Below are 72,089 nucleotides of genomic sequence, written 5' to 3' on the forward strand. Positions count from 1 at the left end.
TAGGAGCACAATGCTGGAGTGGTTTGAGACCAAAGTAAGGTGCTCAGGGCTAAACTAAATACATCTTTCCTGGAGCACTGCACACAGACTCCCAAAGGGACCATGTGGGTATTTGAAATACTCAGAAAAAAAACCCAAAACACATTATTTTAAACAGGGTCCTTGCACTTTATAGGATATTACTGAAAAAAAAAAAAAAAACCCTGGAGGAAACTGAATGAGGTATAAGGATGAGATAGTTTTATTCATTTTCATATTTGGATGGTTGTTTCACATTTGGATATTGGATGGTTGTGTAGGAGACACACATCTTTGTTTATATGAAATACACACTAACGTACACAGCTTAATGAAACATTAGATGAACAAGTTAGTCTCAAATGGTTGAGGAAAATAAGAGTTCTTTGTCTTAAACTTGCCACTTTTTTATAAATTTGTAAGTTTGAGATTGCTTTTCAAATTATATATATATATATATATATATATATATATATATATATATGCATACCTGCATGTGTGTGTGTGTGTGTGTGTGTGTGTGTGTATCTCCATGACCTAGCCTAGACCTACTATCCCAGCTATTTTACTCATTATTCCCTTCATAAATCCTGTACCCTAGTTTGTTTGGCTTCTTGATTATTCTAATATATCATGTTGTAAACTTTGTCACTGATGTGACTTTGCTCAGTTACCTCCACCCTAAAAGCTGTTCAGAAAAAAATCTGCCTGTCACATTCTACTCATCCTTGAAAGCATCTCCTGAATGACATCTCCTCCATGAAACATTCTATCAGAGCCTAGTCTAATGCCTCAAATAGATAGTATGTGTTCAAAATACATCTAGTGAAAAGAATTAATCACCTATGACTGGAATAGTTAAAGATAAGACCATAGAAATTGTACATGAGCTGGGCCTTTCAAGATCAGCATAAGTCCACAGTGCAAAGGTAGATAAAGACTTAACTTTTATTCCACAAACAGGAATAAAGAAGAAGATTTTAAAAGGAGGTATAAAGTGGTTATTTGAAGGTAGATTTGAGAACATACTTTAATGATGTATGAGAAGGAGTGTAGAAAAGATTCAGATCATGGTAATTGGCAGAATAGAAACCTAGCCCTGCTGTATTTAGGGACTGGGTATTAATTTTGAAAGCTAATGAAGCCAAGGAGAAATGAAGAGATTTTCATATGAAAGCTGTTAAACAAAGCAGGACAAGATCCTTTTTCAATAAGAAGAATGTGTCCATATTTTATTGTGTTCAATTGCCTGAAGTGACACAGTGTTGGGTCACAGGAAAAGATTAGTGATAATCCTAAAACACTGCAATGGGAAGAACAGCCAAAAAAGAATCACATATTCTGGCTATATATTTCCTAAACCATTTTTCTGGAAAATGATGCTCTAAATTAAGGATATATTGTTAGTCATAGTCACGGGAGACCAAACACATAACTGCTAAAGAGAAAAAGTGCTCCAGCTTCTCCTTGAATTTCCTAATAAAACTTAAAAGGCAATAACACATAATTCCAATGTATCCAGAATATTTAATCATAGGACTACCAAGAATAGTGCAGACATTACTGATTGCTACTTTAATATGAATTCCAGCTTTTAAGAGATGACTTCCTCATGGAAAAAAAAAAAAGTGATTTCAGTTTTTGAAGGAAAATATTGGAATACTGCCATTTTGTAAGACTCAGCAGTTTGGCAGATGAAGGTCTCACTCACAAAACAAAAAGAAGCTACTTCATCATCAAACAAAATTACCAGCATGAAACATCTGTCATGTCACCCTTAACCCTGCACTCTTTCTATGATGTTTTAGGAGGTTTGGCATTTCTATTAAGCTGTGGATCACCTTGTTTTTTAATACTCTCACTTCACTAACAATTTCACTGCAATACCAAAGAAACAAATCTCACAAGAGCCTTACAAAGGAATGCATTTTTATAAGGATTTCCTGAGTACAATACGTTGAAATTGCTGCCCAAAAGCTTGGCATTTCTCCATTCATTTATGCCATCCTATTTTCCTGTTTCTAGACTTTCCCACAGACTGATACCCTGTTTTCCTTGCTAGAGCTTTCTTTTTTCTTACAGCAGTCTCCTGAGACTAGCGTGACTTGAGTAGAAGACTCTCAACATATCTTTTGACCCTGAAATTTTGTTATCTAAGAGTATTGCATTGTAAGGCTCCAGTCCCTTTAGCCTTTCCCTTACAACACCCCATATTAAACTCATTAAGCCAAAAAAAATCATGTGACCGTTTTCTGCAAATTATCATTCCCTTGGGGTGCTTTTCCAGAGACGAATTAAAAGGAAAAAGGCTCGTTTGCACTCTAGGAACAAATAATAATGGCTTATAATGACCATGACAATAAACACCAGCCCATAGGGTATAGGGCTTAGAATAAATCAGGGGGGTGCCTAATGTGAAACAGGCAGTGGTCCTAATAGGTAGTGGGCCGGGGTACTAATGAGAAATGCAATGATTCTGTCATGCTTTCCCATGAATTTGTGGTGTGCTTTCTGTTGTACTGATTTTTAGTGAGCTTTAAGAAATGTCTCTTCCATGCACATGCTCGTGTTCTCTTAGCTTTCAATTTGGAGATCACTAGATGTTATGGAGGAAGATCAAGAGGAAGAAAATTACATCTGAAATGTGTGAAGAAGGCAAATATCAGTCTATTTTAGTCTATTTGAGTGAGTATACTAAGCCTGAGAGATTAATATTGTCGTCGGGAGGGTTGTTGTGAGCACTCAACCAATTGTAGTACATCTCTTTCTGCATAAAATATTTCCTGGATTCTGAGTGGTATAGTAGATAATGTTTCATATTTATGAAGCTAATGATAGCATTTCATCCTGTCAAATTCTTACATAAGGAAAGAATAGCATTCTTTGATCTATACATTGGAATATCTAAGGCCAGATGTGTCTATACAAAGAAAGAAGTCACAAATCATGTTGCTGAAACGGTCTTTTGGAAAAAGAGCAAACTGACTTGAAAGCAAATTTTAACATTTTAAATAACCAATTAGAAACTAGTATTGGAAATTAGCTGTTTGGCTAAGGCAAGTTATGTGTTCTTTAAAGCAATGATAGTTTTGTTATGTTGGGAGAAAAAAAATCTTCAGTAAATTGATTCCTTGATATTTAGAGTTGGATATGAAAAGAAGTTGAATAAAAAAATATTGTCTGCAATTCACAGAGCTGAGTACACTGTATTGAATTTGCTGTACTTCTGATTATTAGCAAGTTTTTATTTTTAGTTACTCCCAACAAAATTAGCTAAGACAGTAAATAATAGTTTATTTGTAGCAAGTGTTTCAAAGCTAATGAGAATTATTAAAGATAATTTTTATCACATGCCTTCCCTGCAAAGCCAGTAGATTAATAACTAAATAGGGATGTTACCCACAGCTTGGCTGCCAGGAAGAATTATATAAACTAATTAACAAAGACCTTGGAGGAAAGTGGTCTCATTTACAATCTTGATAAAAAGGCGGTGAGAAAAGACACCACAAAGGAAAAGATAGATTCTTCTATGTATTAAGTATCCTTTCTTTATAATAAAATATATCATAAGTGAAATAAAGAGGAAAAAGCTAATGAAATATTTTCAGGAAAAGACATAATACCAAAAAGAAAAAAAAAATTGAGCACATGTAAGGAAAAATTAGCAAACAAATAAGTTTTACTATGTGTTCCAAAAATTATATAAATCTTAGTATCATTTGATGGAATACTCTCACTCCGAGGGAATATTCTTAGGGATTATCTAAAAGAAAATATATCTATACTCATTGCAGAATTATTTATTGAAGACCTAGATATTTAGCAAAAAAAACCTAGATATTTAGCAATAGGAAATGATTAATTAAATTTTGGCCTATCAACTTGATAGAAGAGTATTAGACAATAATAAAAATACATGTGAGAATTCTATAGAATCATATAATGAATATTAAGTGAAAATGGCTTTCAAAAAAACTGCATAGCTGTCAAAAATAAAAAGGAATGTGGAAAAAGAAAAAATCATTAAAAGCAGAAATATAGCTAATTCTGTATCTAATTTTTATCTATAGTGTGTTCTCACTTATGTGGGGAGAGGTGAAAGATTGCTCGAGTTTCTGTTGGAATTCAGTAATTTCAAGATAGTAAAATATAAGCTCTTCTAACTAAACTTGCACTGCAATTTATTTCCAAAACAACATTCTTCCATTATGTATATATTCAATAAAATGTTTGATCAGTGCTGTTGATTCAGGCAGATGACTTTTGACAGGATGTTTTCCTGAAATAATTGACAATGTTTTGGATACAAGAGCAAGGGTTTGGGTCTGGTGCGGGTCAAGGACAGCAAAAAAGGCAAGACAGACAGGACCAAGAGCTGTTCTAATCAGAAATCATCTCAAATGCTTAGTGAGGAGAAATTGATATTGATCTCAAGGTGCTTAGTGAGGAGAAATTGATACTGATACCAGAACTTTCCTCCATATCCTTTGTAATTTTACCCTAATAATTTTATCCTATATAATATCCTTTATAATTTTACATTTATGATTAGGTATAAAAATTGCTGCATGAATTCATTAGAATGCAAGCTCAGTCTCCCTGCATAGATCCTTTGATTGTTTTCATAAAGTCCCAAGTTAATGATTTGTCTAAATAGTATACATAAACATCCAAACCAACTATTAGAGCAGAAGTCAAATGCTAAAAGCCTGGAGGCTTAACCTAGTTTATAGATTTGTGTTTGGGTGGGCACAGGCTGACAAAAATTCGAATTGGAATGTTTTACAATGGAGCAACCAGTCTGGACCAATCTGTACATTTTTGTTATCTTCCCGGTTCCCAAAGGCATTGGAGCTGACACACTTGACACCTATTTTAGAGTTTTAGGACTCAGAACTAGTGGGAAAATGAACTAGTGATCTAAAAAGTCTTGCGAATAGGTCCTTTATAGGAATGCTCCGGGGCCCTCTAATTCATGGATAGCTCAATTTTTCCTGGGGCTGTGGCTGCTGAGTAGGACTTCCTCAAAGCAATGTGGTTGCCAAGGCTGGGGAGGTGGGATTGCCTCACCCCTGTCTTTTCTTTCCTCAGCCCAGGAGGCCGAGATATTTTGGGATCAAACCATTAGTGCAAGGTTGGAATTGGTCAGCCTTTGCTAAATTGAGAAAGCAGCTGTCGGGCTCTCATCCTGTTTCTCTGCCTCCTAGTGACAGAGGTCGCTCTGGCAACCCTCAATTGACTATTAGGTAGTAATATTCAGACAAGATGATGTTGGCATTATTGATAGTATATGGAGAGTCCTCTACCCCTGTTTAAAAGAAAAATACAGTTATTTGGCATATATTGCAATTAGGCATGCATTTCATTTAACACCTTTCACCTGAGAATCTCAGAAGTTTATGGAAATTCCTAGTTAACTTTTTATCCTTAGAGTCTGCAGACCACATATAAAAATTATAAATGGAATTTCAAGATGTGACAGGAAAGGATAGAATAATAAAAAGAAATAAAATACATTGTCCTCTCAGAGGCTTTAAATCTCTCCAGTAGTAGGAAACATTGCACTTAGTAGATAAAGGCATCAGGGGGGGAAAGATTTATGATAAAGAAAGTTTTCTCACTCTAACATATTTTCACAAATAAATTCAAATAATACTTGATCACATCTGTGTACTAAGCGTGGCTGTTACTCAAGCATCTTTAACTTCTTGGTGACATCTACTGTCCAAAATAGGAAATGCTATGAACTCATTCCATCCTCAGTATTTAGAATTTATTTCATTTTTTTTTTAATTTTTGTATTTACAAGGCTACAACTTCTTTGATACTTCCATTTAATATAAGTAGACCTCATTAAAAGATTTAAAAGGTATTTAAATAATTTCTATATGCGTTGCTTCATGGAGCCATAAAAATATTGGTCTGTGCTGTCAAATCCTAATTTTTAGTATATAATTTAAAGATGTCATTTCAGTTTAAAGACTTTATTAAGCCTCTGTTCAAATATTAGAAAAATATTGAAGTGAATATTTAAATGCATTTTGTTATATTTAAAGAAAACCACTTCTGAGGGCTGTTTACAATATTATTGATATTATAATAGTAGTATATACAGTAGAATCCCAATTTAAAATTGTTTTTAATATTCTATTTATTTTTGAGACAGAGAGAGACAGAATGAGTGGGGAAGGGGCAGGGAGAGAGGGAGACACAGAATCCAAAGCAGACTCCAGGCTCTGAGCTGACAGCACAGAGCCCGACGCAGGGCTTGAACCCACAAACCAGGAGATCATGACCTGAACTGAAGTCAGACGCTTAACCAACTGAGCCACACAGGTGCTCCAGTAGAATCACAATTTTAAAGGAAATCAACGTTCCTAATCACTTGTCACCCTGACTTTCTATTTCTCATTCTAGCTATAAAAAATAAATTATCTGTTATTTACCAGGAAATAAGTATCATTTATACTCCTAATTATGCTCCACCTATTTCCCAGTTGATGGTTTGCAAAGACTTAAACACTTCATTTCATAAGTAATGATCATAACTGGAAAATTTTTTCAGAGGCATCTGGTAATGCAACAGCAAGGTAAACAATTTTTTTTTTTTTAATTGGGTATCTCTTATATACAGGCATTGTGCTAGAAGCTTTCAACAGTGTAACAAGTGATCAAATGGGATAGTTCCCAAAGAATACCTCAAAATAGGAGGGTCTCAGGTTCTATAACACAACCTACTTCCATCCACTCCGGTAAGAAGGGAGAAGATATTTCCCTAATTGACCATGGTTCTCCCATTCTTAGAAGAAAAAAAAAAAATACCTTGCTCTTTTTAATCTATCCATTGTGATCCAGTGGACAGACAGTCATTTCAAGTTTACTACATGGTAAAAACCAGATATGGTAGAAGTAAACAAACCTAGAGTCTCCTGTAACATTACATGAACAGCTTTAAAGTATCAAGTAATTCCTTCTCCATTGTGATTTGTTTTCCAGGCCTCAGTATCCTTTTTTAAATTAATTACCCCAAGGCCCAATGATCTGCTTGAGAAAAATAACCCATGTCAATTAATCGATTAATTTGTCATTATTTTTATAATTATAATAATTTAATAATTACATATATAATAATTAACTATTGTGTATTTATTGTCAAGGTTGGCTTTCCCTGTACCCAATAAAATATATGCTATTTTTTCAAGGGTTTACAGCCTATGAAAGGTAGGCATCAACGTTTCAAATCAAAATAGAATACCCTAAGAGATGAATGAGACACACAGCAATGAGATGAGGATTAAGTAAAAAGGCAAGAGTACTTCCAGCTGAGGGAATCAGGAAAGATTTATGGCAAAAGTGATGCATTTGATCAAATATGAGGAGTATGTGCATCTTCAAAGTGGCAGTGTGGGTAGTCTAGGAAAGGAGGAATATGAGAGCAGGGTCTTCAAGGAGGCAGGAAGGCCTGGACACATGTGACACTGAGCGGCTCAGGATGTCTGCTAACTGGAAGCAAGTAGGAAACAAACAGAAGCTGAGATGTCTCACAAAGGGCCCTGCCTTGCAAACTAGGGTTTGAATATTTTTACCAGGACAGTGGAGTTCCTTACTCCAGATCCTTAGATCATAGAAGGGGAATATCTTCAAATCTGAGTTTCAAGTCAACTTCCTTTTAGCTTCATCTCAAAGCTGTTGCTCTGGGTTGGGTTTTTCCCACCTTTATTCTTTCTTTACTTTTGATTTCTTCCTGACTTTAGACCAAGGTCACTGACAAGTTATTATCTCTAGATCTATCACATCTGATCAGTTTATGCTCTTTCTTTTTAAGTTTATTTATTTATTTTGAGATTGAGAGAGAGAGAGAGAGAGAGAGAGAGAGAGAATCCCAAGCAGGCTACACACTGTCAGCATAGAGCCCAACATGGACATCGAAACCATGAACCATGGGATCATGACCTGAGCCAAAATCAAGATTCAGAAACTTAACTGACTGAGCCACCCAGGTGCCCCTATGCTTTTGATTTAAAAAAAAAAAAAAGAATCTTTGTTTCCCCTATTTCCTCTAAAAGTTACAAATAACAACCAACCACTATTTTGCCCTGGAAAATTGTTATTATGCTTCATTAAAAATTGTTAAATACTTTTTTTTAAGTTTATTTATTTATTTTGAGAGAGACAGGGAGAGCGACAAGGGAGGGAGGGGGAGAATCCCAAGCAGGTTCCATGCTGCCAGCACAGACCCGGGCACAGGGGTTGAACTCACAAACCGACTTAACCGACTGAGCCACCCAGGAGCCCCCCAAAATTGTTAAATACTTTTGATTTTCCTCTCTAAGTATATTTTATCATATTTGGCCCTAGACTTTCGCTTAGCACCTCTAGTAAGTAAAGGAGTATTCTGGGAACACATCCATTATCTTCCCCGACCACAGAAGGTAGGAAAGTGACAGTAAAGAAAAGGCAGGTATGGGAGATAGTTTCACTCAACTTACTTGCTCTCACCTGCCTTCCAAAACACCCTCGGTTTAGTTTCTGTTAAAGTTCAAAATAACCCTTTCTGTGACTTGTCAATAAGATACGTAAACAGCATATTTGAAATGCCTAATATATAAGTACAAAATATTCAGAGCTAATTAAATTCAGTTGGTGTGACTGCAAATCATAAATATATGCATATTATTTGAAATTCTGCCTAGAATTTAATTTTCACCCTAATTCTAGAAATAACTAAACATTTTTCTACTAGGTTACGTTGGGGGTTCTCAATTCTACCGTAAGAAAGTACAATTTTGAGTTCCAGTCTGTGAGTTTATAATTTTTTTTAATCATGTATCATTACTCTTCCACAACCTTAGCATATTGGTAAAATTAAATCATCATCTTTTCTTTTAGTTCATAGTCGCAGTCTAACTTCATACAACATATAGAAGAAAAATAGGACAAATTCAACCGGCAGAAAATTTCTATACTAATTTTTATATGCATTTCTATACTAATTTTCTGTACTAATTTTTAGTATAATTTTTATACTAACTTTTTTAGTATAAAATATAAAAATATACTAATTTTGTTTATTTCAGCTCAAACTTACAGTTCTCTCTATAATGCACTTAGAACCACCCCATCTCTCTCTCTCTCTCCCTCTCTCTCTCTCTCTCTCTCTCTGTCTAAACTGCACGAAACTGGTTTTCCTCATGTGCTTGGCTCTCCCTTAGACAACATTGTCAGCACTTCCACGTGTCGACAGCTCAGTTTACACCTGAATGAAATGACTTAACAATGACCGTGTTATTTTTTGTCCAAATCCAGACACTTTTGAGAATGATGTAAAAATTTTTTTCATCATTTTTTCATATACTTTTTCATGTAAATAGTATATAATTTTTTTCCTAAAATTAAAAATTAAATATCTGTGTTAACTAAAAATTTTAAAACTTCTTTATATTCACTATCTGAATATTAGAAGGTAACAAGCAGAATAAATACTCTTGGTACATATTCATAATTTGAAATGTTTTTTAATGTTTATTTATTTATTTTTGAGAGAAAAAGAGAGAGAGCACACAAATGGTGAAGGGGCAGAGAGAGAGGAGCCACAGCTCCAAGCTGTGAGCGCAGAGCCCGATAGGGCGCTCAAACCCACAAACCATGATATCATGACCCGAGCTGAAGTCAGATGCTCAACTGACTAAGTCACCCAGGTGCCCCATATTTTTTAAATGTGTTTCATAGTGATATCTGTCTCTAATACAATATGCTGTAAATTTCTCTGAAAAGTATACTTTAATACAATTTTATTGTTTTTACAATTTAAAATTATAAATGTTTTGCCAAAATCTTTTTAAATGATATGTAATGGTTAATAAAGTTGAAGTTGATATATTCACTCAACTCTTCTTTGTAGGTATAATTAAGAAAATGCCTTCTATGCAGATGCTAAGCTACTTGAGAATTTTCAGAGTAAATTCTGCTAAACGGCAGCATTGTCATATAGTCTTATATTGTTCCCAATAGATTTTTCCTCAAGATAATAATAACTGCAACAGGAGCCAATAACGGCAAAGCTTTAAGTCTTATTTGAAACACTGATAAACTAAAATCACAATTTGTGAAGTAGACAACTAGGATAACATTTTAGATTGTATGTCTCACAAACTAATGGTATTATCAGATGAAGACAGTGGGAGAGCAGAGGCCATCCTGATAGGACTTTGCTCAGTGTTTTTAAGAAAAATATAGTGTTTCCAGTCAGAGATGGAACCTAAAGGCTGGAATCAGTATTCCAGGTAATAAAACCAAGAAAACTGAGCCTTCTGATGTTGTTTAGAAGCATGGTTCCACAATCACAAGTCCCGATTTTTATTTCAAGGACACCAAAGCTGTCCCTATTATTGCTTTAATTTAAAAATGTTGAGGGGCACCTGGGTGGCTCAGTCAGTTAAGCTAAGGACTTCAGCTCAGGTCATGATCTCACGTTTTGTGAGTTCAAGCCCCGCATCAGACTCTCCGCTGACAGCTTGGAGCCTGCAGCGTGCTTTGGAGTCTATGTTTTCCTCTGTCTCTGCCCCTCCCCTTCTCATGCTCTGTCTCTCTCTGTCTCAAAAATAAATAAACATTTAAAAAATGTTTAAAATAATAAATAAATAAATAAATAAATAAATAAATAAAAATGTTCGAAGACATCCTACCCTACAACCACTCTAAGTGCCCTACAACAGTATCACATTACAGTGGAATTCACAGTTTGTTAAAAATAAGTTAAAAAGCTTTAATTGAAATATTTAACAAATAGAGATTTTAAAAAAAACCTTCAACTTTTGAAACTTTTGGAGAATTATAATGAATGTACCAGAGCTTACAAACAGGAAGACACTGAAATTAATCCTTACAAACGCGAGGGACAAATCAAACACATAAGTGATGGGAATTCCACTGGCATAAAAATTCAACTTTGAAATTTTATACTTGCACTTCAAAATGCCTCAGCTTGTGAGGAAAATTTATGACAAAACTAAAGAGGAAGAAATATTCAAAAACAACCCAAAACAGGGACAATATATTACATCGGCTTTGTCTAGTTAGAGTATTTGGTGAAGAAAGGTACCATGAAGGGGGGTCCTAAAGCATACCTGTGAATGGATTTAGGTAGAAACATCTGCACATTTCAAGATGAACACAATTAGAATTCAGAAAACCCTTTGTGTGTTAGAATTTGTTCTAAACTTACCAAGTACACAATTCTGTGTATCGGGGTCTGCTGTGCAGCAACTGTGTGACTTTGAATATTATCCTCTAAAATCCACTTTTCCCCTTCTGTAGAATAGGCATTGTAATAGCACGTACTGCACAGGTCTTTGTGAGGCTTAAAGAATGTTATGGATGTAATGGGCTTATCAGAGTGCCTAGCATACAGTAGGTGCTCAGTAAATGACAGCTGCTATTGTCTCGCTACTATCATCATCACCCTCAGCATCATCTCTTTTCCTTTAACTCTAAAGAGGAAGACAGTTTGGGTCAAGCTGTAGACTTATATTTAAACAGCATATATATCTTGATGCCACAATGAGAATAAATGTGGGTAAGAACCACTTACTGATCAGATTATAATTTAGAGGTATGGAAAGCACAGATAAGTTTTGACCCTCTTTTTTAAATTAAAATCTTAATTATTTCAAACTCTTTTTGAAACGCCAGATGTGTGTCCCCTTACTATAGGGGATAGAAAGATAATTGGTGTCTACATTTATGATGAGATTTAGCTTCAATAGATACTAGTTCCACCATGTATTTCAGAAATAGTAGCTAAAGATGAATTGTTCTAGAACTCAATGCAGAAACTTTGGAAGACATCCTCCAGAATGTGTTTGATTTACTTTATTTTATTTTATTTTATTTTTTATTTTTTTAATTTTTTTTAATGTTTATTTATTTTTGAGACAGAGAGAGACAGAGCACGAATAGGGGAGGGGCAGAGAGAGAGGGAGACACAGAATTGGAAGCAGGCTCCAGGCTCTGAGCCATCAGCCCAGAGACTGAGGCGGGGCTCGAACTCACAGACCGTGAGATTGTGACCTGAGCTGAAGTTGGACGCTTAACGGACTGAGCCACCCAGGCGTCCCTAGAATGTGTTTGATTTATAATCAACAACCATACATAACAAAAATACCCACTTCTTTCCATGTATGTGCATTTTGCTACAACTCTATCCTATAAGGTCCAACAGGAAGCTATATTGCTTGAAATCAAATATTCCAGACTAAAATTATTGAGATTTCATGATCAAATGGGTCATTAAGGATATCTGCTTTAGGAACCATTCTTTACAGTGCAAAAAGAAATCTTTGTAACAAAATTAATTTTGTATCCTTATTTGCATTGATTACCAGGAAGCTTAGATCTCAACCTGAAGCCTATCATTAATCATTTAAAAAACCAAGGGTGCCTGGGTGGCTCAGTTGGTTAAGCATCCAACTTCAGCTCAGGTCATGATCTCGTGGCTCATGAGTTCAAGCTCCAAATTGGGCTATGTGCTGACAGCTTATTGCCTGGAATCTGCTTTGAATTCTGTGCCTCCCTCTCTCCACCCCTCCCCTCCCCTTCTCTCTCTCTCTCTCTCTCTCAAAAATAAACATTAAAAATATTTTAAATAATTAAAAAAAAACACAAAAGATGAGTTGTGGTAAGGATATGGAGAAAAGGGAATCCTTGTACACTGTTGGTGGAAATGTTAACTGGTACAGCCATTATGGAAAACAGTATGAAGGTTCTTCAAAAAATTAAAAACATTACCACCATATGCAATCTCACTTCTCGGTACATATCCAAAGCAATTGAAACCAGAATCTTGAAGAAATACCTATATTCATATACTCATTGACTCACTATTCGCAATAGTCAAGATGTGTAAACAACCTAAATGTCCATTAACAAATGAATAGATAAAGAAAATACGGTATATACATACAATGGAATATTAATCAGCCTTCAAAAAGAAAGAAATCCTACCATTTTCAACATGGAATAGACCTGGACATTATGCTGAGTGAATTAAGCCAAACAAAAAAAGACGAATATTGCATGATCTCATTTATATGTGGAATCTAAAATAGTCAAACTTATAGAATGATGGTTGTCAGGGTCTGGAGGCAGGGAGAAATGAGGAGGTATTGGTCAAAGGATACAAAGTTTCAGTTATATAAGATAATTAAGTTCTGGAGAGTTACTATTCAGCACATAATCCCTACAGCTAACAATACTATATTGCATACTTCAAATATTCTAAGAGGGTAGATCTATGTTAAGTGTCCTTTCCGCCACCATCACTATCACCACCACCACAATGTTAATAATAATAATAATAATAATAATAAATAATGGAGGAGGGAGGAAACTTTTTGAGGTGATGGATATGTCTATGGTTCTGATGGTAGTGATGGTTTCATGGGTATATACATATCTCCAAACTCATTGAGTTGTATATATTAAATATATATGGCTTTTTACATGTCAAGAAAGTATCTGGACAGTCTAGTGATTATGTGGTGTTATTAATGCATGACAGTAAAGAAATAGCTTCTGTAGAAAGGAATAATTTGATAAGTGAGCCATGGAATACAATTATATTAAAGTAAATTGAAAATGGAATCATATTTTTTACTCTATATTTAGGCATTTAATTATTTTTCTAGCAGATACATAACAACTGGGGTTGTTTTTCTGAAGATACAAATACAAATAATATCACCATTTGTTAATAAAGACTCTGCAGCTATCCTTAATCTAAAGAAAAATATATCCATATGTCCTTCCACTAAAAAATAACTGTACAAAATCATAACTGTACATATTGCCATTATTATTGGTTGAGTTTGCCTTTAATTTTGCTTATTTGAATATGGAATACAAATATAAATATAGTATGAATTTTGAAAGTTCCAAAATTTAAAAGAGGTAAAAATGTACACATGAAAAGTTGTCCTTACTCCTCTACCTTTCATCTACTCGAAACCCCCTACCCCTGCCAAATCATGAAAAACTACTCTTATCATTTTTTTATTCTTCCAGAGGTCTTCAGAGAATGTAAAATCATGTGCATATGCTTTTTTCTTTATTTCTTCCTTTCTTTCTTTCTTTCTTTCTTTCTCTCTCTTTTTTTTTTTTTTGCAGAAAAGAAGCAAGCCATACCCATGATTTTACCCTTTGCTATTTTCTTTTAAATACATATAGAGAGAGACTTAGTATCATATAACCACATACAGATCCCTTATGTTCTTATTATAGCTACTTAGTATTACATTCTTGTAATACTTGTAAGCATATTATTTTTTCACAATATAAATATTTGAAATTTTGAAAGATTTTTCCAAAAACTTTATATAAATATTATCAATTTGTATTCCCACTAGCCTGCTATTTTTTTTACATGTGTCAATATGATTTGTGAAGAACAATATCATAGTGATAGTACTGTCTTATTGTGAGTGAAACTGGGCATCTTTTTATGATTAAGATCCATTTGCATTTTCTGCTAATTGTCTTTTTATATCATTTTCCCTTTTTCTATTGGATAGATTATCCTTTCCTTACTGATTTTTTAAAATCTCTTTTTATGCTAGAAAAACTATGGACACCTGGGTGGCTCAGTTGGTTAAGCATCCAACTTTGGCTTAGGTCATGATCTCACAGCTGTGAGTTCAAGCCCCATGTCAGGCTCTGTGCTGACAGTTCGGAGCCTGGAGCCTGCTTCAGATTCTGTGTCTCCCTCTCTCTCTGCCCCTCCCCCACTTACAGTCTGTCTCTCTCTCAAAAATGAATAAACTTTAAAAAAAAAAGAAAAGGAGAAAGAAAAACTAGTCATTAAATGTAATGGGTTGCAGATATTTCTTCCAGCTGGTCATTTCTCTTCAAGAGGTTTACTTGAAGAAATTTTATTATTGCTTTTGTTTTATGTGCTTGAGTTTATCAATCTTTTATTTTATATATTCTAAGTTTTATATCATACATAGGTAGACTTCCTCTCTGAGATTACATAAAAATTCATAATTTCTTGCAGTGGCGATTGATTACAGCCCTGTTGTTGAGTCTTCACTGGTTCTGGAACACTTTCCAACTATTTTTGAGATGGGGATTTTGCCTGTCAACTGGTTTTATTAAAGAAGAAATTTGTGTTAGATTTTCTTTTCATTGTTGCCTTCTTGTGATTTCCAAGAAGTGACGGGGGAAATTACTGACAATATGTTTCCATTTTTAAAGTGAAAGTCATTTTTTTTTTATTTTACCCAATTTATTTCTATAAGTCAAGTCAAATTCTTTGCAGAATGACATTACAAATGCATAAACACAATTATTGTGATACATAAGCAATGAAGTTTTTGTTGTTGCTTATCACTCAGTTTCCTTTGAAATACATGTGTTTTTTTTTAATTGTTTTCATTTCAGATGACTGTCCTTGTAAGATTAGGTTATCGGACAATAATGTGTAAATTTATGCACAAACTTTTGCATATAATTAATTTCAGGAGCTTCAGAGAGCTCTTCAGAACTCCTAATGCCTATCATGACCTATTTTGAAATTCAGAGATAAGCTGAATATAAGAGTCCCAGACTCAAGATGCAAAATAGTTTATGTTGAAGGAGAAAAACTTTCTTTTGTTGTTACCACTAAGGTGTGGAGATTAGGGGCACCTGGGTGGCTCAGTCAGTTAAGTTCTGGTCATGATCTCAGAGTTCATGGGTTCGAGCCCCATGTCAGCCTCTGTGTTGACAGCTCAGAGCCTGGAGCCTACTTTGGATTCTGTGTCTCCTTCTCTTTCGGCCCCTTCCCCACTTGCACTCTGTCCCTCTCTGTCTCTCAAAAATGAATAAACATTTAAAATTTTTTTTTAATGTGGAGATTAATATGCCAAACAAAATGGGACTTACTTTAACAATCCATAACAAATACTATTAAAATTGTTACTTATTTTAAAATGATCATGGAATATATGATTCAACATAAGATCTTACTGTTTCAAAGTATGAATGTGAACGGACTTACTAAGTATATACTCAACACAGTTTTGAATAAATTACGAGTTTTTTTCAAAATCTTTTGTTCAAGTAGCAAATCTATTGACAACTAAATTCCTTTATAGAAAAAGTCTAGTTAGACTGTTGAGAATATAAATTAGTTAATGTTGTAGAAGGTAAACTTTAGATACAAAAGATAACAGCATGTTGAAATGGAGCTTCATCTGCTCCAGTTTTAAGTCAGGCCCAAAGGCAAAACAGAACCATTAATGCTACCTACCCTCCAGTTTAGGGTAGCTTGTTAAATCATCTATGTAAGAATTACGAAGTAAGCAGTCAAAAAATATTTTTGCACTTGTTGACTTACTACCTAATTTACTGTTATATAATAAGCTAAATAAATCTAATAAAAGAAAGAGAGAATTACTTTAGGTTAAATTATCCAAAAATAGTAGAGCCCCCCTCCCACCTTGGGTAAGGAAGAAAGTGTTTCTTCCTCACACTAAGGCTACTGGATGGAACAACCAAGCTACTGCTGAGAGAATCGAATGTTTGCCTACTAAAGTTTGGAAAACCTTAATATCCAGGGTTTGCCTCCCACTTGAAAATTCCAAAGTAAAAGTCTGAATCTGGGTCTGTAGAATGAAAAGGAAAGACTATATTTGCCAGTAGTGGTAGGTCAGAAAGACGTGATTCCTTCCTATGTTTGGCTGTTGGTCTTGGAGGAAAGAGGCACACAAGGATCATTTTAGAGGAAAACTCCTCTTCAAGAGGGTTTGCTCCCAGGAACAAGGAGCTTTAGCAAGAAGAGGTTGAGAGTATGCTGTCCAATGAAGAAGCAGTTGGAGACAGGGCATGTAGGGAAAAACTACTGGAGAAACTTTCCTCACAGCATAAGAGGTGAATTTTTGTGTTTTTTGCAAAGGGAGAATATCAAAGAAACACACAAAAATATTTAAGGAGAAAAAGAATGAACACTGAAAATCTGCCATACTCAGAGGGCACCAAAGACCAAGTTACAGCTGCTTCTCATAAGTAAGATTTTGTTCATGCCTCCTTTGCTCTCTCCAGAACCAACTCAGGAACTTGCAGTGGCAGCCTATGGGCAAAGTGATGATGAGAAGGGTTGGAATATACGGAGAGATGGAGAAGAGGCCATATTCACTTCCCCTGCTGTGATGGTTAATTTTATGTGCCCACTCGACTGGGCTAAGGAATCCCCAGATAGCTGATAAGCATTATTTCTGGGTGTGTCCATGAGGTTGTTTCCAGAACAGATTAGCATTTGAAACAGACTAAGTAAATTTCACTCTCACCAATTCAGGTGGGCATCATCCCATTCACTGAGGGCCTGAATAGAACAAAAAGCCAGAGAAAGGGTGAATTTGTTCTTTGCTCTATCTGGGACATCTATCTTCTCCTGCTTTTGGACATCAGAGCTCCTGGTTCTCAGACCTTTAGACTCGGACCTGGACTTACGCTATTGGGCTCCTCAATCTTTAGACATTTGCACTCAGACTGATTTGCGTCACTGGTTTTCCTCATTCTTCAGCTTGCAGGTGGCAGATTGCAGGATTTCTAGGCCTCCATGATTACATGTGCCAATTCCTATAATAAATCTTCTCATCTATATCCATATCTGCATCTACATCTCTGTTCTGTTTTTTTAGAGAATTCTGACTAATACACCTGCCAAAGGATTCCTAAGTTGAAGGCTTAAATCTAAATGAAGCACAGAAATTGGATCACTACTGATGGAATGGGAAAAGATATTTTCAAATGACATATCAGATGAAGGGCTAGTATCCAAAATCTATAAAGAAATCACCAAACTCCACACCCAAAAAACAAATAATCCAGTGAAGAAATGGGCAGAAGAGATGAATAGACACTTTTCCAAAGAAGACATCCATATGGCAAACAGATCCATGAAAAGATACTCAACGTCACTCATCATCAGGAAAACACAAATCAAAGCCACACTGAGATACTACCTCACACCGGTCAGAGTGGCTAAAATGAATAAATCAGGAGACTATAGATTCTGGCAATGATATGGAGAAATGGGAACCCTCTTGCACTGTTGGTGGGAATCAAACTGGTGCAGCCACTCTGGAAAACAGTGTGGAGGGTTCTCAAAAAATTAAAAATAGAATTACCCTATAACCCAGCAATAGCACTGCTACATGTACCCCAATGTTCATAGCAGCAGTTTCAACAATAACCAAATTATGGAAAGAGCCTAAATGCCCACCAACTGATGAATGGATAAAGAGGATGTGGTTTATATATACAATGGAATACTACTTGGCAATGAGAAAGAAGGAAATCTGGCCATTTGCAGCAATGCAGATGGAACTGGAGGGTATTATACTAAGTGAAATAAGTCAGTCAGAGAAAGACAGATACCATATGTTATCATTCATATGTAGATCTTGAGAAACTTAACAGAAGAACATGGTGGAGGAGAAGGTTTAAAAAAAATGTTACAAACAGAGAAGGAGGGAGGCAAACCATAAGAGACTTAAATACAAAGAACAAACTGAAGGTTGATGGAGGGGTAGGGGAGAGGGGAAAGTGGGTGATGGGTATTGTTGGGATGTGTACTGGGTGTTGTATGGAAGCCAGTTTGACAATAAATTATATTTTAAAAAAAGAAATTAGATCACTAAAAGAGACAGAGCATCTCATTTGCAATACTGAGTTCTTATGGATGACTACAATTTAGTGAAATCAACAGAATCTTTTTTTCCAAAACATAGGATATAGTATATATGTGTTTTATTTAATTCCTCTTTACCCAGTTGGTAAGGGAGAGATTCCTACTCTATGGTTATGAAGATGGCTGAACACACAACACCTGACACTGGACAGATAAGATTGATGACAGTTTGAGGACATCACATGCCATGCAGGGCTACATGGGGGTTGCACTTGGGACAAATGAGCAAGCATTGTACAGGAGGATGTAATTGGTTTGTTTGAATAATTCTTTGGGCTGACAGGGAACTGAAGCCTGCTGCTCAGGGATAAGCAACCACTGTGCCTGGTTCCTGTGATAGGAGGATTGCTTGACTAGGGGTCCCTATCTGTCAGAGGGGGAGGGGATCTTGTGGCTAGCCTATTCAAAGCTCTCCCAGTTTTAAGGTTTCTCTAGCTGTAATAAATTGAATGGTTGGGAGTAGGGCATGGTCAGAGACAGGTAGACAATTAAGAGGCTATCAGTGTGTCTAGAAGAGTGAAATGCAGCAAAAGAAATTCTGGAAATAGAGAGATATGGGTGGATCTCAGAAACATTAAGTAGAAAACAACAATAACAACAACAACATCGACAACAACAATTAAGTTTTCTGGATTTAGCAACCAGATAAATGATCATGTCTTTCATTATAGCAGGGAAAGTCATATAAGCACAATTCAAAACTGGAATGCTCGATTCATAAAATTGTAAGTTAATCATATGGTACAAGGATGAGAGTCATTTATATGTATTAATTCCACTTCCCATGTTTATAGATTATTAAAAGCTAAAGCACAGTGGAACCAATATCCAGGTAACACGAATCGATGAACAAACATTTTCAATACACCTAATAGAAAAGATAGCACTCTCAAAGAATTTTTACTAGTTGGGTATATTGAGACCAAACTCATAAAAGAACTAATAGTACATTGTGGTATTTGCTAAGCACCAAATGGTCAAAACAGAAAATAAGTCTTGTAAAGTAATCAAAAATGTCTATGAATACTAGTGGAAACTTTCAAAATCCAAAATTTACTTTTTTAAAAAACTTGTTGTCAAGTTAGCTAACATACAGTATATACAGTGTGCTCTTGTCTTCAGGAGAGGTTCCCATGATTCATCACTTACATATAATATCCAGTGCTCATCCCAACAAGAGCCCTCCTCAATGCCCATCACCCATTTTCCCCACCCCTGACCCCCCACCCCTATCAACCTTCAATTTGTTCTCTGTATTTAAGAGTCTCTTATGGTTTGCCTCCCTCTCTATTTGTATCTTATTTTTCCTTCCCTTCCCTTATGGTCTTCTGTTAAGTTTGTCAAATCTTACATATGAGTGAAGTCATATATCTGTCTTTCTCTGACTGACTTATTTCACTTAGCATAATACCCTCCAATTCCATCCACATTTTTGTAAAAGGCAAAATTTCATTCTTTTTCATCACTGAGTAGTATTCCATGGTATGTATATATGTGTGTGTGTGTATATATATATACACATATACCACATCTTCTTTATCAAGTCATCAATCAATAGATATTTGGGCTCTTTCCATACTTTGGCTATTGTTGGTAGTGTTGCTATAAACATTGGGGTACGTGTGCCCCTATGAATCAACACTCCTGTATCCTTTGGATAAATTTCTAGTAATGCTATTGCTGGGTCATAGGGTAATTCTATTTTTAACTTTTTGAGAACCTTCCACACTATTTTCCAGAGCGACTGCACCAGTTTGCATTCCCACCAACAGTGCAAGAGGTTTCCCCTTTCTCCACATCCTCACCAACATCTGTTGTTTCCTGAGTTGTTAATTTTAGCTACTCTGACCAGTGTGGTTTTGATTTCTATTTTCCTAATGATGAACAATTTTGAACATCTTTTCATGTCAAAACACAAAATTTAAAATGTCATCTTTTAATCTAGAAGTTCTGCTTCTAGGAATTTATGCTAAGGAAATAGTGAAGAAATTATGAATATGTATGCATACAATGGTACTCTTTGCATTTTAACAGTGAAAACTTAGCTATCATCACTATTAACATCAAAACCAGATTAGTTATATAATAACAGCACAGCTATACAATAGAATGTTATACCATCATTAAAAAATAATAAAGTAGAACTGAGGTATTACTAAATAAAAGACATAGACAATATATTATTATCTCAAAAAAACAGTTCATGGGAGAGTGTAATGACATGGTAATATCTCTAACTATCTGTATAAGGAATTCTTAAAAGAATTACCCAACAGATTAACAACAGTTAACCTTTGAGAATGTGAAATTGCAGAGGTACTTTCACTTCTTCTCTACCATTTGAAATTTTAGAATGATAATATGTGTAAAAGATAAAACATATTATGAAATGACTTCCGTCGTTGTCCTATGAGGAGCTTGCTGGACCACTCTTTTTCAGAGAGAGAAGGCCAAATGGCATGGAAACTCTTCTATGGTTGCATCCTGACTCCTACCACTGAATGCCTTCCATTCCCAGCACCCAGAGTTTAAACTAATATACTTACCACTTTGATGGGTTCACTGTTTGACCAACTCATGACTACTTACTGTTCATTTTTCTAGTTTTAAATAATAATAAATACAATTGGGCCATTTCAGAAAACCCAAATATAGGGCTTTTCTATTTCTATTAAGGTCAAACATTCTCTCAACAACCCAAATTCAAAATTACAAAACCAGGTTTCATTTTTTCTTTGCTTTCTACATCAAATCTTTAACAAAGTCACCATATTCTCCCACTCCTTTCTACTCTTTATAAATAGGTGTCAGTAAACTTTTTCTATAAAGGGCCAGATAGTAAATACTTGAGCAAAACAACACACTTAGATCTTAAATGCACTTTGCTAAGTGAAAGAAGTCACACATAAAAAGGCTCATTCTGTACCCTTCCATTTATATGGCAGTCTGAAAAAGGCAAAACAATAGGGACAAAAAAGCAGATTAGTGGTTGCCAGTGACAAAGGAGTAATGGGAGGCCTTTAATAAATAAGCAACAAAAGGGAATGTGGGACTGAGAAAACTGTTCTATGTGGAACTGTAGTGGTAGATACATGACTCATTGCATTTGTCAAAATTCAAAAACTGTACATCACAAAGAGTGCATTTCGCCACGTTAATTTTTTTTAAAAAATCAAATAGGATGTAGGGAAGGATGGAATGCAGACTGTAGCAAATCTAGCTGTATTACAAATGAATTGCATAATTACAGAAAGGAGCTGACCTAAGTAGCTTTGGCAGTTACCACTTTTTAAATTATTTTTATATGTTTATTTATTTTTGAGAGAGTGAGAGAGAGACAGACAGCGTGAACAGGGTTGGGGCAGAGAGAGAGAGGGAGACACAAAATCCAAAGCAGGCTTTAGGCTCCCAGCTGTCAGCACAGAACCCTATGTGGGGCTCAAACCCACGAGTCACAAGATCTACTGAGCCACCCAGGCACCCCTGGCAAACAGTTACTTAACCCGATACTTTAAAGCTACAGACAAAAAGAAATGTACACAGCCCTCTGCTCTAGCTTAGGGGTTGGCAAAATATTTCAGTAAAGGGCCAGGTAGTAAGTTTGTTAAGCTTTGCCCACCGTAAGTCTCTCTCACAACTACTCCACTCTGCCATTGGAACACAGAAGCAGCCATAGACAATACAATATGAGCATGGTTATGTTCTAATAAAACAATTTATAAAAAACAGGTGTCCAGTCAGATTGGGTTTATGAGCTGTAGTTTGACAATCCCTGCCACAGTTGATAAGTTTGTTACTCACAGGGGTGTAAGAAGTTCAGAAAGTTCTCTTTTTTTATGCTAGGGCTGAACCAATAAGTAAATACATCGTAGAAATTAAAAATTGGGTTTCTCACTATTGAAGAAAGAAGTTACAAATAAGGAAAGGATAAATGCTAGAGTGAAACATGTGGTACCAGAATGGAGATGGAGGTATTGAAAGGATTCATGATTTTTTTCTACAAATATCAGACAGAAATAAATAGATATGCTTATAGGCATAAACTAGGGTACATATACATATTTCCTAGTTCAATCCAGTACCAGGTACTGGAAGAAATGCTACCTCAGAAGAAATGAACTTGGTTTCCAAATACTATTTCTTAATAAAAGGAAAATTGGTTTACCCCAGGGCTTGGCAAAGAAAACATAAGATGATTCTGGAACAGTTTGTGATAGCAGAAAGAAGGAAGTGCTTATGAATAAGTAATAAAAGATCAATACATACTGAAAGGACACAGGAGACAACCCCAAAAAATCTCCCAATAGCAAAAATTAGGACAATTTGAGAAACAAAAAAAAGTAATGACAGTATCGGATTGTAACCCGAAGAATGAGATCAATATCAATCCAATATAAGCAAATGAATGAATGAATGAATGAATGAATGAATGAATGAATATGGCAGAAGGGACAAGTCTTCCTTACAGAAGATTTCCAATTAAAAATATAGAGAGGATAGGGAAAATAGTAAACCACAGTAATACTTTCCTCAGGCAGGATCCAATGATGAATACTAAAATTAATGGGTAAAATTTAAGCAGAAGTAGGATTTTGCCCAGTCACAAGATATCTCTCCCCAAATATTTAGTAATTACAAAGGGAAAACTAGCAACTTCACAATGGAAAAACCTGGCAGATGTCAAGTGATTAAGGTTAACATCATCAATAATAAGACATATCAACATCATCTACCCCTGATATGATGCTTAATGCATTAAGGCACGTCATCCCTGAATTATTCTTCCCATTGATGCAGAGTTTCAATATGATCAAGAAAAAAAACCAAATGGAGAAAATTCTATAAAATAACTCGCCTATACTCTTCGAAAGTGTCAAGATTGTAAAAAAACAAGGAAAGACTGAGAAATCATCTCAGATCGTAACAAACTGAAGTCTCATAGCAACTATATGCAGTGTGAGATTCTGTACTGGATTCTGGTACAAAGATACCGGAGTCCACCTCCAGCAGGTCCAGGGGTTCCCGAAGGATGAACGGTGTCGGCGAAAAAGTGAATATAAAACAAAACTAAAATAAAAAACTAAAATAAAAACAAAAAATAAAAATGGACACAGACAACAGCAGTGTATTGAACTGGCTGATTTATTGTAGCAAACGTGGCATTATATTTGTTAGTGATTTCCTCGTGGCATACATCATCTATGTTTTTCTAACATTACCTAATTTTGAAAATGTTCCTATGTGTAAACAACCTTTAAGAAATAACATGGCGATTTTCTTGTAAAGTTCCCGCATACCCTTTGATTATTGATTAATTTCTTTCATTGTTTTTATTATGTATCTATGTTTATCTATAATCTATAAAGTATTTGCTTTGCTGTTTTCATGAAAGGTCACTTATCTCTCAACACCTCAAGTGGAACAGTTACAGGGACATGACCTCTTAGTTGTTTCCCTGAACCATTCGTGGTTTTGAAGAACATAAGTGTTCGCCTGGGTCCCAGGTGTCAAGAAGGGGGCCAAAAGAGCCTTAGAAACCCACGCCTTATGCATTCTCAGAGAGACAATGCACCTAGGAACCAGTGAACCATTCTCTAACCGACTAGGTTCAATCATCATCTGGAATGCCTCCTGGGGGCCAAGTGGGCCTAGGGGTTAGAGTGACCTGTGTCCATAGATACACTCCTTAGTTACCAGAGTGGGGCTTTCAAATCCATATGTCTCTCCTTTGTTGGCCACCTTTGCTGGCAAGTGCATGAGGCTATCCTTCCTGTAAGTAGAGGAGTCTCCATAGGGGATGGCGAAGACTAAATGTAAGGCTGCACAATTTCTTGCAGAAACTTATTTTCTTTCCTAATGGTTCTTTTCCCAGAGGGCCTGTCGAGGGCAATTCCCCAACAGACAATACCCCAGGTAATTTTAAGGCCAAATTACCTAAAAGCAGGAGTACAAGAAGCTTCACTGTCGGTGGGCCGCCTTACAGTCACCAATCTGTCCACAGCCCGGGCCTTGCCACTCAAGCTGGGATAGCTCGGCTTCCAGCACAAAGAAGTGGGGTGGGGGGCAGTAGTGTGAAAACTGGTAGAATTCAAAGAGATTCTATAGTTTCATTAATATCATCATACCAAGATTAATTTCCCAGGTTTGATCATTTTTTTTTCCTTGATCATGTAAAATACTGGCATAAGGTTAAGCTGGGTGACCAGTACATGGAAGCTCTTTGTAGTATTTTTGCAACTCTTCTATAAGTCTAAATTTACCTCAAAAGTATAAAAACATTAAGGCTGAAAATTTATTCATTGAATTCTAACTATATGCTAAGTATAGAATTAAAATCTAAGATTATTAAAAACATCACTCTGGTCTATAAATGTCTTATGCAATCAAAATTGTATTTAAGATACTACCTTATAGATAAGATAATTTTTAAATGAAATTCACTTGTCATTATGAGGATAAAAGGAGGATATACAACCCCCTTTGGGGTCCAGTTCTAAAGCAGTTAGATAGAAGAACATCAAATGTAATGGTCTATCTCCCCTAGTATTGCATGACAGAAGTCTCAGGCCTCTATGAGAAGCCCAACATTTGACTTTACACCCAACTTGGCACAGAACCAATAACAACATCAATGCAGGGAGGTCTGAGCTAGATAAGTCTAAATAAATACCATAGATCTCCATGTGCTGTACATATGGATAGAGAAGTGTCCACATGATCTGAGATACAGAGTACTGAGAGGACCAATGGGCCAACAAACGTTTGGAGGTCATGGCTAAAATACTCCAGGATTTCAACACTGACTGGAACCATTGATTTCCAAGTAGGTGCCAGCACTGGTCAGGGACTAGATAAGACACCACACTTTGCAGAAAATCAGCAAGGATTCACATAACTCAATATGCCTCCCAAGCCCACCCCTACATCTCTCCTATGTCCACAAGGTCAAGTAAGTTTCCTCAAAACTCAGAAATTACCTGGAATTAGAGCAGGGGGAAGAAAAGGAAATTTTAAAGACTGGAAACTAACACCAAAAAGCCTGAAACAAGCCAAAGAGATTATTTGTGCTGGAAGAGATTTAAAGATGATTACTTTATGTTCTAAAGTGTGGTATTTTATAGAAAATAAGTCACATTTTATTTGCATATGTGAGAAGCAATTACTAAATTAGTGCATCTGTTTACTTTTATGTATTATTACACCAAAAATTCTATGGAAACTGGAACTGCATCTTTTTTTATCCTTGTATGCCTAGCATTATAATAAGTATTTGACAAATGTTTGTCATATGAATGAATAAATGAATGAGGTTACTGCCCTGGAGCTCAAAATGTGGAAAGGCAAACAGACATGTAAGTAGATAACTTAAAATAAACCTAAATAGATGATACAATACTACCCAATGATCTCTGTCTGTTACAGGAAAAAAAGGCTTCAGAGGTATAGATCTTAAAGAATTCACGGGAGTTTGATAATGATCTTCTGAACTACAAAGAACTTAGAAACTTTCTTGATGTTAAAACCATTGATTTTATACTTAATATTTTCTCTATGCCCCAGCACAATAACAGGAATTCAGTAAATGTATTGATTTGACTTGAGTTTCAGCTTACAATCCATTAGTTAAAAGAAATTGCCATTTCCTGAAATATATTTCCAATTGATGATGTTAGATGGAATACTTTTTTTAAGCTAAATTGATCACTACAGGGGTCTCGTGTAATTAATGACATTTATTTATGAAACGACTCACCATGGGATTAAAGCAAATAATGATCATGAATAAACATACATTTACTCTCACCAGAATCTGACCATACTGGTACTGGTCACACATGCAGCCTCCAGAACACTGATAAATTTTTATTCTATGGTATTTTGTATGAATACAATCCAAACTAAGACAGTTGAACTATTTGCCTTTTTTATTATTGAATTGTAAAGGTTCTTTATATATTCTGGATATGAGTATTTTATCAGATATATGATTTACTAATATTTTCTCCCATTATGGGAGTTGTCATTTCACCTTCTTGATTTATTTCCTCTGAAACATAAACATTTTCAACTTTGGTAATATCTGTGTACCTTTTATTTTTTGGTTACTTGTGCTTTTGATGTTGTATCTAACATTGCCTAAACCAAGGTCACAAAGATTTATCCCTATGTTGACTTCTAAGAGATGTTTGTTTTTTAATCATTAAAACAGGCTTTTTTATTATTTAATTTTTGAGATACAGCACAAGCAGGGGAGGGACAGACACAGGGGAGACACAAAATCCAAAGCAGGCTCCAGGCTCTGGGCTGTCAGCACAGAGCCCAATGCAGGGCTTGAACTCACGAACCATGAGATCATGACCTGAACCAAAATCAGACACTTAACCTACTGAGCCAGCTAGATGCCCCTAAAACAGTTTTTAAAAGCTGTTTTGCTCAAAGCTGTGTTTATTGGTTTTCCATACTGCCATTGTTGATTTGTGAGATTTCATAAGGTAATTATTGCCAGTTCCCTGATCACAGTTATAATAAACTTCAAGAGAAAGGCATTGTTATGTCAATATATACTATTTTACAAATATTTCAAAGTTCAGAGACTATCTCTAAAATAAATGTTTGAAGATTCCTTTTTTTAAAGTTGCCTATGGCATTCCTTTTCTTTCTTTCTTTATTTATTTTTTTTTGATTCACATCCAAATTAGTTAGCATATAGTGCAGCAATGATTTCAGGAGTAGATTCCTTAATGCTCCTTACCCGTTTAGCCCATGCGATCCCCCCACCACACCTCCAGTCACCCTCTGTTTGTTCTCCATATTTAAGAGTCTCTTATGTTTTGCCCTCCTCTTTGTTTTTATATTATCTTTGCTTCCCTTCCCTTATGTTCATCCGTTCTGTGTCTTAAAGTCTTCATATGAGTGAAGTCATATGATACTCGTCTTTCTCTGGCTAATTTCGCTTAGCATAATACCCTCTAGTTCCATCCACGTAGTTGCAAATGGCAAGATTTCATTCTTTTGGATTGCTGAGTAATACTCCATTGTGTATATATATATATACCACATCTTCTTTATCCATTCATCCATCCATGGACATTTGGGCTCCTTCCATACTTTGGCTATTGTTGTTGATAGTGCTGCTACTGCTATAAACATTGGGTTTCATGTGCCCCTTCGAAACAGCACACCTGTATCCCTTGGATAAATACCTAGTAGTGTAATTGCTGGGTCATAGGGTAGTTATATTTTTAATTATTTTTAATGTTTATTATTTATTTTTGAGAGAGAGAGAAACAGAGTGCTAGTGGGGATGGGGCAGAGACAGAGGGAAATACAGAATCCGAAGCAGGCTCTGGGATCCAAGCTGTCAGCACAGAGCCTGACACAGGGCTTGAACTCATGGACAGAGAGATTAAAGACCTGAGCTGAAGTTGACCACTTAACCGACTGAGCTATTGGGGGCCCCTACTTTTAATTTTTTGAGGAATCTCCATGCTGTTTTCCAGAGTGGCCTCACCAGTTTGCATTCCCACCAGCGGTGCAAAAGAGATCCTCTTTCTCTGCATCCTCGCCAACATCTGTTGTTGCCTGAGTTGTTAATGTTAGCCATTCTGACAGGTGTAAGGTGGTCTCTCATTGTGGTTTTGATTTGTATTGTCCTGATGATGAGTGATGTTGAGCAGTTTTTCATGTGTTGGTTCGCCATCTGGATGTCTTTGGAGAAGTGTCTGTTCATGTCTTTTGCCCATTTCTTCACTGGATTATTTGCTTTTTGGGTGTCAAGTTTGATAAGTTCTTTATAGATTTTGGATACTAACCCTTTATCTGATATTTCGTTTGCAAATATCTTCTCCCATTCCATCAGTTGCCTTTTAGTTTTGCTGATTGTTTCCTTCACAGTATAGAAGTTTTTATTTTGATGAGGTCCCAATAGTTCATTTTTGGTTTTGTTTCCTTTGCCTCTGGAGACATGTTGAGTAAGAAGTTGCTGCAACTAAGATCAAAAAGGTTTTGCCTGTTTTCTCCTTGAGGATTTTGATGGCTTTCTGTCTTACATTTAGGTCTTTCATCCATTTTGAGTTTATTTTTGTGTATGGTGTAAGAAAGTGGTCTAGGCTCATTGTTCTGTATGTGACTGTCCAGTTTTCCCAGCACCAGTTGCTGAAGAGACTGTCTTCATTCCATTAGATATTCTTTCCTGCTTTGTCAAAGATTAGTTGGCCATATGTTTGTGGGTCCATTTCTGGGTTCTCTATTCTGTTCCACTTATCTTTGGGTATGTTTTTGTGCCAGAAGACTCATGATTTTTAAAAGCATCAATTATACAAACTGAAAACACATGACGAGTTGAATTTTTGTAGCTCTCTTAAGCTTCTCATTTCAATGGAACTTTTGAAACATTAACTAGTGTTTGATAAAAGGTTGACAGAAACATATGAATTAAACTTCTAAATACACAGGATTTTTTTAATTTGCAGAAAACATGGTAATTGCTAAATTATAATTTTGACCTATAACATTAGACATTGAATAAACCTAAAATGGAACTAAATTAATTAATGCATAATTTAAGGTAAAGAAAGTAAATGTAGAGATATGAAACTTTAAAAATTCTTAAGTAGTATTTCTAAACAAACAAAAAGTAAATTATTTATACACATAATGTGAACAACTAGAGAATGACTTAATACCTTTAACTTTTTCAATCTAAAAAAAAAAGGTAAAACCCTGACTCTTATCTACAAGAAACTTATGAATAATATTTATTCTAAATATTCTATATATTCTTCTTTATAAAACTGAGGTATGGAGAAATTATAAAACAGTAAATTATTTACACTGCTATATGTTATTAGAGTAAAGTATGTGGAACTAACCATACTGAGGCAAAAGAATAAGATATTGTGTCATACTTGCCAGTAAATCCTAAAGGATCCTTCTAAGCTACAAAGACTATTTCCATAAGCATTAATTGTATGTTACAATTAATATACTTACTTGGTTGGACCTTTTTAAGAGTAAATCTGTGTGGGGGAGTAGATTAAAAGTAAAAAGAAAGATAAATGCTTGTGTTGAAAATACAACACAATGCTTTTTTTGCATTTTTTTTTGTCAAATGCTTTTTTTGCATCTCGATATGATCATGTGATTTTTCTTTTTAGCTTATTGATGTGATGGATTGTGGTAATTGATTTTTGGATGTTAAAATAGCCTTGTATACTTGGGCTAATGCCACTTGGTCATGGTATATAATTCCTTTTATACATTGTTCGATTCAATTTGCTAATATTTTGTTGAAGACTTGGCATCTATGTTCATGAGAAATAGTAATCTATAGGGTTTATTTCTAGTAATGCCTTTGTCAGATTTTTATATTTAGGGTAATTCTGGCCTTACAGAATGAATTAGGAAGTATTCCCCCTGCTTCTATATTCTGGAAGAGATTATAGAGAAACTGGAACAAATTATTTAAGTGTTTGTTAGAATTCACTAGTAGACCCAAGTGGGCCTCGTGTTTTCTATTTTATTTTTTTTTTTAATTTTAACGTTTATTTATTCTGAGAGACTGAGACACAGACACAGAGCATGAGCAGGGGAGGGATAGAGAGAGGGGGAGACATAGAATCCGAAGCAGGCACAGAGCCCAATGCGGGGCTCAAACTCACAAACTGCAAAATCATGACCTGAGCTGAAGTTGGTCGCTTACCAGACTGAGCCACCCAGTAAAGTTTTCTACTTTAGAATAATGTTAAATATTTATTTGATCTCTTTAGTACACATAGGACAATTCAGATTTACCATTTCTTCTTGAGTTTTGGTAGATTGTGTCTTTCAAGAAATTTGTCCATTTCATCTAACTTATCAAATTTGTGGGCACTGAGTTGTTCATAGTATTCCTTTTTGAATCCTTTTAACATCCATGGGACCTGTAGTGATGTCCCTTCTCTCATTTCTGTATTAGCATTTATTGCTCTCCACTTTTCCAAACAAACTCTCCACTTAAAATAACAATCTCTGGGATGTCCTTCTATCTCAGACCAGACTAATGTTTTCTTAGAGCCTCCTTACCTTGCTGATCTTTAAATTTGGAGTGCCCTTGGAGGTCTCTGACCTCCTATCTTTTATCTACACCTATTCTCAAAATAACATCTTTTAGTCTCAATTTCTAAATGCCATGTATTTGCAAATGACTCCAATATGACCTCTGGCCTTGAATCTTTCGCTAAACTCCAGATTTTTATATCTGACTCTTGACTAGACACTTCTGCTTGAGTGTCTAATAGGCTTCTCAAACCCAACATTTTCTAAAGGGATTTCTTTGTTTAAGTAGAAGCAGCAGCCTGCCCACGCCCTCCCCCCAAAAAATTTTCCCCAGTTTTCCACCTTGTGGTATATGGCAACTCTATTTCCTATTCTTTATAATTTCTTAGGCCAAAACATTGGAATAATTCTTTACACTTCTTTTCCTCCCACCTCATCGTAGTAAATTCTGTTGGCACTGTTTCTTCTTTTTTTTTTTTTTTTTCCTGTTGGCACTATCTTTTAAATAAACCCAGGTTTCAGACACTCATCAAACATCTCTACCACATTTGTGCAGTCACAATCATTAATCATTGGGACTACTGCAAGAAACACCTAACTAGTCTCGCTGCCATTATTCTTTGCCCCCTCTGTTCTATTTTCTTTTTTTTTTAATTTTTTTTTTCAACGTTTATTTATTTTTGGGACAGAGAGAGACAGAGCATGAACGGGGGAGGGACAGAGAGAGAGGGAGACACAGAATTGGAAACAGGCTCCAGGCTCTGAGCCATCAGCCCAGAGCCCGACGCGGGGCTCGAACTCACGGACCGTGAGATCGTGACCTGGTTGAAGTCGGACGCTTAACCGACTGAGCCACCCAGGCGCCCCTATTCTATTTTCAACGTAGCAACTAGATTGATCATCCAAACATAAGCCAAATCATGTTGCTCTTCTTTTTATACCATACAAAGCCATCACAGTTTATTCAGAGACATTCCAAGGCCCATACAATAGTCTCCTGTTTGTACCACACTCTGAACAAGACCCTAACCTATTCCTCCTCCAACCTGGATTCCCTTTGTTCACTTCTTCACTCACTCCATTCTACACTTCTTTCTTCAAGTCAAAATCCAAATTTCTCACCATTGTCTGTCTCCCCGTTCCCCCTGAGTTTGTCTTCTAGTGTTCTCCTTGCTTGACTCCCTCACTTGGCTTGCCATATTTACCTTATTGCTCTTCCTCAAACAGTAAAAGAAAGCTGCATAGTACTCATTAAGTATTAACTGTCTCTCTTTCTTCCTGTTTTCTTCCCACTTCATATCCCTCTCTTTTCCCTTTCTCTCATCCTTTACTCATGGATGCTACTATGTCCCAAATAACAAGTTCATACATAAATAATAGAAATATTTGATTTTGAAAAAAAAATCTCTCCAAACATGGAATTACAAAAATAATTCTTTGGTATGAGATAGTTAACAGATTTTGTTCCCCATAAATAAAATATAGGGCCAGCTTCCTGCTCTGCCTGGACTGCTCTTTCACAAGAAAGCTGCAAATTTTACTTCTAATCCCTTCAGGTGTCTGCTCAAATACTACTTGATCAGCAAGACCATTTTTGATGATTCTGTGCAAAATAACAACCCCGTCATCACTCTTTACCTTTCTTTATAGGAATTAATACCATCTGAATATGTATTTGTTTATTTCCTGTCCGTTGCTTGAGAAAGTGGTGCTTCAGCTGATACATGAGTAGGAATAGACAGCAAATAATGGGAAGAAGACATTCAGGCAGAAGGATCAGAAAGTGTAAGACTCTGGATCTAGAAAAGGCAGATGTGGGAAATATTTGCATTGTACAAGGAACATGTCAGTCATAAAAGGACTTTGCATCTTATCTCAAGCACAATGAAAGACTTAAGGAGTAGGATGATATTATTAGATTTTTATTTTGAGAAGGTGACTTTAGCTAGTTGGAAGAGGAGATGGATTCAAGGGAGGCTAAGCAGGTGTAAGAAAGTCAGTGAGTGGCTCGGAATGACTGATGTAGGTGTGAGATGTGGCAGCTTCTGATATTTGTCTTCTGTAGTATTAACTATGAATCTGTTATAGCCTCTGGGTCCAAATTTCTCCTTCTACTAATTTTGAGAATGGTATGTTTTTCCTTGGTTTGATAGTAGCCATATATAATATCTTAAAGTACAGAATTAACATTTCTACAAATATATGATTTTTTTTCCTATTTAAGTATACAAACACTAAACTGCTAAAACAATGTTTGTTTGTTTGTTCTTTCAATCAACTGAGATTTTGGATATGGGGTGTAGGCAGGAAACTTGTACCAGGATCCCTTTAAGAACATGAACTGCCACTGCAAAGAGAAACCAGTACAAATAGAAAGGGAAAAGATAGCATAGATTTTAAATTGCATGCATTTTGCTATGAATTTATTCAAGTCTGAAGTCCACAAAGGGAACAATTTTCTCTTACAGGATAATGACATCCATGAGATGGAGTTGTAATGGGATATTTCTGTGATGAAACAAATAATTGTAAATGTTTCCATTCATGTTTTTTAATAAATGAAAGTGACAAAATAATACCCTATGTCCTTGATCATTCCATCTCTCTTGCTTTAACTGGCAGTTCCTGTAATATGCACAGATTCTACTTGCTGTTTTCAAACTTGCATGTGCCTCTTTCAACTATCTGAATTTGATCTTTGTCATGTTTTAAAACCATAAGATGGGCTATAGAACATCTATGAGGAACTACTTTATAATAACTGAACCAGTAACTGCCTCATCTGGTAAATGATTCCATATGGTTAGGATCTTAGCACATGACCTTAAGTCAAGGTTGTTTTGATTTAGCAAGAGATTAGTTGAATTTTTGCTTTATCCCTTGTCTATTTTTACATGTTGAAATTATCACTACACATAAAAGGCCCATTATAGGTAACAGTTAAGGCATGAAAAATTCTGAGAAATAAAGTTTTTTGCTTTACTGAGTCTGTGTGCATGTGTGTGTGTGTGTGTGTGTGTGTGTGTGTGGTAAATGTCTTTACCAGTTATAGTCTTTCATTCCATACTTAAAAAGGAAACTCAGGGCACCTGGGTGGCTCGGATGGTTAAGAGTCCAACTCTTAGTTTTGGCTCATGTTCTCATCTTGTGGTTTGTGGGCTCAAGCCACCTCAGGTTCTGTGTTCACAGTGAAAAGCCTGCTTGGGATTCTCTCTCCCTCCCTCTTCCTGCCCTCCCACACTCTCTCTTTCTCCTCTTCTCAAAACAAGTAACTTAAATTTCATATAGTCGTGGAAAAGCTAACTGTGGACTTAAACTCAGTGTATGTATTACCAAGCTGTGAAGTTAGAACACAACATAATTGACTTAACTGCTAAAACTACACTGACCAGAATTTAGTCTTTTTTAAAATACAAATTGTATGGTAGATTTTAAAACTATGCTGTGTGCTATCCCAAGGGAGACGAAAAGGGTACCCGCTCCCTCAACTGCTCATCCAGAGCTATTTACCCAACAGTTACCTGCTTTGTCATAATGGTTTTCAGGTAAAATTTTATTTGAAAAATATATTCTACAGATTTAAATAATCCAGAATTATTTGGAAGATTAGATGGGATCATTTATATAAAGGAAAGTTGCGCAGTACTAAGTAAATATTAACTCTCTCTTCCTTCGTTTTTCCTTCCCATTCCACATCCCTCTCTTTTCCCCTTTCTCTCATCCTTTATTCATGGATGCTGCCATATCCCACATATTAAGTTTCATATAAACAAAATAGAGAAATATAAATATTTGATATTGAAAAAAACTCCCTAAACTTGGCAAAAATCCTTTGCTATGATATAGTTTACAGATTACATTCCCCATAAATAATATATAGAAAAAATGTCTGATCACTTGATAAAAGTGGCTATAAAAATCAGTGGTTACTAGATTAGACTTCCATATCAAAATATGACAATAGAATTATGAATATGCAATCTTGATCTTGAACTTTCTTTTAATCATAAAAAACATTTATTGACAAGGGATACCATTGATGACAAATTACTGAAAAGAAAGACAGGATATAAATACTGTGTATGTGTCAGTTCTTTGACCTGTCAGCCTTCATTCTCCTCAATATTATTCATGTTATCTTATGATTTGTGGTGTTCACCAACTATTAGGGAAGATAAGAGAGCACAGATCCTCTCCTTTCTTCTTGTATTGGTGAGGGATGGACACATGACTGAAGGTAAGCCACTGGAAGCTCACCCTAGCACATAGACTCTGGGTGTCTGACATAAGAACATGTCATGACAGTTAGATATCAGGGCATCTCAACGGCCATTATGAGGTCCCAGCAAGACTGGTGATTGCACCTGGACATGACCCATCCTGCAGTGTAACCATGGGGAGTCTTGCTGGTTAATCTTCATGTCCCTTAGATACTGTTCATTCACCCTGTCTTATCCCTCAGATCCCAGGTGAATCTGTGGGGTCCATTTCATTACAATAAACCGTCCTTTTTCATACTTTTTTTTTCCCCCTGTGAGATAACCATACTTAGTTTCTGTTGTTTGGCATTAATATGCTTGATACAGAAATTGGGACTAAGAGTAGGGTTAACATTAAGAGACTCTAAAATATGGTATTAGCTCAAAGAGGCTGAGTAGAGGGCAAAGAGACACCTTTATTCAGTGGTTAGAAGTTGCAATTTTTGTCAGACAGTAGTGAAGTAATAATCATGTATGTTTTTCTGTACCCTGAGAGCAAGATCATGTACATTTTGAGACTTTAGCATTAAGGAAGTTTGGAGGAAAGAATGCTAACTATTTTTTATGGCTTTCAATATGTTCTTACATAAAAGAGATAAGATAGTTTTGGTAGTGTCATCTGAAAGCAGAGAGAAGAAAATAAGACCTTGCTTAGAGAAATACTACCATTGATTTCTATTGAGTTGCCTGAGAATCAAGTACCTGGAACCTGGAAAGACTGGAAAAGCAGTTGTCTACTGTAAGTCAGAGTGCCAGCGGAGGAAAGGAGAGAGCAATTTAGGATGCAGTTGTGGCTCAGGAGAATACTGTTGCTTCCTGTCCCCCATGCAGGCCTCTGCTAATTAGCTCCTATTGGTAAGAAAAGAAAAAGACTAATCATTCCCCTTGAGAAGCCACTCACACACAGTCTGCTTGGAAATAGGATTTTAATAGCACTTTCTTGCCTCAGCTTATTGATTCAAATTGTCCCAAAATAACAAAGGAAGGAAAGAAGAAAGAAAGAAAGAAAGAAAGAAAGAAAGAAAGAAAGAAAGAAAGAAAGAAAAGGAAAGAGAAAGTGGGAGAAAGAAAGAGAGGAAGGAAGAAAGAAAGAATCACTTTAAGGGCTTATTATACCATAGATCAGATAAGATTGCTGGGCCCTGACCCCCAGATTTTCTGAACAAAGGAGAGAAATGGAGGCTTATTACCAAAGAAATTTTGAAGGCAAGAACTGGACTTCAAGATTGCAACTTATCCAGATCGCTGACTTTGGCTGCTGGACTATGAAACAAATAGCCTGGAAGACTCTAAACTCTAATTGAGCTTTATTTCCAATTAAATTTCAAGCCTGTGATTTCCTAGGCCCTGAATATAATCCCTAAGCTCCTTAACTCACAGCAGTTGGAGATGAGCCTCTAAGCAGCATAGGGAAACGGGTGACACACTATTGGATTGTAAGCTCCTCAGGAGCTCCCTGGGTGTAATCTGAAACTGGTCCCCATGCATGGAGGGCAGGGAGAGACCAAAGGAAGATACATGCCACTCCAGGTGGCAGTTTTAATAAACAAAGGGAACTTACATACATGAGACTTGACTTGGTCACAAGACAAGTGGATCCGTGCAGCCGCCCACCAAATCTTTATAGTTTACATAGAGACCTTAACTAGCTTCAGTCATATATACCACGCAGATGTTCTAAACACCACATCACTATCACCAGATCAAGGCTATGTCCTTGGAGTAGCCTCTGGGAGTGGAAAAAGCAAGCAGAACTCACATTTCAAGGACAAGAGAGAGGATAGGTAGCCTCTGATCATGTTTATTGCTTACCACAGTAAAGGAAACCATTTCCTTGATGGGATATTGGTAGCATTTCAGAATAACAAGGTCAAAGACAGGATATTTATTAGGGTTTAGTTCTTGTTCATTGTACCTGGAAATAGTTCAGTGTGAGCACCATATGGGGATTGGGCCAAGTTTGTTATTAATAGTTTAGGATCAGCAGATGTAGCAAGGGGAAAGTTTTGAAGCAGTCTAATGACCACAGTTGAATGATCTATTGAGACACCTTGGAAAGAGCAAGTTAAAAAAAGTTTTTTGTCACTTCATCTTCTAGGCAAGAATCTTCTGGAATAATGTAGATAGTCTGTCAAATGTAAGTCATATTAATGTAGATAGTAAGCTGTGTGATATATAGGATTTTGATTCCTACCAAAGCTTCTAGAATTTCAGTCAGTAACTAGATCAGTCTGGGTTGTGTTTTTTGAGATGAGGTATATGCAATCCATGTCAGCTTGATCATGTTGAGAGTATGTATGGTTATTAGGTACCATAAGGAGTAGTAGACAAGGGTGGGTATTTGTGTCTGTCTCCAGAACCCATTCCCCTTTTACCAATAGTGCCTGATTTCCATTTGGGATCTATGTGGTTGTAGGGAAGCTGACTCTTCTCCTGGAGTTCTGTGGAGGATATGACAATAACTAAGTGATTAGCACATTTTATTTCCTTTACAGTGACAGACAGGTCCTCATGCAGATTGGTTAAGATGTATGATCTAAATATCTCTCATCAGAATGGATCTTGGAACACTTGTGGAGAATGCTCCATCAAAAGCATTCTCTCAGGGTCTGATAGTGGATGTGAGCTATGACAAGAGCTGCCGCCATTTTGCTAGCCTGAAGGAAGCTAGTGTAAGGACAATGGCAACAACTCAGAGAAAAGGACAAAGCAGAGGGAAACCCTGAAGAATATAAAGCACACCTTTGACTCCTGGATTTCCCCCAAATTCTCAGTGTTTTAGATTCCTTTCTCAGTATTACTAAGGACAAAGAAACAACATCCAAATCAGATTTTTTTGCTTTGCTTTCCTCTTCCTCGTCTTTTTTCGGTTCCCTCCTCCAGCATGAGAAAGACCTTCTACTTCTTCCTATCAAATGGGAATTGCCCTGACATCAGAAACTCCTTTATAATCTACTGAATCTCTTAAATCATAAAATGCTATGATATGAGTCATATGCAGGTGTCTTGGTATATGAAAGGAAAGTATTAGAACTCAAGAAAACTTTTCTTTCTCTAAATGTGCTCAAGGCAATTATTTTCCCAGGTGCTCAAAAATATCTAATTTGACATTCAAAACTAAGTAATGATTTCTTTATGTTAGGTGCTATCTACTCTCACCCCCAAGCAATTGAAGTCTAATCAATGCAGAGATACTTAGGACAATATCATTTATGGGGATTGAAACTAGATTACTTCATTTTGAAAATATCTCTGTTATGGACATAAACCGAAGTCTCACTACATGATCAGGAAATTTAAATCTTCCCCTTTCCAGTGGTGACAACCAAAAATGTCTTCAGACATTATCAAAATTGCCCCAATAGAGAACCATAACCACTGTTCTCAGGTCTCAGGTTAAATGTCACATCTTCTCTGGCACCTTCTCACACACATACACTTGTGCTATTTGTCAGAGCACTCATTCTAGTTTGTAATAAAAATTATTTGGATGATTATTTACTCTTAATCGTGTCCACTAGACTGTAAATTTGCTGACAGCAGAGACTGAGTTTTCCTTTCTTTTTTAAATCACTATTTACTAAGCAAATATTTTCTATAAAAATAATTGTGTTAATATTTATTAGCAAGCATATGCTTGCTAAATAAATTAATTAAGATTTAGCTAAATAGAAGCAACTAAATGGCACAGTCAGTTAAGCATCCAACTCTTGATTTCAGCTCAGTTCATTATCTCATGGCCATGAGATTGAGCTCTGCATCTGCCCCTGCACTGGGCATGGAGAATGCTTGAGATTCTCTCTCTCCCTCTCCCTCTGCTCCTTCTCCACTGGTGTATGCTCTCACTCTCTCTCTCAAACAACAACAAACAACAACAACAACAACAACAACAAAGAAATAAAGAAAAATATAGCTAAACAAAAACCACAAAGGCGTTAAATGTCTGGTAGTTTCAAACCTGAACTCACTCCCTTCTCTTATTTTGGGAACAATGTATAATTGTTAAGAGACAAAGAAAGAGGAAAGGAAAGAAGAAAAGGAAGGAGAAGGGGAGAAATTGAGGAAGAGGCAAAAGCAAGAGCATCAGTGAAGGTTGTGATCCCATAGAACTCAGTGTTGTTAGAATAAATAACATTATTGAGAAGCTAGACTACTATGGCCTATATGCATAGTAGTCCTATATGCAGGAATGAATATGGTTGCATATTGAAACAGATATTTGTTTGCAAGAGTCTGACTTTCCTAAGGTTAGAAATCTGTTGAATCAAATGTAAAACTATCTCTAGGTTCTCCTGCCTTCTTGTTCCTGATATTTGCAGCTATTCTCTGTGAAGTTTTGACCCTATCAATAGCTACCCTTAGCGTTTCTGACATCTCTCTAACTTTCCTCTAATTGTAAAAATGATTAAACAATGACTGATATCATCACACTGTTCCAGAAAATATGTTTTGTTGTCTGGTATTGCATATAGATCAGCTCAGGACAGTTCTCAGAATACCAAGAGATGCTCCAGAGCTTGCCCACAAAGACACAACAATTTCTGTCAGCCATGCTATAGTTTCTAGTCAATAAGGGAAACTGAACCCTTGAAAATAGCATTTAGAAAATGACAAATGTGGAGTCATCACGTTTACTGATTTCAACCTATATCACAAAGCTATAATAATCAAAACAGTATAGTACTGGCATAAAAACAGGCACCTGGACCAATGGAACAGAATTGAGAACTCAGAAAGAAATCCACACATATATGGTCAACTAATCTTTGATAAGGGCACCAAAAACACACAATAGGGAGTGGATAATTCCTTCAATAAATGGTTTTGGGAAAACTGGATATCCACATGCAAATGAATGAAATTGGACCCTTATATTGCACACAAAAATTAACCTAAAATTGAGTATAGACTTAAGTGTAATATCTATGCAATTAAACTCCTAGAAGAAAACAGGGAAAAACTGCTTGGCATTGGGCTTGGAAATGGTTTTTTGTATATGACACCACATATATGAGCAACAAAAGTAAGCAAGTGGGACTACACCAAACTAAAAAGATTCTGCACAACAAAGGAAACAATCAACAAAGTGGAAAGGCAACCTACAGAATGGAAGAAAACATTTGCAAGTCATATGTCTGATCAGAGGTTAACATCCAAAATATATAAAGATCTCACACAGTTCAAGAGCAAAAATCCCCAAATAATCTGATTTTAAAAATGGGGAAAGGACCTGAATAGATGTTTATTCAAAGAAGACACACAAGTGGTTAATAGGCATATGAAGAGGTGCTCACAACCTCACTAAACATCAAGGAAATACAAATCAAAACCACAATAAGATAATACGTTACACCTGTTAGGATGGTTACTATCAAAAAGACAAGTTATAACAAGTGTTGGAGAGCATGTGGAGAAAAGGAAACCCTTATATACTGCTGGTGAAATGCAAATTGGTCCAGCCATTATTAAAGTATCACAAATGGTATTGAAGTATCACAAAAAATTTAAAATAGAACTACTATATGATCCAACAATCCCACAATTTTTACAGTGGGTAAATACACAAAGGAAATAAGGTCAGTATCTTAAAGACATATCTAAAATCCCATGTTCATTGACACATTATTCACAATGCAACAATGTGGGTGAACCTGGAGGACATTATGCTATGTGAAACAAGCCAGATACAAAAGATAAATACTATATGAGCTCACTTATGGGTGAAATCTAAAGAAGTTGAATTCTTAGAGAGCAGAATGAGGGTTGTGAGGGGTAAGGAATGGGAGAGATGTTGGTTAAAGGGTACAAATTTTCAGTTGTAAGATGAATAAGTTCTGAGGGCACCTGGGTGGCTCAGTCAGTTAAGCATCCGACTCTTCATTTTGGCTCAGGTTGTGATCTCAGGGTTGTGGGATCAAGCCCCATGTGGGGCTCTGTGCTGAGCATGGAGCCTGCTTAAGATTTTTTCTCTCTTCCTCTGCCCCTTCCCCACTCGTGCTCCCTCTCTCTCTCTCAAAAATAAAAAATAAAAAATTAATTAGTTAAAAGATGAATAAGTTCTGGAGTCTAATATACAGCATGGTGATGATAGTTAATAATACTACATTGTATGCTTGAAATTTACTGAGAATAGATCTTAGGTGTTCTCACCATTAAAAAAATTTGGCAACTATGTGAGGTGATGGATATGTTAATTAGTTTGATTGTGGGAATCATTTCACAATGTATATGCATATCAAGTCATGGCATACACTTTAAATACGTACAATTTTTATTTTGGCAATTATATTTCAATAAAGCTAGGGGGACAAAATTAAAAAAAATGACAAATGTAATGTTTGGGCATGAGTACATGAGAACTTTGGGCATGAGTACAATACAAGAAATGCAGAATAAAACTATCTATTAAAAAAAATCCAGAGATAACCTCTCCTTCTATGTGTATATGACTATACTTTTAAGAGATGTTTTATTATTATAAGTGCCTAAACATTACATGATTTTTTTTTACTTGCTTCCAGACTACTGCTTATATTCCTGTCAGATTCAAATCTTTGTTGTTTTTAAAATATAGAATGATGCCTGTGATTAAATCTCAGACAGATCAGAGACAATAAGGAATGTAAATACTATATATGGTACCTTTAAAAAATCTAGAGAAAAATTAAGAGACTTTTATTAATGTTATTCTCAAATACAGTAGTATCAAGTTGAACATTAAAAAGGAGTCAGAACCAAACAAGAAATCCCAAAGAACTGAGCTGCTTTTAAGTCTGCTCACTCAGGCTTTTAAATTCAAATGATGGATTAGACAAGTTTCCACATCTATACTCCCTCACTCCATCCTTACTCTCTCACACTAGCTGCATAATTCCCACAAATAACGCTTTTTTCTTATTTTTTTAAGTTTATTTTATATATTTTGAGAGAGAGAGAGAGCATGTACGGGGAGAGGGGCAGAAAGACAGGGAAAGAGAGAATCCCAAGCAGGTTCTGCAACGTCAACACAGAGCCCAAAGCAGGACTCCATCTCAGGAACCATGAAATCATGACCTAAGCCGAAATCAAGAATTGGGCGCTTAACAAACCGAGCCACCCAGGCTCCCCTCCCACAAATAATGCTTTTAAAGTACATGATTTTCTTTCATCTACTTAAGGCCTTGTACATTGTTGGTAAAATCTGTTGTGATGGAAAAGCTGGATCATCCAAGATATTTTCCAGATTTCCAAACTAGAGATCTTTTGAGTTTAATTAATTGAAGCTGGTGTCAAACATTTTATTTGATTGTCGTTAACTTGAGGATAACTCAACTTCATCTCCATTAGAAAACACTCAGGTTCATAAAAGAATCATAGTTTAGGTCAATGAATAATTCTTCCTTGAGATTACTCAAAATAATTAGGATATTATTATTCATTTTCAAGGATTGAAATCGTTTGTCAACCTTTTTTTTTAAAGTTTTATATTTTTACTTAGTTAAAAAAATTTTTTTAACATTTATTTATTTATTTTTTGAGAGACAGAGACAGTGTGCGAGCAGGGGAGGGGCAGAGAGAGAGGGAAACACAGGATCCTTAACATTCTCCAGGCTCTGAGCTGTCAGCACAGAGCCCAGTGCGGGGCTCAAACCTATGAACCATAAGATCATAACCTGAGCTGAAGTTGGATGCTTAACCGACTGAGCCACCCAGGTGCCCCTATTTTAACTTATTTTTTAACCCCCTATTGCTGTTGTTGTGTTTAAATACACCTTTTTCATTATATCTGAGACTTCTGTATACAAAGGCTCATTTGGTTGTAATTGTCTCTTTCCTCTTTTCTCTATTTGAAAATGAATAATTTCTTTTATCTAGCTTGTACATGAAATTTCACACATAAGTAATTATCCCCCCCAACACACAAGTATTTTGTTGTTGTTGTTGTTAAGGTTTAATATTAAAAGATTACTGGCTTCAGTTTCCTTAAGCCATTCATTCTAATAGTCAATTATGAAAGTAAACTCAAAATGCAAATATCTTAAACTCTATTGATAAGAAACTGAACACATCAAAGATTAGGTACAACAGATCTTTGTAGAGCAATGCTTTTATCTGTTTATTCTTTTGCAAATGTATTTACCTTAGCCATCTTATTTAAATTTTGTTTTCAGCCATTAGATTTTTGAGTTTTCTTTTTGGCCACTAGAGGTCTACCACACCTCTCTTCAAAACATCTTGGCCTTTGTCAGAGTTATACTGTTTCTGGACCTGCCTGGATATGTTTATCATTTATCTATCTTTTCATTCATTGAATTTCTTGGCATGTGTTTATCACTGCTCTGTGCAGTCATGGTGCAACTTTCAAAAGAGGAGGAAATTGTGAGTTTCTTTTATCTGCCTCTTTCCCTATCTTCCCTTGTATACAAGACTCTCAGCCTCTGCCTCCCCATGTTCTTGTTCTATCGGGCACCTTTCATCCTCTCTACCTTTAACCTTTGCATCTCTTGCTCATTCTCACCCATTAGCATTTCACTTTTGGAATGAGCCTCGCATTCTAAAATCCTTCTTCCTTCTGATCTATCTCTGACTGCTCCTCTGACTGCTCTGACTGCTGGCTTACCACCCATTCATGGACAAGTTCTCATGGGTCATCTGTGTTCCCAGGGTCACCTCCCATTCTCCTCTTGCTGTAGTTGGGCTCCATCAAAGCTGCGCTAAAAAAACCAATGACATCATGATGCTTCCTCTTTTTCCCCACATGGAATCATTTACGGATTCCTGAGATCCTACTGCTATAATTCTTCCAGAATCCGACTGTTCTCTTCCTTGCGTCACCCTTGGTCAGGCCCAAATCATTTCTCATCTAAACTACACCCACAACCTCTAACTGGTCTCATGGCATCTGTCTTGTTTGCTCCCAAATTCTCTATCTTCATGCCAGAGTGATCTTACTAACGCACATCAAATAATGTTTCTGCCCTGCTAAGAAAGACCCTTCTACCAGTCCCTGAACCTTCGGGAGAATCCCACATCCCTGAAAGTACAAAGGTGGCCTGTCCCACCTCTGATTTCCTCTTCCCTACACCTCTCACCACCTCTTCCCCCAGACCTTCACCACACAAACTTCTAGTTTTCTTGTCCTTTGATCACCATTGATTTTTGCAGCCCTCTTTTCTTCTCTATTGAATTTCATCCTTTAGAATACTTTCTTCAAGAGCCCATGGGTAATAAACATTTAGTCTTTGTATATCCTGGGAGTGGCTTTATTTCATCTTCTGAGTGATAACTTCTCTGAGAACACAGTTCTAGCCTGCTGCTTATTTTCCCACACTCCTTTGAAGATAAGATTCTAATGTTTTCCATCGTATTGTTAGTGAGAACTCTGCTGCTATCCAGTTGTTATTCCTTGGTAAATAACCCATTTTTCTTTACTACTTCCTTTTAAAAATTTTTCCTTGTTGCTCAGCTATTTCATTCTCATTCACGTGTGTGATTTACTAATTAGAACACAGTATGGGTTTTACATCTGAGGGCTTCATTAACTTTATTCTGGAAAAATCTGAGCTTTTATCTTTCCCCCATTCTTTCCATTCACCCTACCATTCACCATTTCACTCTACCTAAACATATGTAGAAGTTGATCCTTTATCCTTCTCATCCCTCACTTTCTCATGCTGCATTTTCATCTCTGCATCGTTCACTCTGTTGCATTCTGAGCAAGCATCTCACATCCATCTTCCAACTCATTTTCTTTTTTCCTCTGCTATTTCTATGCTGTTGCTTACACTCATCTCTCCAAGAATCTTTCTTGAAACTTAAACTTGAATTAAGTTTTCTTTCTCTGCTTACTATGGCTCCATGTACAAGTCAACACGTAATACATTTTATTCTGTATTTTAATTACCTACTCTTTTAATCTCTCCAGTTTCAAACTCTATTTTGTTTGCAAGCATATCTTTATATGCTCTGAACTTGAGGTTGTGCCTGAAGCATAAGAGGCATTTTGTAAACATTGATTAAACATTTCCCATCTTTAGCCTCAATATGCATACAAGTCTGGAGCTACTGATAGTCTATTTTCACTCTTCATCTACTTATACCTCTTACCCAGTAGATTCTGTAAGGGTAAGAGCAATATTTATTTTGTGCTCTATTTTATACCAAGCACATAACAAACACCCAAATGTGCTTTCTTCATGATGTGTTTCTCATTATCTTGAAGAAAACTAAAGGAGTGATTTGCAATTTGAAAACATTTGCAACACTATTAGAGTTGAGGGGCCATTGAAAGATTGCCATTTTAAGAGCATAGCCCATGGGGCACCTGGGTAGCACCCAGATGCCATGGAGTGCCTGGGTAGCTCAGTTGGTTAAGCATCCAACTTCAGCTCAAGTCATGATCTCACAGTTTGTGGGTTTGAGCCCTACGTTGGGCTCTGTGCTGACAGCTGAGAGCCTGGGGCCTGCTTCAGATTCTGTGTCTCCCTCTCTCTCTGCCCCTCCTCCGCTCACTCTCTGTCTCTCAAATTGAATAAATGTTAAAAAAAAATAATAATAAAGCATAGCCTTCTCCTGACTTTCCCATGACAGCTAATGGTTCCCATGACAGCTAACCCATTATAAAACCATCCCAGTTTTATATTTTGAGCAATTCTTTCTATTCCAAGCACTTTTACTGACTTTCATCTCTATGTGTTTGCTGAAAGCAAAATTAACCATTCCAAATATCTGAGATATATTACTTTTAACCAAAATCATTTTTTTTCAACAGAGGAAAAATATAAATATCATTAGGAGACAATGCTTCTTTCCCATTCCCAGTGTTTTCTTCCATATGTGAAACCTCTCTTCATCCTTTCACCAAACCTTAACTGCCCCACCTCCAAGAAGGAAAGTCATTTGTGAATTTGGTAGGGGAAAATGTATGGATAGCTCAGTTCCTCCCTCTTTTCTTATTCTGGGGAGTGGGAATACTTCTCTGCTTCTCTGGGAACCCATTCTGCTCTTGTTGGGAAATATTGGCTATGGGCCAATACTGCAATATATTCATTCATTCATTCATTCATTCAAAAAATACCTATTGTGCATCTATAATGTGCTAGGCCCTGAGAGTACATTAGTGAACATAATAGTCAAAATCCCTAATGTCATGAAGTTCACATTCTAGTAGAGGAGGCAGGGAGAAATAAAGATAATAATAAGTAAGTGCTACTACAGGGGGGTGGAGGGTCAGGTGGGAAAGAAGATTAAAGGATTGAAAGTGTCCAGCAGGAGTGTGGGTAAGATAGGGAGATAAAGGGCAGCCTCATTGAGAACATAACATTTGAAACATTGCACAAAGAGTTGAAAAAAAGAAAGAGTAGGCCCTGGATATATCTGGGAGAAGAGGAAACAGCTCTGAGGCAGGAAGAGTGAGGAGGTCAGTGGGGCTGAAGAAGGACTAGAGGGAAGGATAGGGAGGTCACAAAGGTCAAGGAGGTGATGCGGAGAAGGAAGCAGGTCATGCAGAGCAGTGGAGGCTGTAGTAAGGATCTGAGCTTTCATTCAGAGTAATGAGGGCTACCATTGAAGGATTTCAGCAGAGGAACAACCTTACCTGACTTGTGTAAGGATTGTTCATGCAGCTGTGTTGGTAATGACCCTGATGTGTGTGTTGCAGCAGGAGCAGTACAGAAGCAGCGAAACCAATTGGAAGATTTTAGCTATAATCAAAGTGAGAGGTGATGTGCCCTGGAAAAGGGGGCACAAATAGTAATAAATTGTCAGACTCTGGATATATTTTTCAGGTTGAGCCAAGAAGAATTCCTGATGCGCTGGTAGTTGGATATGATAGCCTGTGCTATTAACTATTTTCCAGGGTAACTGTCTTTTAGAAAATACTGACTAAGCCTGGTAAAGCCCATCAGTGACCTCTGCCTCTGTGGATATCATATTTTCATAATCTAAAATGGAGGTTTGGCAGTTCAAGTTATTCCTAGTGTTACTGGGAAGTGAAGTCTGGGCCAGAAGGACTCATTTCGACATATCACTTGGTAGAAAAACTAAATTAAAATCTTTACTCTCCAGTATTAATAAACACTTTTTAGATTATGTCATGTGTATATATAAAACATATAGTTTTAAAAGGAAAATTTATTGATAAGTTGACATCCAGCCTCATATCCAGAGTAACTGAACAAAGGATAGCTCCTATGTATCGCGCTTGGAGTCCACTAAAAGGAACAATGCCTCTGACATTTTGTGAATTTCTGTTAAATTTTAATCTTTATATGTTGTCCAAAGTACCAGGAAAATGCATCATGCCCTCCTTTTTATAGTCTTTGACATAGAAGGCAAAACGAGGATTAGCCCACTAGATAAGAATATATTAAAAGGTTGCTTTTAAAAATGTACAGGCCATTTAAATAAAATACAACTTGAACTCAACACATGAATGACAATTCCAACAGTTCGAACAAGATTATGAAATAAAACTTCCACAGACTCTTCTTCAAAGACTATCAATTTGCTCATACTCTGCTATCTACAGGAAAGTTGTAAAACTGTCCATTTACCAATGTAAATAATAAAGTATTTAACCAACCATCTATCTTTTTCTTAATTATTACTCAGATGTAAGAAGGTAGCAAGGCAAAAGGCAGCATTGTCTTCCCAGTACTATCATGGACTTTTGTTGGGAACAAAAGGAACATGCTAATTTTACCTATTTGCATAAGCTTATCAAAATTAGAACATGAAGAAACATAACCTACAGTCACAAACGTGTGCAAATAGTGTGCTCTCTCCTCCCAATGGCACTGCCATCATGCAATTTAACATGTGGTTTCCTTTCATCTGCTACCATTCTGTGTTTGAAGAAACATCCAAGCAACAAGGCATGAATAACCTTTATTCCTACCTTCAGAGGCAAAGGTAACAAAGCAGATGTCAGCATCTTCTTAGCCGAACAGGAAGAATGTCAGGGACCCGCTTTTACAACAAAGTAATCTGAGGATTTTTCATTCAGAGATTCTATTGTTTTTTCCACTGCCATCTGTAACAAAACAGGGAAATGAGCTTTTAAAAAAATCAATGTTAAATGTAAACAAATCATTTGGGCTCCACTCGGCTCCATAGTGTTTTATGTTTACTTTACAGATGTAACCTTTCCAGGCATTGGCCAATTCCAGTGTGATAAATAAAATTATCTTTAAAATTGGACTATGACGTCACCACAAACATGGTATGATGGAAACAAAGATAGAGTCAGTGTCCATTTATCCAGAATGATAGGAAAATGGATAATTGACTGGTCTCATTAGGTAAGAATTATTGTACATAAATTAGCAATTTTCCAAGAAATAGAGTCAAAATAGGATATATTTAAATGATACTAATCCAAGTTAGTCCATTTGGTTCACAATAATAATTATGCCATACTAATAATTACAAATATTAATTTAGGCTCTTAGATACTGAGTTGAATCACTGTTAGCTTTCTATTTGACCTGAAAGTTGTTAATTTCAACAAATTGAAATTGCCATGTGATTACATCATTATTTGTTTTTCTCATAAGAGGTATACAAAGGTACAGTTTTATAACTCCTGTAATATTTTTTTATTTTTTATTTTTTAAAGTTTATTTATTTGAGAGAGAGAGAGAGAGAGAGAGCACATGGGCAAAGGGAGGGGCAGAGAGAGGGAGAGCGAGAATCCCAAGCAGACTCTGCTATGTCAGTGCAGGGTCAGATGTGGGGCTCAATCTAACAAACCATGGGATCATGACCTGAGCCAAAATCAAGTCAGATACTTAACCAACTGAGCCACCCAGGCACCCTAGGTGTATGAACTTTTTAAATATTTTATTTCAGAGAAATAGGAAGAAAGGACAGAAAACCACTATAAATGATAAGCCTCATATAGGAACAATAGAGAAAAAGGCAAATGTTTTTTTATGTTACTTTTAATTACTAATCACATAATATAAATAAAAATCATGGTTTAAAATATTAAAATTCTATGGTTGAAGTTGCAAAAAAATGATTTAAGCTGTATGCCCTTGTCCTACACTCGTTTTTTATATTATAACAAAAATAAGCTTTCTAATCAGAAAGATTGAATTTGGAGCACAATAAATCTGAATACAAAATATCCTGGAAATATTTTATCCTGTTTTTGATACTGATCAGGAAACAGCTTATGCTTTTCAAATCCAAAGATCAATCTTACCTTTCTTTTGTGCATATTAAAGTTTCAAAATTTGTATTCAACACAGAATGGTGTTTTAATATGAACCAAAAGCTCTCTGCTCATCTGGGATTTTACTGTCTCCTAAGCAGCAAGAACATCCTGTTTTTTTCTCATCCTTGAAGGGTCTATAGCTTCCCAGGAATGCAGGCATTTGGGGGGACAACATAACCCAGAGAACTCTAGTGGGAAGAAAAGGCTGAGGAGATTCCAGCACCTGATACATGCCTGCCCTCTAGGCATCGCAGGCATGAACATGGGGAAGATACAGTGTGAACCTGTAGAGGACACCGTATCTCCTCAGATTCCTTCTGACCCTCTTTCCCAGCATTCACCATCTTCTGGTTGCTGTGCTAACAGGTGAACCTATGTCTTTGAGAGTCTCTCCCTTGTATGCTGAGTTACCTAGCCTGCAAGTGCCTGGTATGTTAGATCCCCCATCACACAGGCTACCAGGTCTACCTGTACCCAATGACTGATTCCTAGAAGGATACAAAATCCCAGCTCCTTCGCCTCTACATAAGACAATCTCTAAAATGTAATTTATACCTCAGAGCTCCCCATGGGCTGCATCTGGAGCTACACCTGCTTGGCTTCTTTCCCTCTTTCCCCTCACTTGTTTCTCCAGAGAGCGCTTCTTTATAGATCACTCGCAGCTGATTCTTTAAAGTTCTACCTCAGGGACAGCTTGATCTACCACAGATGCAAAGCTCAGTATCCAAGACTCACAACCACAGTATCTCAGTTTAGGCAAATAGGCATCCAGGACAGAGAATAAATGCACAAATAGGGAATTTGGAGCAGGTGCCATTCAGAATGAGGATCTGGAAACAAAAGGCATCATCAGTAAATTCTAATGGCTACTATCAAAAAAGATTGATATTCAAGGGCAGAACTCAATTCTCCTGGGGGAGAATGGGACTTTGGCAAGTTATAAGAATAAAGATATGGGAAGAGAGACCAATACAGAGGCCCAGTTATAGAGGGTGTGGCAAACTTTTAATTTCTTTCATGCTTCTTTTTTTTTTTTTTTTGTCATTTCATCATTCTTTCCTCTCTGCCACCTCTATAATGGGTACATAACTCTATTATTGTAATTATCATCCAAAGTTATTTTTGATGTTTCATCTGTTTTTTTCTTTATATATTATGATGAGGCTGGGTATGTCTTACCATTTTATCCCTAAAATCTGTCATGACATCAAAAGCACCTATCATGAATTGACAGGAATGGACCCTAGAACAGTTCAGAATCCCAATTACATGACAAGGGTGAAGATCAAAAGCTCATTGGAGTTTTTCAAATAGATCCCATTCAAGCTGGGCTGGCAAATAGGATCAAGGCTAGTAGCTGAGGACTAAGGGGCACATATAAGGGAATAGAAAAAGGTGTTAACCATCATGGGGCAAAGAACCAGACAGGGTTGGAAAAGCATTTCTTTCTAGGTTCTTGCCTTTCATAGCCCCAAATTGAGGAACTGTATAAATATCTGGTTTTGTTCTTCTACACATGAAAGATCAAATTTCTTTTACGTACACACACACACACACACACACACACACACAGTATATACATAAACTATAAATATCCTATCAAGTAAACAGTTATCCTTTGTTTCCTTTTTCCTTTTGCTTCTGCAGCTTGGTGTTATTACATTTGCTGGATGGTTAAAGAAATGAAGTTTAAATCCTATTTGCTATCCAGTTCTGTTAAATAATTTATTAAAGAATTCCTATTACCAATTTAAATAATGATTATAAATTATTTGTGCATTTTTCCCTATAACTTTAGGAAATAGATTTTTGTTTAAGAATCCTATTTGTGTTTTTGGTACCTTGATTCATAAGATTATAACCAGTTTATCAATGTACTAAAAAAGTTAACCCCATTGAATTGCACTTAGTCTGTACCCCAGTTCAACAAATGTGGAAAAAAAATGATTATAGTTCACTCAGATTTCTGTTTTACAAACTCACTGCATTGGGAAGGATGATAGGGTAAGACCTCAACTGTTCATTTTATGGTGTAATTGTCAATTCAAAAGGTAGACTCTGGGAGAGATTTAGTTTTCTTTTTTTCACTGTCATGATTCCCATTCTCAACATTACAACCTCTCAATGTTAAAAGGTATAGTACAGGGGTGTCTGGGTGGCTGAGTCTGATCAAACATGAGACTCTTGATCTCAGCTCAGGTCATGATCTCATGGTTTGTGGATTCAAGCCCAGCATCGGGCTCTGAACTGACAGCATGGAGCCTGCTTGGTATTCTCTCTCTCCCTCTCTCTTTGCCCCTCCCTCAAGTGCATGCACATGCTCTGTCTTTCAAATAAAATTGAAAAAATGAAATTTTGATAAAATTGAAAACAAAAAGAAAGTTGAAAAATAAATAAATAAATAAATAAATAAATAAATAAAAGATATAGTGCAAACAAGTAACATGTAATACGACACTCATTCCCATGACTCAAAAATGATTCATCTTGAAATACTTGAAGCTTGACATACATTCTGAGACAACTGTATCCAATCTGTGTTTTAACCATTTATCCCATTTCTCCCAGCCAAAAGGGGACCCATCTTTCATCCTGAATAGGTTCAACCCTTTCTTTCATATTTGGGAAGTGCTAGTGAATTGGAATCTTCCCATGGTGCTAGCTTTAGCTCACCCCTAACACTCATGCCATGTCCACATTTGTTATTCCTTCTCTTCTCAGTATCTTAGTATTTGCTCTTCCTCTCCTCCACCATAATGAGTGTACTAGTTTAGTGTTTCATTGTCTTTCTTTGGAGTTATTTCCATACCATTCTTACCAGAATTCTCATTGACAACCTACTCCTGATACAGCCACCAAACTTAATTTCCTAAAACACAATTATGTCATGTTATATCCACTGAAGGACTTTCAGTGCTTCACCATTGATTTTTTTTTTTCAAATGCTTAGTTATTTTTGAAAGAGAGACAGAGTGCAAGTGGGAAAAGGCCAAAGAGAGGGAGACACAGAATCCAAAGCAGGTTCCAAATTCCAAGCTGTCAGCACAGAGCCTGATGCAGGGTTTGAACTCATGAACTATTAGATCATGATCTGAGCCAAAGTTGGATGCTTAACCAACTGAGCCACCTAGGTGCCCCCCCACCATTGCTTTTTGTTACAATAAGTATGTTGGCACCTTTCTTAGTAATTTAAGCTATAGCTTTCCCTGAATACTGCTCTCACAATAGACCACTTCCCCAGGCAGTATCTAAAACAGCAAACATTTCTACCCCTCTTTGGCTTTATTTATTCCCACAATACTCTCTACCAATCAGATTCTTATTCATCCCTCAGTGCCCTTTCAAATGCCATCTTCTGCATTAAACGCTCTTCTCTGAGTTTTCTAATCAGAATTCATTACACATTTCATGGGCATCCTAAATTTTAATCATCTTAAGTGTCATAACAGTGTCTTAATCAATCCTGTCTTGATTACCAAATACTTGAAACAATCTGGCCCATAAAACATTTTCAGTTAATGTTTCTTTGAGTTAGAGTTTTCTGAGTCTTGGTCTTGGGAAATCATAAGATCCAACTCATAGTTTACAGTCTGATCTTCTTTAAATCTAAACTTCAGACTATTGTTAGATTGACTATTCTAAGATGTATATGACCTTGTCATTCTGATCATTAAAATGTTTCAACAAACCTTTGTCATTCATTTAAGTCATCCAGTAAACATTCTTGGAGGACCTAGTATATGATGGACACTGGGAATAAAAAAGTAAAACAAATGGACATCATCCCTGTCTTCATGGATATTACAGTCTAGTACAAGATCCAGTTAAAAAACACACAGTTGTGACATGCCTAGGTGGCTCAGTCTCAAGCTTCTGACTCTTGATTTCAGCTCAGCTCACAATCTCATGATTGAGTTCATGAGCTTGAGCCCTGTCAGGGCACATAAAGGCTCTACAGGCAGCAGGAGACAGCTTGTGATCAGAACCTGCTTGGGATTTTCTCTCTGCCCCTCCGCTGCTTGTGCACACACACTCTTTCTTTCTTTCTCTCTCAATACAAATAAATAAACCTAAAATACACACAAACACACACACACACACACACACACACACACACACACATTTGTACACACAAAGTATAAATTAGCCTAACTACTTAGAAGAAAGTACAAGAGGTACAAAAGAGAACAAAAAAAGATCTGAACTGATTGTATTTATTTTTCAATCTTCAGCGTCTTACAAAATTGCCAGTTACTGCCAAAGTTTATTACAAGTATGTTGAATGAAAGAGAATTCTTCCTGCTTTGTTGTTACACAGCAACAAACAAATGTGGGTAAAACTGTCGAGAGGTCTATTTATCTTACTCAGTTTATCCTTTTAGTTCATCAGAGGTGAAAAATCTTCAACACTGCTCATATGGGTACAAATAAATAGGTTTTCTATGCAAAAAGTCCTTACGTTTTCATGTAAATTTCAAAATTTAAATATATGAGGGAAGTACAATACAGGTAAGACAGAGATAAATGACAAGAGAAGATAGAAAAGAATAATAAAAATGAGTGGGGGGAAATATAAGCAGAATTATAAGAAAAGAAGAAAATTAGAGTAGACATACAAGAAAGTTTCTTCTACCTATCTTCACACATATTAAAATCCTTACCAAGTACCTGGGATTTTTTCATGTTCTTCTGCCAACACAAGAGTTAAATTGAATCCCATGTTATAAAATTGTTAAAATAGACAAGATTGTTTATATTTTTTTTTATTATAGATACCATAACCATGTCTTTAGCTTCCTTTAGAGATTAGATAAGTAGCTAGGGAAGTGTTTTACCAAAAATTTTTTGTGAACCATATAGTCACTAATGAAACTCCTCAAGTTCACTTTGTAGTGTGAAAAAAATCTATAGACTACATACATAAACAAATGAGTACGTCTGTGCTTTATTAAACCTTTATTTGCAAAAACAGGCATCCTCACTGTGGCTGTAATTTGTCAAGCCCTTTCTTAGAGCACATTTGTTCTACTGAATACATACATACACACACCTCTGTGGAAAAGGCCATGTGTCTATTTGGGTTATATAATGTGCCTTTTATGTGACCAAGGGTATATATTATTCTAGGATTTAGTCTGCATTAAATTATGTATAAAATATGATACATGTTTTAATTATATTGTAATCTTCATCCTTTACTTTTTCTGAGACATTATCTGATTGATATATATACTAATCATTTTATGATCCTCAAATTTTGGTAGTCTATGATTTTTTTAATAATTATTTTTTATAATAATATGACCTCAATACACATAGTAAATTTGATATATTTGCGTGTGCATGTGTTTTATTCAAACTAAGCACTTCACTCCCACTATAACTCTATAACTTCAACTATTAATGTTATTTTGCAGAAATAAGTCCAGCCACCTAATCCTTTAAATTTATTGTTTTTATCATTGAGAGTTATATCCAAAAGATAGACCGATAGCAATCTTTTTCCTTATAGAAATGTACTGCTGAGTGATTACTATGTCCCCTTTCCGAGAGAGAGAGAGAGAGAGAGAGAGAGTGTGTGTGTGTGTGTGTGTGTGTGTGTGTGTAGACATTCCCAGGAGAATTACTTTAATAGGAAATGTTTTATGCCTTTTTTGAAGGTAGAAAATTTTAAGAAAAAATATACATTTAATTGTCTGAAGAAGGGCAATGTCTGACCCATTTTCTTATGCTTTATAGGTTTCCCACAACTTAGCAGATGACCCCTTTATGTTCTTTTTACCCAGTTTAGTATGTAGTTTCCATGAGTTCCCATGGCCCTTTCACTGGTTTACATGGCAGCACTAGAGGCTAAGCAAAGAAACTTGAATGGTAGGAAAGATGACTGGATATTTACAGAACGTAAGCCGAAATTGTGCTCTTCAGAAAAAGGAAAGGGAGTTCTGTTTTCCCATTTACAGAAACAGGCACGAAGCCAAATTAATTTCTTCTAAAATTGAAGTTTGTGTTACATGGTCATTAAGTCTGAGCTCACAGAAATGAAGTTGACAGCTAAATTATAGGCAAAAGTCACTGTTAAGTACTGATCTCATAGCCTTTACTCACCAATCTATGTAGGAGGCTATTTCTGTGTTTGATGTGTTAATCTGATCCTGCCGGCTCTACCCAGGTGGAACTCCAGATGAAGACTGAGAAATCAATGGAGGAGTTGTACACAGACGGAAAGGTAGGAAAGCAGGATGGGGCTTAGGGCCAGACAGCAGGTTTGAATTGAGCCTTTGATAGTATATCAATTAAGCCTGACTAGCATGACAGCCAACAACTTTCTTGTCCTGAATTTGTAGATTGAGCTATGTGTCCTATAACCACAAAATGAAAGAGTACAGGCAGCCTGTTCTTCAGGTATGGCAAATAACTGGTTGATCAAGTTAAATTTTAGATCTCTCTCTAGGTATATAAATAAACAGTGTAGCCTGGTAATCTCTAAATTTAGCAATCGGACTAAACGTATTACTATTACTGCAGTTTTAAAATCTTATTTCCGCTTGCATTCTTAGCAAGAATATCAGATAGCAATGCCAGCTAAATTTGAATTTTAGCTAAATAATGAAAAGTACCCCCTGCAATAGTTGGGACATAGTTATACTAAGAAATAATTCAATTTTTGTCTGAAACTTAAATTTAACCAGGTATCTTGCATTTTATCTGGAAGCTCTAATTCATAGTAAAGCATGGAAGATAGAAATGGGTGAAATTTCATTTTGGTATACATATTATTGGACGGAGAAATTGACACTAAGTCTTTCATGCTATGGTTCATTATTGGTCGAACAAAATCAGTTTATTTTCTCTTACATAGACATACATAAATGATTCAGAATTTTTGGGGAAGTCTCATCTGAAATAGTAAAATATTTTAAAGCAAATGATACAATTTGAGGAAAGGAATCTGACAGAATTTACTCAATCTCCAGGGACTCAAAAATATTTATTCAAAGAATTATGCAACAAATTGTCCATTGTCATACAGTTGGCATGGATGTTAATTAATTCTAATTAAGGCTAATAGAGTAGTGACTTTATTCCCTTGAAGTAAACGGATAATTGTCATTTAAAGCCTTTTGAGGGTTGGACCGCAACATAGAAAGAAAGAAATAACTACAGATACTTGGACAAAGATCAAAAGAAAAAAAAAACTCTCTCCTCGAAATTAACACAAGACAATAATAACAATAGTAGCTAACATTTTATTGAACGCATACTATTGTTCACATATTTTGCATCATCTCTTTTTGCCTTTTAATCTTCACAGTATTCCTATGAGAAAGATATTCCTACTGTCTCTGTTTCACAGATAAGGGAAATTGGGGTTTAAGACTAATTAAGATGATTCACACAGAGGCAGGACAGTCCTTAATCCACATTTCACTAATAGCATAAAATTTCATGCTCCTAGACATTAAGTAATATCAACCTTACAAGCAAAACACCTATCTGATGTATATTTGAAAATTAAAAATAGGTTAGAATAAAATAATAAATAACCTAAGGTTGAAAGACTCAGAAATCAAGCATAAAAAGTAATCAAAAAGACAAATTAAGAATCTATCCATCTGTTTGATTACTCTGACTGCAAGGTAGCTAGAATCTTGTCCTAGGGAAGGGAAAGATGCTCCTGTGCATTTTATAGACGCTCCCAAAGTGAATCAGATACACCCTCCTAGTGGAGACCATTGGTTTGAACAGATGCACCCTACTAATAGATACAAGTGATTCATTAGCCCACCATATGTTGGGAATATGAATTGAGACACAGGGTTGAATGTGATGGGGATGGCAGTGTTGTCATTAATTACCACTATGAAAATTGGCTTCCAATTTGGGTGGCTACCAAGTATTCATTGGGCATGGATAGAGCACATGTTAGCAAAACATCCTTTTGCAAAAATAGAACACTTTATTAAAGTTGCTAATGGCTTAGTCGGCTATACAGTGTAAGGAGGAAATAAAAATTTGAATATACAAGAGGATCAAGATAGCAAAGAAATAAACATCTAAATTTAGCAGTATACCTTTTATAAAGTGTTGAATTGCTTTGAAATTAAAACTTTAGTGCCTTGTATGATTTTTAGCTCCCAAGACTTAGGAACTCACAAAAAAACCCTTCCCTTCCACTCCTGGATTCAAAACCAACTGAAAGACACAGAGATCACAGAGATAGATATTAAAATATAGGTGTTTTTATAATAATTTCCTGATTGGAAGGCATGACTTGTCTTAGACTTACAGCCACAACAAGCCTCCTCTACTTCACTCCTGAATTAGAGAAATGTTCCCAGCAAGAAACAGGCTGCTCTGGATAATCATAGTTCTGACCTTGCAGGTTGATAACACAATGGAGTAAGGAATTCATACTTCCTGCAGGCAAGCTGGATCCAAAAAGTAAAGAGAGGAGAAAAGACAAAGTGACACATTCTAAGCTGTTTTTCCAAGCTCACTCCATAGATAAGCCCCTCCTCTCCTCTGGGGAGTAGATGCTTTGAGGGGCTTGGAAGAGGCCAGGAGTGTTATTCAAGCTGAAAAGGAATGGAAAAATATAAAACACAGACATTTCTCTATCCTGTGCAATTTGAAGACTCAGTTGCTGAAGTTACTCAGCAACTTCTAAGAGTTCCAAAGACTTCTGGAAATTTTGGAATCAAGATTTTATAGTACTTTGAATGTAGTAATAAAAATAGCCACTATACTTAATGCTTATCATATGCTAGGAACTGTCTAAACACTTTATGTATATATATATATATATATATATATATATATATATATATATTAATGTAATCCTTCCAATTATCCTGAGGGAGATTCTAATATGATCCACATTTTACAATGGCGGAAACTGAGGTACAGAACAGTTGAAAATAATCTTACATACTTTTGCTGGTGGTTTCTTTACTGTTAGTCTCCTTACCTTCTACCTGTGCTAGATCAGAACCACAGGAAAATTTAGCACACCTGGCTGTATTTTTTCTCCAGGCGATAAGCCTTCATTTGGATCCTGTCCCAAATGTTGTATTCTATGTAGGATTGGAGAAACCTAAGGCCTTCTCTAAACTGAACAATTTCTTTCTCTTGTCCTTGTATCTATTTCCCCATAGATGCTCCAACTGCTAAAACTTCCCTCAATAGAGAGGCTATATATCTGCCTTCTTTCTAGTCTTTCTGCATTCGTCAATCTAACTTTTTTAGATTTCTTCTTCTCCATAAACATTTGCTCTGTAAGTCTCTCAAATGAACTGAGCGCAGCAGGGAATATAAAGCCAGCCCTTCTCTGTCTACCATGCAGGACCCCATTCCCAGTGTGGTTAACATTAAGGCCCAGCTACTTGGGAAGTAACCCACCTGTCCTTCCACTGGCTTTGAGGCTCTAAATGCACACATCAATTTGCTTCCTGAACTTTTTTTCTCTCTGTCCTACTTGGTTTGTTCAAGTCTCTATTGTTTGCACTTTGCTATCTGCTGTCCCTGACACCAACTTTGGTTTTTGGTTTTTCCTTCTTGGTTTGGCCCATTCCTGTCTGCATAATGCTCAGACTTATAACCTAGTCTTTCCTTCTAGACCAGTGCTTTTCAACTGCAGTCCTCAAACTACTAGTAGGTATAGCCAGAATTTTAAAATGTAGAATATAGGGGTACCTGAGTGGCTCAGTTGGTTAAGTGTCTGACTCTTGATCTCTGCTCAGGTCATGATCTCATCATGATCTTGTCATTGTCATGATATCAAGCCTTATGCTGAGCATGGAGCCTGCTTGGGATTCTCTCTCTCCCTCTCTCTCTGCCCCTCCCGAGCTCATGCATGCATGCTCTCTCTCTCAAAATAAAATAAACTTTAAAAAAAAATAAAATATAAAATATAATTAATGTATAACAGAATGCAATTCCCATTATAATTATGAAGTTTATGGGCTTTTTTTTCCAGTTGTGTGTGTGTGTGTGTGTGTGTGCGTGTGTGTGTGTGTGTGTGTGTGTTTTACAGAGAGCAGGACCAGAGAGAAGTAGGTTGGCCTAATGAGACTATATTCAGGCAGAGGAGGATGGACATATGATGAAGGAACAGAAGAAAGTCCAGGGCAATATTCTTTTTACATATTAGAAAGAAATGGAAATCATGAAGGTACATGTCCCAAAATATAGTTGAGGGTATAAAGGCAAAGCTACTGAGATATAAAGATACTGAATTGCAGAAGAAGGACTGTGGGTCCCAAAGGCCTCTAACTTCATGTAAAAGGATTTAGGTCATCTGTTAGAAGCACTGAGTATAAGTAGGGGATTTTGAAAAAGTCCGAGGTAGCTAACTTCCAAACTAGTAGCAATTTAAGAAGTCATCAGGGGCTGAATTTTTAGAAGGCTTGCTGAATAAGAGCAAACGCTCATTTGAAATTAGTACACTTCTTCATCTGTGCTAGCAACCCTGGGAAAAAAAAAACTGAGAAAGTGGTAGCTCAGGATTGGCCGCAAGAGGATGTGGCAAAAAAAAAAAAAAAAAAAAAAAAAAAAGGCTGAGGTATAGGTGAGGGAGTCTAGCATGCTGGGTGGCAGATGCCATTATCAAAAGTTTGCTTTATGCTAGGGATAATAGCACTGAAAACACTGTCCATCAGGTGCAGGCTGGGTATCTGTCCATGATGAGATGAAAGAGGGAATCGTAGGAAGACAATGACAGCATTTCTTGAGACTGATATATTCATTGCATATTAATAAATAGGATGGCTGAGGCGAGTCAAGTACAGGTTTGAGTATTCTTATTTAAATTTCTGAGCTCTTGTCTTCCCTAAATAAGTTGACTATTAAATGTCAGACTTAGAATTCCAAACCAACTTAGGTGATGGAGGAGAATGGGTGATTGGAGGTAGAAATAATTCTGAAACATAAATTCCTCTCCCTCCATTCTATAGTAGTTCATCAATCTGCCTTCTGCTTTCTGCTATATTACAATAGATTGATAATTGATTAATAAAAGTCTTTTTAGTGAATGCAAAGTGGCATTGATTAAATCTTGAAAAATGAAAACAAAATCAGCTTGTTCATTATTATTGTTTTGTGTTCCTATTACCTATTGCTGTGTGAGAAGCTCCAAAACTTATCGACTTAAAATTATTTACTTTGTTCCTAAATATGCAGTTTAGGCAAGGCTCAGTGGTGACATCTTAATTGACTCTACTATACTCAGCCTCAGTTGGAGTGGCTCCAAGGATGGGATCTGGAATCATCTAAAGATTTCATTACTCTCATGTTTGTCAGTCAGTGCTGGCTGTTGATGGGGACCTTAGCTGGGATTGTCTACCAAAGCAGCTACACATGGCCTCTCTATGTGGCTTGAGCTTCCTCCCAACAGGGTGGCTGAATTCTTAGGGCAAGTATCCTGAGAGAGACAGAGAGAGACAGAGAGAGAGAGAGAGAGAGAGCACCAGGGAGAAGCTGTAGCACTTCTTATGACTGAGCCTCAGAAACATCACTTCACTGGGGCAGTCACAGATATCTGCCCCAAGTCCCAGGGAGAAAAGAAGAGAAGAGGAGAGGAGAGGAGAGAAGAGAAGAAAGAGAAGAGAAGAGAAGAGAAGAGAAGAGAAGAGAAGACATGCTAAATCTCTTGTACCACATTCTTTTTATCTGGGCATTCATAAAAGATTGCCAAGTTTCCAAGAAAAGAAAAATAGACTCTTCTTCTGGATGGGGGATGGCAAATTGCTGGAACATCTGGTTCTGGGCATATTGCTTTGGTCATTTTTGGAAAAGTTTGCCACATTTAGCAAACTTTTTTTTGAAAATAGTAAAGTATGAAAAGTAAGACTCAATTTCATTTAGTTACAAAGAAAAGAAAATCTGAAAGCTTTTTCAAGTGGAAGCAGAGAACTAGGAATTGTTACCCTTTTGCAAACCAGAGATTTCCTGAGGTTTTGCGTCAATGGGAATTTTATTCTAGCAGTCAAAGGTATAGTTTGACCCTAGAACTTTATGAGTGCATCTCAGCACAGACTCTGAGGATATAAGTAAAATGCTCTTCTGCTTGTGGCTTATTTTAGAAATAAGTAACGGATGAATCACTAAATAGCTTATGGTTATGTTTTTATTGATTTATGACTCACCATGTGCTCCTATCTCTCAGGCAAAAATAATGTCTTTCCATGTAGGTGATTTGCTCTATTAGACATGGGGGAAAAGAGTTCTTTGCTTTATGTTTTACTCTGACAAGGTAATGGCTCTTGTCCTGCTCTTGAGAAGTGACTAAGATGCCCAGTTGGGGAAAAGCATTAACTTTTCAAGCTATATAAGTTCCATTTATAAAATTATGTCTACTCAGGCATTATTTTCTGAAAGACTTAATGCTCTTTCTCAGCATAAAAATTTACTGCTAAGATCCAGGCCTCCCTGTATACACAGGATGCCACAAAAGGGAGATCATAGATCCATTCTGGGAAGTTGTGCTAAGGATCAAGGAAAGGGGGCAGGTGACTTCTAAAGTGCTTAAGCATTTTTCTTCACTGTCAAAAACACAGAATGATCTCCTACATTTCATGGCTTTGTAGTTTTATTCACACCATTTCCTCCCTTCTGAGAGAGCCCTTCTTCCACCACAACCATCATCACCTCCAGGAATCCACCAAAAGCCTCTCCATGCTTCTCCAACATTATAATTACTGGAAGTCTATCAGCATCAGCTCAATGTCAGATTTAATTACTTATTTTTAAATTCAGTATCACATTTTATATGTTGTCTCTATTTGTATTTTTGGTACTTAGTACAATATGTTGAATTATTCTTTTGGGGGGGTTGGAAGACTTTTTTTAATGTTAGATTCATAATATAGATGTTTTAGAATGGTAGCACACTGATAGAAGAAATTTTCATTCATAGTACTTTTACATGTGATTTTGGCAATGGTTGTAGGTTTTTTATATCAATAGTATTGTCACAGGGGAATCATAAAATTGGAATACAAAGAAAAGTTTGGTAGTTGTGTCTTGAATTATTTTCTATTTCCTTTCCTGTTGGAGACACTGATAACCTTTGTTCCTTTGGTGCCCAACATAAGGTCTGCCAGATAGAACTGGGATTTCCAGTGCTAACTAGCTTTATGTTAGAATCGGCAAGGGCACTTTTTAAAAATGCCATCCTCTGGAACTCACCCCATACCAATTAAACAGAATCTCTGAGGGAAGAACCCAGGTATCAGGGAATTAGGATTTTTTTAAAAGTTTTCTTGCATAATCCAGTGGTCAGCCAAGGTGAAGAACCACCAACATAGAGGCTATCCAATGATGACTTTCTGAATGAGGTTTGTCTATTGAGTGCTGATTTCACACTATAGACTCTTGAATCAGCATTCTGCAAAAATGTAAGTACTTTCCTTCTTCCTGAGCTAGAATAAGTAGGAATTTCATATACAAATGCATTTAAACTCTACACAAAGAGCTTTCTACCAAAATTACTTATACAAAAGAGTACAAAAATTTAGGTAATAATATAACCTGACACATAAGAATAAATTTAAAATATTCCAGATGTTATCATGGCCAACACAAGGCTAATTATAAGACATAATAATCCAGGCATAGTTTCCAAACTATGCTCAGGGAAAATGTTTAAGCCAAATTCCATGTTTTGTATATTTTTCTATAACTCAAATATGCCATAACCATGACTTAACATATTGGTGATTATTAACACATTAAGATATGTTGGTAGTTAAAATTAGTTTTGTGGTGCTTCTGTGATAACTATGCATGTATACATGTACACACACACACACACACACACACACGTTTTCTTGGAAATCAGACCTACCCACATCTGCTCACATAAAGCTATTTAAGAGAGTTCATTACTAAAGCATATGTGTGCTACTCTCAACCATATGCTGACAAGATTTAGGAACACTGGCTTAGAAAATGCACTTCTAGCCAAAAAAAAAAAAAAAATCAGTTGTAAAACAAGCAAGTGACATATATATTATTGCATATATCACACTGCAATAATATAATGTCATCAATAATTTAATACTTTTACATTTTAGGTAAAATGACTTTTGCATTTATTACAGGGAATGCAAGCATTATTAAATATTATTGGTAATACAATTTTGACACAAACATGCCCAAATTCTGCTTTTTCAAGCTTCCAGATCAATGTGATAGAAAAGTATCTAATATTTTACAGTGATTTGTTATTTTTAACAATGATCATTTACCCTTTACAACTATTTATTTCTATGAATCTATTATATGAAACTAAAAGTGCATTAAGTAAATTGTATGTTGATGCTGATAAAGTGCAACAATTCTCATCTGTAACCATAGATTTTATTAGTAAATGTGTTTTAATAAATGAGCTGCATTAATTTCAGTAATTGAGTTTATTATAAGCAAATGCATACATGAACTTGCATATTACCATTTGTTAACAAAATAACATTTATATAAGTATTTCAGATTAATTTTCTTAGAGAGGTGGAAGATTAAAATGTTTTAAAAGAAAAAAAAAACTTGAAAATCCACTGATTTAAGAGACTGGAATTAAGTGTCTCTCAAATCTTTGCTCTCCTGTCCATCCTCATCATGGAAGCTTCGCTTCTATTCAACATTATCTCTCACTTACACTATTCCAATAACCCTTTAAATGCTCACCTTGTCTCTAGTATGACCACCAGAATTCCTGCTTTCTGTTGCCAGCTGAGTAGTCTTTCTAAAACCTTGATGTGATCATGTCACTCTACTGATTATAAACCTTTAGTGTTTCTGCACGGCCTATAAGTCAGGTCTGAACTCAGCGTGGCATACAAGACCCCTCAAGTTTCCTTTTCCAGATTGCCTTCGGACCCTGACCCCGGCATTCATCGCGGCTGGCCTTCACCTCATAGAACTCCACTACCACATCACCATGATTGACACTGGCTGTTCATCTACCCAGAATGTTTTTAGCCCTCCTCTTTCTTCCTTAGGAAGAAACACAAACTCATTCTTCAAAACCCTTATTAAATGCCACTTCTTCTGTGAGGCTTTCCCTGCTCTCCTCTGAAACCCCTTATTTATGAGTCTGTTTCCCTTGCTAGACATGAACTCCTTAGGAGCTGAGATTGGACTATATATAACTCAATTTACCATAGTAACTCCAGCAAATTATACATTTCTTAATATATAGTAAGTACTTAGTATCAGTTAAAGCATGCTACATCATAATTCTCAAAAGCTCTACCACCAACATTATGTGGGTTATTTAAAAATCAATTCTCAGTATAAAACAGACCTAAATTTCTGTAATGGTCCTCGACACAATTACAAGTCTAATATTACTGGATACTACATAGGGCTCCCAAGAAATTAGACACAAGCCAGAAGTAACTGCTTTCTGCTTTTCAAACACACACAGTTATTATAATGAGAAATATGTTTGCTAAGTGGATCCTGCTAGAAGAATCAAATTACCAGATTGAGACTCTAAGTGTTCATTTGGTATCTCAATAAAGTTCTATAGTTTGTTTGGAACTGTGTTTTCCCAGAAAAATCAAATGTCCTTCTTAGTAAGATATTGTTTTGTTTTGTTTTGTTTTGTTTTGTTTTTTTTCAGATAAAGCTCAGGGAGCATGAGAAAAGCCCATGCCATGTATATCAGCACCAAAATCCATGTTTCAAATTAAAACTAATTGAAGTTCCTTCAAGCCTATTATGTTGCAAGTAAAACGTTTGTCAGTTGCTCATTGTGTAATCCTCAGGACTTTGGATTTTTGTGTGGGGGTCGGGAGTAGTGGGAGCTGTTCCTTGCTTGGCCATATTCTCTTTGGTATATGTTCTAAGGTCATTTTTTTTAGAGATTTTAGTTCAGTTAGTGAACCCCTACGTCAGCTAATTGGGAAAGGTAACAATAATAACACATTAAGGGCCTGCACCCACATCAGTTAATTCAATCAATAATTCTCATGTCCTCTCCAGAGGCAAGAGTGGGAGTGACAAGGAGCTGAATTCAGCATTCCTCATTAACCATTAGGAATAGGATTTGGCCTCAAAATATCTCAAGTTTGGCTTGACTCTAAGGGCTCTTAGGTTTAGATGCTATTTTTCTGGGACCTGAGCAGCTTTGTAGTTCAGCATATGAGACTACTGTAAAAGGCTCCTGAAAGCATCACTGGGGAGTTTAGAAACCAAACATTGTGTTCACCAGAATCTACCTTACAAAGGAGTAGGTATAATAAAAGTAACACTGCAGAAAGCCCTTTGAGGGGATTGGTGCAGGAACCCTGCCCCCCTCCAGTAAATGAGCATGCTGGAATAACAGATTATTTCAGAAGGCTGCGCCAAATGAGCTTCAGGGATTCATTTTGGTACCCAGGGGATTAGGCATTAGCATAGCCTTCCAGGGGACTTCTCTGCCCTTTGCTGGAGCAAATTTGGAGTACCTGAGAAATCCCTGTGGAGGCATATGGCTATGTAGGAGGAATATGGTGCTGAGCAAGTTACTTAACTTCTCATTCATTGCCTTTACTTTCTTATCTGAAAATAGCAGAACATTCTGCACTAGTATGTTGAGAGGGTTAAGTGAATCAACACACATAAAATACATAGAACAGTGTCTGGCACAAGTAAGAGTTCAATTAATCATGCTTACCTAAAAAAATTTCAAGAATATTCTTTCAAAAGAGCGTCAAATTAATCTCTAGCCAGAGATGCCCATAAGCCCCTATGTTTACTTAACGTTGTCTTTGGGATCATTGCCACTTCTATTGTATTCTACATTTTTTAGACCTGAAGGACAAAGTAACTATGAATAAATTGCATAGATCACAAATCTAGAAATAAAATTAAATGTACACCTTTTCTTGGAGAAAGTCAGCTAATTATGGTTAAATATAGGGCAAAAGGATTTCTTCTTGAGAATACATTCCTCCCCCTCAACTTTTTTTTCCTTCTGGAAAATACAGTCCTAAAGGACCTATTAAATTCTGAGGTACTGATTTTAAAATGTCTGCTTATTCTTTTAATTCTTTCAGCAGAATCTTTACCAACACAAGTCCCTTTCTGACAGCAACCTGAGCCAAGCTCTGTAGCATGGGCAGCAGGCATCTCTGACTTTGGGGCTCTGTGTCTTTGGCATCTCCGTCACTCAGAAGACACACAACACAAACATACTCTCCATTTGTAACATTATAACAGCAAAGCCATGCTGGCTATAGAGTCATCCAGTGATGTAAATGGAAAAAACAGTTGCAAAAATAGGCTCTTGGCGAGTAAGATAAACTAGTCTCAGCACTGACTTTGCAAAAGTTGAGAATACATCTACAAAACAAGATTATCTGTCTCTTGCTTTACAGAATGCAGTATAGTTTTCTTTCCACTATTTAGAAAGATCTTCAAGAGCAAGATGAAGTAGATATTTGGGATATAGTTGGATATTTTATTTAAAAATAAAATACAGCACTATTGCCTGGCAGGTATTGGATTTATGCTGAATATACCATAGGGAACAAAATAGATATGGATCCTAACTAACTTCATGGAACTTAATTTAAGCATGGAGTTTGAATTAGTGTGAGTAAGAATTACCCAGGAAGTTTACTTAAAATATAGGCTCTCAGGACTTGGATTCTGATTTTGATAATCTGGGGGAAGCCCTGAAATCTCTATTTTTCACACATGCCCCCACATGATTCTGGTGCATATCATCCAAGAACCACACACTAAGAACACTGGAGTAGTGAATATTCCAGGAAAATCTTGTTAAGAAACTAGTTTGGAAGAGAAGATGGCAGCATAGGATGCCGCTGCGCTCACCTCGTCCTGCTGATTGCTTAGATTCCACCCACATCTACCTAAATAACCCAGAAAACCACCAGAAGACTAGCAGAATGGATTCTCTGGAGCCAAGCATAGACAAGTGGCCCACGGAAGAGGGTAGGAAGGGCGGAGAGGCAGTGCACACTACATGGACTGGCAGGAGGGAGCCAGGGCGGCAGAGGGGCAGCCCGCCCTGCAAGGCAGAATCCCCGAGTATGGCTTGCAAAAGCGGAGGGGCCAGATGGAGTGTGTTCTGACAGCCATTGGGACTTAACATCTGGAATGTTAGAATCAACAGCTCTGCTCAGAGAGTGAGAGGGCTGGAGGACAACAAGAGGGAGAGTTGTTGAGCCCCGTAGGACAGAGCTTAACTTGGCGGGGAAAAAGGCGCTGGGAAGTGCCATCTCCCTCTCCCATCCCCAGCCGAAATCCCAAAGGGGACCAGTTCCCATCACTCAACTTGCTTGCACTGCACAAACACCCAATGCTGTGCTTCTGTGGATCCATCCCTCTGACGGGTCTGCCTCCTTGCCGGTGCTGCAGGGCCACTCCTGCAGAGGACCACAGATGACAAAGTGAGCTAAGCCTGCCCCTTCCACCCCTGTGCACCTTGAAGATCCACCCCGGCTAATATGCCAGATCCCATCAAAGCAGCACCACAAGCCTGGCAGTGTTCAAGTAGCCCAGACAGCGGCCACACCACTCCACAGTGAGTCCTGCCCCTGGGAGAGGGGTAGATAAGGTATACACCAGTCTGACTGTAGCCCCAGTGGTGAGCTGGGGACAGACATCGGGTCTGACAGCGGCCCCACCCACCAACACAAGTTACTCCAGACAGCACAGGGGAAGTGCCCTGCAGTTCCACGCCACCCCAGGGACTATCCAAAATGACAAAATGGAAGAATTCTCTTCAAAAGAAACTCCAGGAAGTAGCGACAGCTAACAAATTGGTCAAAAACGATTTAAGCAATATAACGGAACAAGAATTTAGAATAGTAGTCATAAAATTAATCGCTGGGCTTGAAAAAACTATAGAGGACAGCAGAGAATCTATTGATACAAAGATCAAGGGACTAAGAAATAGTCATGAGGAGCTAAAAAAATGCTATGAATGAGGTGCAAAATAAAATGTAGGCGACCACATCTTGAATTGAAGAGGCAGATGAAGAGAATAGGTGAATTAGAAGATAAAATTATGGAAAAAGAGGAAGCTGAGAAAAAGACAGATAAAAAAATCCAGGAGTATGAGGGGAGAATTAGAGAACTAAGTGATGCAATCAAATGCAACAATATCCATATAATAGGAATTCCAGAAGAGAAGGAGAAAGAGAAAGGGGCTGAAAGTGTACTTGAACAAATCAGAGCTGAGAACTTCCCTGATCTGGGGAAGGAAAAGACATTGAAATCCAAGAGGCACAGAGAACTCCCTTCAGATGTAACTTGAATCTATCTTCTGCACGACATATCATAGTGAAACTGGCAAAATACAAGGATAAAGAGAAAATTCTAAAAGCAGCTAAGGATAAACATGCTCTAACATATAAAGGGAGACCGATAAGACTAGTGACAGACCTATCTACTAAAACTTGGCAAGCCAGAAAAGAATGGCAGGAAATCTTCAATGTTATGAACAGAAAAATGTGCAGCTGAGAATCCTTTATCAGGCAAGTCTGTCTTTCAGAATAGAAGGAGAGATAAAGGTTTTCCCAAACAACCAAAAACTGAAGGAATTCATCACCACTAAACCAGCCCTATAAGAGATCCTAAGGGGGATTCTGTGAGTGAAATGTTGTAAGGACCACAAAGTACCAGAGACATCACTACAAGCATGAAACCTACAGACAGCACAATGACTCTAAATCCATATCTTTCTATAATAACATTGAATGTCAATGGACTAAATGCTCCAACCAAAAGACATAGGGTATCAGAATGGATAAAAAAAGCAAGACCCATCTATTTGCTGTCTACAAGAGACTGATTTTAGACCTGAGGACACCTTCAGATTGAAAGTGAGGGGATGGGGAACTGTCTATCATGCTACTGGAAGTCAAAAGAAAGCTGGAGTAGCCATACTTCTATTAGACAAACTAGACTTTAAATTAAAGGCTGTAACAAGAGATGAAGAAGGGTATTATATAATGATTACAGGGTCTATCCATCAGGAAGAGCTAACAGTTATAAATGTCTATGTGCCAAATATTAGAGCCCCCAAATATATAAAACAATTAATCACAAACATAAGCAACCTTATTGATAAGAATGTGGTAATTGCAGGGGACTTTAATACTCCACTTACAACAATTGATAGATCATCTAGACACAGGAGCAATAAAGAAACAAGGGCCCTGAATGATACATTGGAACAGATGGACTTGACAGATATATTCAGAATTCTGCATCCCAAAGCAACAGAATACACTTTCTTCTTGAGTGCACATGGAACATTCTCCAAGATAGATCACATACTGGGTCACAAAACAGCCCTTCATAAGTATAAAAGAATTGAGATCATACCATGCACACTTTCAGACCACAATGCTATGAAACGTGAAATCAACCACAGGAAAAAGTCTGGAAAACCTCCAAAAGCATGGAGGTTAAAGAACAGACTACTAAAGAATGAATGGGTCAACCAGGCAATTAGAGAAGAAATTTAAAAATATATGGAAACAAATGAAAATGAAAATACAACCATCCAAATGCTTTGGGATGCAGCGAAGGCAGTCCTGAGAGGAAAATACATTGCAATCCAGGCCTATCTCGAGAAACAAGAAAAATCCCAACTACAAAATCTAACAGCACATGTAAAGGAAATAGAAGCAGAACAGCAAAGACAGCCTAAACCCAGCAGAAGAAGAGAAATAATAAAGATCAGAGCAGAAATAAACAATATAGAATCTAAAAAAACTGTAGAGCAGATCAATGAAACCAAGAGTTAGTTTTTGAAAAAAATAAATGAAATTAATGAACCTCTAGCCAGGCTACTCAAAAAGAAAAGGGAGATGACCCAAATAGATAAAATCATGAATTAAAATGGAATTATTACAACCAACCCCTCAGAAATACAAGCAATTATCAGGATTACTATGAAAAGTTATATTCCAACAAACTGGACAACCTGGAAGGAATGGACAAATTCCTAAGCACCCACACACTTCCAAACTCAAACAGGAGGAAATAGAAAACTTGAACCGACCCATAACCAGTGAAGAAATGGAATCAGTTATCAAAAATCTCCCAACAAATAAGAGTCCAGGACCAGATGGCTTCCCTGGGGAATTCTACCAGACATATAAAGCAGAGATAATACCTATCCTTCTCAAGCTGTTCCAAAAAATAGAAAGGGAATGAAAACTTCCAGACTCATTCTATGAAGCCAGCATTACTTTGATTCCTAAACCAGACAGAGACCCAGAAAAAAAAAGAGAACTACAGGCCAATATCCCTGATGAATATGGATGCAAAAATTCTCAATAAGATACTAGCAAATCGAATTCAACAGTATATAAAAAGAATTATCCGCCATGATCAAGTGGGATTCATTCCTGGGCTGCAGGGCTGGTTCAACATTCGCAAATTAATCAATGTGATACATCACATTAATAAAAGAAAAGATAAGAAACATATGATCCTGTCTATCGATGCAGAAAAACCATTTGACAAAATTCAGCATCCTTTCTTAATAAAAACCCTCGAGAAAGTTGGGAGAGAAGGAACATACTTAAACATCATAAAAGGCATTCATGAAAATCCCACAGCAAATATCCTCCTCAATGGGGAAAAACTGAGAGCTTTCCCCCTGAGATCAGGAACACGACAGGGATGTCCACTCTCACCGCTGTTGTTTAACATAGTGTTGGAAGTTCTAGCATCAGCAACCAGACAACAAAAGGAAATCAAAGGCATCAAAATTGGCAAAGATGAAGTTAAGCTTTCGCTTTTTGCAGATGACATGATATTATACATGGAAAACCCGATAGACTACACCAAAAGTCTCTTAAAATTGATACATGAATTCAGCAAAGTCACAGGATACGAAATCAATGTACAGAAATCAGTTGCATTCTTATACACTAATAATGAAGCAACAGAAAGACAAATAAAGAAACTGATCCCATTCACAATTGCACCAAAAGGCATAAAATACCTAGGAATAAATCTAACCAAAGATGTAAAAGATCTGTATGTTGAAAACTATAGAAAGCTTATGAAGGAAATTGAAGAAGATATAAAGAAATGGAAAAACATTCCATGCTCATGGATTGGAATAATAAATATTGTTAAAATGTCAATACTACCCAAAGCGATCTACACATTCAATGCAATCCCAATCAAAACTGCACCAGCATTCTTCTCAAAGCTAGAAAAAGCAAACCTAAAATTTGTATGGAACCACAAAAGACCCAGAATAGCCAAAGTAATTTGGAAGAAGAAGACCAAAGTGGGAGGCATCATAATCCCAGACTTTAGCCTCTACTACAAAGCTGTAATCATCAAGATAGCATGGTATTGGCACAAAAACAGACACATAGACCAATGGAATAGAATAGAAACCCCAGAACTAGACTCACAAAAGTATGGCCAACTAATCTTTGACAAAGCAAGAAAGAATATCCAATGGAAAAAAAGACAGTCTCTTTAACAAATGGTTTTGGGAGAACTGGACAGCAACATGCAAAAGAATAAAACTAGACCACTTTCTTACACCATTCACAAAAATAAATTCAAAATGGATGAAGGACCTGAGTGTGAGACAGGAAACCATCAAAACCCTAGAGGAGAAAGCAGGAAAAGACCTCTCTGACCTCAGCTGCAGCAATTTCTTACTTGACATATCCCCAAAGGCAAGGGAATTAAAAGCAAAAATGAACTACTGGGATCTTATGAAGATAAAAAGCTTCTGCACTGCAAAGGAAACAATCAACAAAACTAAAAGGCAACCAATGGAATGGGAAAAGATATTTGCAAATGAGATATCGGACAAAGGGCTAGTATCCAAAATCTATAAGGAGCTCACCAAACT

The sequence above is a fragment of the Herpailurus yagouaroundi genome, unplaced genomic scaffold (genome assembly GCF_014898765.1).
Source record: "Herpailurus yagouaroundi ecotype Mexico unplaced genomic scaffold, PumYag 28, whole genome shotgun sequence".
Taxonomy (NCBI): Eukaryota; Metazoa; Chordata; class Mammalia; order Carnivora; family Felidae; genus Herpailurus; species Herpailurus yagouaroundi.